Raw genomic sequence first — 72089 nt, 5'->3', positions numbered from 1 at the left:
GTTCTGGATTGTTTGGGATTATTGACAGGCTGCAATTTCTGATGAAATTATTTCTGTGTGCAGGTCCTCGAAAGGGAACTTTTATAGAATGTATAAGCTGATTTTGTATTTTAAAATATAACCAAAACTGTTAATGTCTTCTTCTTCTTCTTCTTCTTCTTCTTCTTCTTCTTCTTCTTCTTCTTCTTCTTCTTCTTCTCCTCCTCCTCCTCCTCCTCCTCCTTCTCCTTCTCCTCCTCCTCCTCCTCCTTCTCCTTCTTTAAACTGAATGGATGTTATCTATTTCAAGAAAGATGAATTCAACAGATATGGGAGCTAACATTAAATTCTTATTGCCCAGTGGTCTAACTACCAACAGCAACCTTGGCTGTTTATGCTGATGGCTAAAGTGTTTGGGTAGCATGTGGCAGAGATTTTATTTTATTTTTTTGCAAAAAGCAAAAGGGCACAAAGTGACCTCACTCACCCCAGACAAATTTCCCATAGGCAGTATGTGCATAGTATCCACATGCTACCAGAATTCTCCCCTCAGTCAAGGACAGTACACATGTACTAGTCAGTGCCCAACTATGAACAAAAGCATTTGGGGGAGAGGAAGCGGGTGACCTTTGCCCACCTATGTCCCACAAATCCCCACAGACTCAAAATGCATTTGCGAGTGTTGATGCCATAGGCTGAGAGAAGCTGCTGTCCAGGCTCCCCAAAACATGAACGAGGGCTTCTTGATCTCTGCGCATACTCCTCCTTGTTGAATGATAGCAAAGGAAACATCTGTAGCTGCTGCTGCTGCTGTCCAGAATGCCTTAGGTGAAATAGGATAATGGGCCCCAAGTCCTCTGAGACTTGCCAGAGGAATGTGAGGTGATGGAATGTTGCGAGGAGCAAAGATGGAGACAGTCAACTTGCCCCATACTTATTGACATCAGGCAGGCATTCTCACAGTCCTCTATTCAGCACCTGCTTAAAATATTTTTGCTTCGGCAAGCCTTTCCAGCCACACTGAAGTGGAGATTAAAACCTGTCTTTTCTGCTGATCTTTTGAATGTTTTTAAAAACCAGTTTTAACAGTCTTTTATTGATAATTTTCATGTTTTATTTTTATTGTTTGTAAGCCGCTTAGAGGTTTTACTACAATCAAGCGATATATTAATTTGGATAAATAAAGTACCCCTGTCCGAACAGTTCCACCTTGCTGAAGAAAAGCTGTATTTTAAAGTCCTTTGCCGAGGCATTTCCAGAAGCCTTCCTCAATGGTTTGGAAGAGCCTCAGACCCAGAACCTTCTAGAACAGGCGTGTTCAAAGTCCATTTTGGAGGCCTAATCTGGCCCGCCAGTCAGTTTAATCTGGCCCCTGTCAGTTTACTCAACAATTTCAATCCTAAAAAAGGTCAACTTTGGTTAGCCTTTTGGTCAGCCCCCATGGTCCTTCACTTTATCAAATCTGGCCCTCTTGGAAAAAATTTTGGACACCACTGTTCTAGGAGAACAAGAAGGCTTGTCCTTGTGGTCCACTCCAATGCTGGAGAGCACACAGAATTACAAACAAGGGTCCCAGTGGCTGCAACACCACAATGTTGCTTTGTGCTGAAGGTTGGGGCCAACAGGACGGGCAGCCTTCAATTTGTAGCAGCAAGTTTGGGAGAAGAGGGGTGACCTGGCGGGCTCCATGGCTCCATGTTCCTTGCCAAAGGTCAAACACTATGGCAGGTGTTGTTTAATAGGTCTGAACATCACATAAGGAGAGCTGGGTTGGCTCAGTGGGAAATGGCACAAAAATTGCTGCATCTGTGACCTTCTCGAGCACCCTGCAAGTGTCAGGAATCAGCTTTCAAATGGACTTTGTAGCACAGCTTCAGTTCTTCCCAGCACCAATACATGAGCAAGCACTTTATTTCCAAAGAGAGAAATATTATTAACTACAAAGGAAGGAAGCAAGAAGGCTGATGAGTTTGAAAAATTTAAACTAGAACATCAATGCTCTTGTAACATGCATAATGCTCGCTTTCTTTTCCTCTCACATAGGTAATTCTTCCAAAGACAGCAAAGCCCGACCACGCCATTCCTTCAGTGAGGCAGGCTCAAAACAAGATTTTCTTTGAACAACTTGGGAGCTTACATTAAATACATTGAATTAACTGTCGAAATAATCGCGCAGAACTTGAGGAGCCAAAAGATTAAATGCCACGTTATTTCTTTGCCTTTCATTTGTCTCAGCCAAAAGGGGATTTATTGCTGATTCTAAAATCCATATTTTAAATGAAACCCAAATAATCTTCTGTTGACTCTGTCCATATAAAAAAGGATTATTATACAACACAACCCCTCTGTCTGCAAATATGTAGGTTAAATAGAAATAGAAAAGTAAATGCATCTCTTGGTTTCTATATGGACTCCACAAGGCAAATGTTGATTTTGACCTTTTGTTTTTCTGCCTACAATTTTGCTGTTTACTAAAAAGCAATATTTATTGCCCCAGTCAATATTCGGGATCCAGTGGCTTTTTATATAGCAGACAGATGAAGAATCAGAAGTTCTTTATTTTATGAATCTTATTTTTCTATCTCTTTTAACCTGTTTTCTATTTATTTATTTATTTCTATTTCTTTCTCTACCCCCCTTTTGTGTTTTTATTGTATCTAGATAAAAGTTTTGTATTTTTCTCTATAAACCTTAATAAAAATTATTTTAAAATATATTTGGTATCTAATGGCTTTAAATACCCAGGTTTAAAATATTTGTAATTGCCTGATTGCTTCTTTAACATTATTATTTTAAAAACTTACATGCATGCAGGTTCATATATCTTTATGCACAGCTTGCTGTGTATTGTAATAATTTTAATTTGGTTTGACCAGTTTCGGTTGTTCTCAGAGAAAAATGTATGTATGTTGCGTAAGAAACAAGGAAATACCTCTTTTAGACTAATCTTTGGCCAGCCAAACTTTTGTAATGCACAGACCATTTCAACAATAATCCTTAATGAAAAAGCCCAGAGCCAGAAATCTTGTTGAAATTGATGGGACAACTTACAGAACATATGTAGGTCTCACTGATTCCAACTGGTCTAATCAGCTAACTTTCTCTAGGTCAAGGCCTAAGATAACAGAGCAGAGCAAGTTTCAGCATGCTTAATGGTACTATCTACATCCCATTAAAGCCAGTAGTAAATATCCCCATTGCACTTAATATCTGTAAATTTGTGAATCTGTAAATCACTTTAAGAACATAAAACATATTAACCGGTAAAGAATTATGGGCTGTGATAAATGTCTTGGTATGTGAAAATGCTTGCATTCCTGTAGACTAAAAACAGTGGTATCATAATGCTGCTAGACTGGAAAGTGAGGATATCCTAAATTCACTGCCAGCTTCAGTTTAGACTGCTGAATGCTTAGAGGAGCCTTTCCCAACCTTTGGTCCACAGATGTTGTTGAACTACAACTCCCATCATCCCTGACCACTGGTCCAGCTAGCCAGGAATGATGGGAACTGTAGACCAACAACACCTGAGGACCCAAGGTTGAGAAAGGCTAGTTTTGACTATTGAGACTGCCTAGGTGCACCACTGTAGTAGAGTAGCTCTTGCCTCAACAGATTAGTGTTCTCAATTGCACATCCCCCCGCCCTGTGCAGTATCACGGCACTGATAATCATACATCTGTTCTGAGCATGTTCAGAGCTGTTTCCTTGAGGGCCACACCTAAAGAGCCATGCCCCAGAAATGTGTTGGTCCCTGAACCAAAGTAAGACACTTTTCAGTTTAGTTAGGTGCTAAGTATTTGTACAATTGCAATGCTTACGTGTCCACAGTATCCAGAAGGAGGGTGGGAAGAATGCCAGAACAATTTGACCACATCTCCATGACCTCCTAGCAGCCCTGCCAGGTCCAGTAACCACCAACTGCCTCTTCTCCCAAGTCAATGGGTTTAGGATTGTAGCCCTTGTGAAATTATGCCTACTTCAACCTGAACTGGTATAAAAATTGATATGTGTACCATCTTGGTTGCATGGGTTTTTTATTTAGTAGCTTCTGTTTCCAAAAACAAACTGCTTAATTAATGTTTTGCAGTCTTTGTGCTTTCATTTCTTTCCTGGATAGTGTCTTTACCCGTTTCTCATATTCTAGTCACAAAGCCTACATGCCTTTGGCAGGCTGTTATGCACTGAACCCATCAGCGAATAAATAATCATAAACGGTTACAGAAATGTATTCAGGAAATGCTTTATTGGATCTAATTTATTCCACATTATTATTTATTATGCCAATAAATAAAACTCAAACAGCACAAGGGACCACAGTGGATTAGCTGATGCACTTAGTGCCCATTAGTTCTCATAAGCTGTTATTGAAAAGGCTAACATTGCTTTTGGAAGCATAAAATATAATTGCTCCTTTAAAGAAACTTTTAAAAAATAAAACTATTTTGCCTCCTCCATAGCTGACGTTCAATATGCTTCTGCTTTAAGCCCTTGACTTGGAGCTATATAATGCACCTCAACACAAACACACCCAGCATGTCCCAAATGAACATCTGAATTGGGAAGCATACTTTTTGTCTAAGCTGGGAAACTATCCTTAACAGCCTTGGAAGAAGCCAGGATTTTAAGCCATTGCTTGAAGTAGGTTCAGGATTCTGGCTTGTTGTGAAGTTTTCTGATTCAGGTGAAGTGGGAAACTATAGCTGATGGAAAACTTCCTGGCTTGTTCCCAGCTTGCAGGGAGGAGAAGAGAAAAGGGTTTCCATGTTTGGCCAAAAGACTCAGCTTATAAAAGCCAGAGGAATGGTGCCCAAGGATCAGCTGTTGGTCCATCTAGTCCAGACAACTCGGGGGTGAGAAAGGGAGACCCTCTGTGTGTGGTGGAAAAGTACACTTCCCAGCTGTGGTTCCTTCTTCACCCAAAGTGACACTGCTGAGAGCTTGATAAAATCCAGATCTACTTAACTATAAGTAAGCCATGAATAGGGATAGGGGAGGAAGTCGATCTGGTTTGCATTTACATAGAAATGTAGATATACTGGTGAAAATAGAATAGCAAAATACATTATGTTGGGGAAAATGTGAATACTAGGGGGAATGTGCTTTGTAAAAATGACTATATTAAGCAAAATTGCATTAAAAAGTTGTATATTAGGAGAAATCACACTTAAATGCTGACGAGGACATTTAATTTGTTTAAAAACCACAGACTGGTGTGGAAATGTAGATTGGAAAATGAGAAACCAAGAGGAACTGAAATTGACTGAGACACCCATCCCTATTCAATTAATAGGCAGAAGCTCCATTAACAATTCTTAAAATGCTTGTACAGCTCTAGTATGCTGTTCTCTGGGCAGTGGAGCAGACTCGGTACAGGGACTGGCAAAGCAGCTCTGCAGTTTGCAATGCACATGACAGGTTCACTGAGGCTGAGATTCTATGCACACTTACTGCAGAGTCAGGTCCATTGACCACAGTGGGACTTACATCTGAGTAAACATGTATAGGATTGTGCCTTGGTAAGCCCTTCCATCTGAAACTACTTTGGCAAAGAAACCGCCTCTTAATACAACTGCGTAGGAACGTAAGGAGAGTCCTGCTGGATCAGGCCAATGGCTCATCTACCCAGCATCCTGTTCTCACAGTGACCAACCAGATCCTGATGAGAAGCCCATAAACAGCACAGGACTGTCCTAAGCAGAGGCATGAGATCACCAGATCCAAATTCCCTAGTGAAGAATATGGGCTTGTTCAGATGCTTGTTCCTCTAAAATGTCTTCAGACAACGTACATTTTCCATGACGGTTCCCTTTACACCCTTATTCATGCAATTTCTCTTTTGAATGTGCTACAGTAACTTTCATAAAGGTCCTCCATTTTTAAATCTGGCCTTTTACATTTTCTTCTTACACCCATGTATTTTCAGTAATTATGGATCAACGTGTAAAAAGCTTCTATCTCACAAATGGTACATTTTTTCCCAGACCAACTCAGAAAAGTGAGGTGAAATGTATGCCTTGCTGCTCTGCAATTACATTTGGCTGAATAACCTGCCTGTCCTTATAAGAAATCAATAGCTTCATTGCAGACTGAGCTGTTTTAAGAGTAATTGGAAGTTTAATATTTGTATAAGTCTGTAAGTTTCTTCATTAAACCGATGCTTCGTTTATTCACTCTGGAAGTGCGGCAAGAAAATATAGCAAGATGACTGCTAAGCAAACACAAACGGATCATTATTAACAAAACTGTCAGCACACACGCTAGATCCAACACTTCTCATAGTACAGTGTCTGTTTTCTCTTTTACTATTGCCCTCTCCATTTGACCCTATATTTTTCAGGGTCCTCAGCTGTGTGTGCAATATTATGTGCATAAAAAGGTAAAGGAGAGTTAAGTCCATTTGCGAACAACTCTGGGTTTGCGGAGCTCATCTCACTTTACTGTCCGAAGAAGCCGACGTTTGTCTGCAGATAGTTTTTCTGGGTCATGTGGCCAGCATGACTAAGCCACTTCTGGCAAAACCAGAGCAGTGCACAGAAACGCCATTTACCTTCCCACTGGAGCGGTACCTATTTATCTACTTGCTCTCGGATGTGCTTTCGAACTGCTAGGTTGGCAGGAGCAGGGACCGAGCAACGGGAGCTCACCCCGTCGTGGGGATTTGAACAGCCAACCTTCCGATCGGCAAGCCCTAGGCTCAGTGGTTTAGACCACAGCACCACCCACGTCCCATTATGTGCATAGATTTGTCTAAACCTTCACATGAATGCACCATCCCATTCCCTCTCTTCATACGTTCATACCCACATATATGTAAAGTGACTTGCTCCAAGCCCTTGCCTTTCTACTATGTTTTTTTTTATAACCCCCCCCCACACTCTTTCAGCTGGATTTTTTCCTCTTCCGTCTTCTGACATTGCTTATTTTTGCTCACTCTTTCTTTTTTTGTCCTTTACTTTCTAGGCAGCAATATTGATTCCCCCCTCCATAATCCCTTTCCTGCCTTTGATACCATTCACACCCCTCTTCTCTTCTCATTTCTTTTTTAGCTGATATCAAGTTTGTGGTTTTGCTTTTAACTCCCATCTCAGCCTTGGTCTCTCTGCTCTGTCCTTTTAAGTTTCAGTTAGGGTTGCCACCTTTGGTCAGGCAAAATACAGGACAGGTCACAGGGGGGGGGGTTGGGGAGGGGGACAACTAAAAATTACTTTAACTGGTGCAGAAATGACTTCAAAACAATCCACTACAATGGCACGCATTAGAAATGAAACTATTATTACACCCTACCTAAATCTCATTTCCATGACTGTATCATGGATACAGTCAAAGAGCAAGAGTTTGAGCTGACTCACCACCACCATTGCAAGGAATGAGTTTTCGGGGCAAGCGCACTCACGTTTTAACTGCTCCCCTGTGCTCAGTGAATTCTTTTTCTTCTGATCTTGCTCTTTGGCTGCCCACCTTTCTTTGCTCCCTGTGCACTGCAAACTCTCTTGCTTTCCGAATCTGACCCACCCACTGCCTCTGCGAGCGCAGAAAGGAATCTCTCTCCACCAGCACCGTAGCAGGCCCGTGCTGCTGCAACCCTCCCCCCTCACTCTCTGTCCCCCATCTACCTCTGCCCACGCAAAAGCTCTCCCCTCCCGCAATTGGATGGAAAGCCTATCCTGCTTCCCAGCTGGATGATTCAGGAGGACCTGGCCATTTGGGCTTGTCTTCAGTGGTTCTAGATGGTGGCCAGCAGCAAAGCCCCAGGGCCTTTAATTCTCCAAACAGTGAAGCCTTGGATGAGGGGCTGTTTGGGGTGTCTTGGGATACACCAACTGGGAAACTGTGATTATACTGCCTAGAAGGGACATGTGTAGTTGTGGGTTTAGTCCCATACTTAATGCTGAGCCTCCATAGACCATGGGTAGCCTCACTTCACTTATCTTGTCCTCAAATGGAACTTGGTTTTGAAGTTATTCTCCCCACAGAGTGGATGGACCACAAAACATTTAACATGCCTTTTTCACAGGGCAGCCCCACAGTTATGATTCACTCCACAAGTGATAGCATTGGACCTCTTGATGAATTGCAATTGAGCAGTTTTACAGTACCTTCTTTCTTGGAAGCTGAAGAGTCCTGGGCGGCTGAAATGTATCTCCCTGCCAGCTGTTTTTTTTTAAAAAAATATTATTTAAAAGTACCATTTCTGGTATCAGATTTGTTTCTGTTTATTCTTTTGCATAGAGATGGTTTGTTTGGCATACACAGAAAGCAGAAGTGTTCTGCTGGCAGATGATGCCCTGTATCACACTGGAAGGTGAGCAGGCAATGTTGCCATCATCATAATCGTCATCATTTTATTTGTACGCCGCCTTTCCATAGTTAAAACTGTGTTCAAGGTGACTTCCAACATGGCAAGGTTTACACAATCGCAAACATAACAAAAGTAATAAACAATAAATAAAACACATCAAAAAGTACACAACCAAACTGAAACAATTTCCTCATGAATAATAAGATCTAAAAATAAAGATACAGAAATCAATATCATTAACTTACAAAAAACCAACCAACCAACCAACCAACCAACCAACCAACCATCTTAATACCAAAGCTTAGGAATGTGTTCAGCAGCTTTTGTAGCTGGAGTCAGTCAGGGCCCTTCCCTCCCAGGCCAGGAGGAAAAGGCCTATAAAGCAGGCAGCAGGTTTTCCAGGACTCCCAGCCAAGATGTTGTGGTTCTGAAGATTAAGCTATGTAACTGTGCTGCCAAGGTAGACATAGGGACAGGTTTTCCAAAACAAAGTCCAGCAGCCTATTGTTCCTTAACTCACAGGCAAACAATTTTGATCCATCTTCCCCTAGAAATTCTTATTTTACTTGTCCGGTTCCGGTCGCGGACAGAGAGGAAGCGCGGAGAGCCTCGCTCGGGCTTTCTGCACATTGTGGAGGCTTGGGGGAGACGCAAAGGCTCTGCGCACCCCAAAAACCCCAAGGGGGGAACGCTTGGGGGATAGGGCCCCAGCAGCGTTGGAGCGGCCGCGTCGTTTCCTCGGGTTACAAAGACGCGAGGACGACGGGGCTGGGAGCGCGAACGGGGAGACACCGACTCCACAGTGTGATGCCTCTAGCTTCAGCTGAGAAGTGCGACGGGCTTCCTTAAGGATAAGAAAGGACCCCCCAGCGTTTTTTTTTAGTGCTCTTCAAAGTGAGAATTTGGATTTAAAGCTGGAAGGATCCTGGATGTTTATGGATTTTGGTTTGGAATCCACCCGGTGGCGGAGTTAAAATGGCGCAGATATGAAGTCGTAGGAATGAGGAAGTTTCAGCAAGTCTGTCTGAGTGAGTACGAATTGAGAACTCACGGCAATATCGCCGAGGGAAATTTCACGGACTTATAAGACTTTATTAATAATAATAAGGATGCCAAATGAAAAGTCTTTAGATTTTTAATTACTCTATCTCACGCTGCTGAATACAGCTCTACCGAATACGTGTTGAACACTTGGTCTTTCGGTCTTTTCTTTACATCTGTGAGCGTGGGCAATAGGGGTTGAGGAACTGATTGAATATATAGAATATATTAGGAGAGAAGCTGTAAAAACTTAAGACTTACTTGCCGGACTTTCTAACAAAGAGGTCAATAAAGGTGCCTCCATTTTAGCATTTGTGTTTGGAGCCGGACCCTGGGGGGGACCCCCGGAGTTTATTAACCACTACCATCCGGCATAGACTGACAAGTTTACTCTTCCCTGCCTTTGATTTTGTCTGGTTGTACGGAGGACTCTGGCGTGGGACGAACTGGATTATACGTCGTTAAGACTCTGCAGCGGTTTAACAATCTCCATTACTTCTGCACACTAAGGACTGGCTTAGAAAAGAGAAGCAGTGAGCCTGAAGTGGGGGGGAACCTTTTGGTACTCCTCCGTGGGACTATTTTGGATTATTGCCCCCTGATATATTGAGAACGTGTTTGTGTTCTGCCGTGAAGGGACTGAGTTGGAAAATATTATATTTTATTTATAACTGGGGACCACAGGGGGAAAAGAGGAAGAAGATTGTGAGCCCGTTAAGGGAGAGATTTGATAATGTTGGGGAAGGAGAGGAGAAGAGGAGGTGGGACCCCAGGGGAGAGGAAGCAATCCCTCCAAGAGGAAATTAAAGATTTAGATAACCTATGGGCGAAAATAAAGGAGGAATTTAGGCAGAATGAATTATATATGGAGGGTAAATTGGGAGAAGTGCAGGAGATGATTGATAAAAAGATTGAGGGAGCAGTTGGAGAACTCTCCATCAAGATTCAGGACTTATCTGCCAAATCTAAAATAATTGAGGAATCCAACAAAAAACTGCAGAGAGAGATGAGAGAACAGAAAAAAGAGTCAGTAAAGATGAAAGAGGAATTAAGGGAGTTAAACAAATCACAAGATAAGATCTGGGATAATTTAGCCATGTCGGAAATGCGGCAAAAACAGCTACACCTGAAATTTAGAGGAGTAGGGGAAGAAAGGAATGAGGATATAAAAAGGAAAATGATCAAGGAACTCTCTAAGTGGTTGGGTTTAAAAGAAGAAGAAATGGCTCTGGCTATAGAAAATGTATTTAGAATGACGAGACCACAACATTTAAAAGCTAATAAATTTCTGGGGGACTGCTTAGTGATTTTTAATTCAATGGAAATGAAAAACCTAATCTTAAAAACGAGCTACCATAACAAATTAAGAATTGATGGTAGGCCTATTATTATATACAAAGAAATACCAGTAAGATTGTTACGCAAAAGAGAGGGATACAGACAAGTGGTAGCCGCTTTGAAGAGAAACGGGATACGATTTAGATGGGAGTTCCCGGAAGGGATCACCTTCTTCTATAAAGACAAAAAATTTAAATTGATGGACACACAGGAGGCAGAAAAGTTTATGAGAAGATACGAAAAAGAACTTGGAAAGGCTGAAAGTAGATTAAGAGTCAGAGAGGAAAGTGAGGTGGGGGAGAGAGGGAATGGGAAGGAGAGTGGGCAAGAGAAGGATGAAAGGGTGGAGGACATAGGAGACGAAGAAGATGAAGCCGTAGTGGGAGAAGAGGCGGCAGAGGAGGAGGAACTCCCAGGAAACAAGGGTTCCGGTTTATAGTCTGTGACTGCGGACAGAGAGACAGTAACGGTTAAAGTTAAATAATAACCTCCACATTAAAATTTTTGTCCTGGAATGTGAATGGGCTGAATGAAAAAGTTAAAAGGAATAAAATTGAGAAGGCCTTGAAAAGCAAGAGCTATGATGTGATTTGCTTTCAAGAAACCCATATAGTGAAGAAACATAAGCATATTTTAGTAAATAAAAAATTGGGGGTAGAATTTATTAATTCGGAGGTAAATAAGAAAAAAGGAGTAGTGGTTTATGTTAAGGATAAATGGGACCCTGTGTTAATTTGTAAGGATAAAGAAGGAAGAATATTGGGAATCCAATTAAATTATCGGGGGGAAAAAATCAATGTAGTGACGGTATATGCCCCGAATGCAAATAGAGCTGAATTCTTTGAAAAATTAGAACAAATCCTGCTAGAGTTGGAAGATCATAAACTAATTTTGCTTGGAGATATGAATGGGGTCCCAGTACCTGATTTGGATAGAAGTACAAAGAAGGGGAAATCTAACCAGGGGAAATTACCGAAATCATTTAATAACCTCGAGGAAAATCTAGATTTAATTGATATTTGGAGGCATAAAAACCCTCTTACAAAACAGTTTACTCATTTCTCGGAACCCCACCAGAGTTGGGGCAGAATTGATCAGATTTGGGTGTCAAGGAGACTAGTGCCTAGGGTAGCGAGATGTGAAATTCAACCCAGGACCCTTTCTGACCACTGTCCTATAATTTTGGAAATAAAAAATGAAGTAAAGGGACAATACAGGTGGAGGATGAATGAATATTTATTTGAATCCGAAGAGGTGACGGAAAAGGCTAGAAGTACCCTGAAAAATTACTTTGATTTAAACTTGAATAGGGACACCCCCATCGATATAGTATGGGACGCCGGTAAGGCAGTCCTTAGGGGTCTTTTGATACAACAAAATAGTTATAGAAGGAAATTAAGGGAACAAAAGAAAGAGGACATCCTCACCCAGTTAAAAGACTGTGAGAAGAAACTGACCATAAACCCGGGGGATGAAAGGACCAACCAAACTTCCAAAGTGTTACAGTCAGAATACTCAGCCATATTAAATCAAGAGGTAGAATGGAGGATTAAGTTTATGAAGCAAAAATATTTTGAGTCGGCTAACAAAACGGGGAAGCTACTTGCGTGGCAGTTAAGAAAAAGGAATAAACAAAAGGTAATTAACAAACTGATATTGGAGGATAAGATTATAGAAGAACCAGATGAAATAGAAAAAAGGTTTGTCCAATTTTTTGAGAAGCTGTATGAAAAAGGAGAGGAGGATAGTGTGGAAATAGGGAAGTACCTGGATCAATGTGGAAGGAAATATCTGACAGAAGAGGACAGTGCCCAATTAAATAAGAAGATTACAGTAGAGGAGATTAAGGAGGCTATTAAGAGAATGAAGCCCGGGAAAGCGCCCGGACCGGACGGTCTGCCCTCTAAATATTATAAAACATTAGGGGAATACTTAGCTCCGGTGCTTGCGGACGTTATAAACAATATCTTACAAGGAGGGAAGATCCCTGAATCGTGGAAAGAGGCATACATTACTTTAATACCAAAAACGGAAATTGAAAAAACAGATATAAGAAATTATAGACCAATCTCTTTGCTTAATTGCGATTATAAGATCTTTGCTGATATTCTGGCAAACAGACTTAAGAAGCATTTAAAGAAATATATCCATAAAGACCAAGCGGGATTCCTCCCTGGTAGGCAACAGAAAGATAACGTCCGGCACATTTTAAATGTCATCGAATATTTAGACATGAGGATAGACATCCCGGCGGCCCTGATTTTCATTGACGCCGAAAAAGCCTTCGACAATGTTTCGTGGGAATTTTTATTACAATGTATGAAAACGGCAGGAATAGAAGGCCCCTATATGGAAGGAATAAAGGCTATATACTCAGGGCAACGGGCCAGGTTGATTATTAATAGCAACCTCTCTAAATCCTTTATGATTATGAAAGGCACAAGACAGGGATGTCCTTTGTCACCTTTGTTATTTATCATGGTGTTGGAAGTAATCGCAAATAAAATCAGGGAAACATCTAAGGTAAAGGGGATAAGAATTGGAGAAAAAGAGTATAAATTAAAGGCTTATGCCGATGATCTGGTTTTATCTTTAGAAAATCCAGTGGATAGCACCAGCAGTGTAATAGCTCTTTTAGAGGAATTTGGGAATCTGTCCGGATTTAAATTAAATAGGAAAAAAACTAAAATTTTAATAAAAAATGTGGATGAACACGAGAAAACTCAGCTGGAGCAAAAAATAGGCATTAAGGTCGTGAATAAGGTAAAATACCTGGGAATTTGGATAACCCCGAAAAATATAAATTTAGTAGAAGATAATTACAATAAGGTGTGGCAAGAAATTAAGAAAGACCTGGAAACCTGGAATAGGTTGAAATTAACTTGGACAGGAAGGATGGCAGCGATAAAGATGTGTATCCTTCCGAGACTGTTATTCTTATTCCAGAATATTCCTGTAATTAAAGGTACCACTTGCTTTAAGAACTGGCAAAAAACCCTCGCTAATTTCATATGGCAAGGAAAAAGGGCTAGAGTCAAATTTAAACTCCTTACAGACTCAAGAGAGAGAGGGGGCTTTGCAGTCCCTAATATAAGGCTTTACTATGAGGCAGTGTGTCTGTGCTGGATAAAGGACTGGGCCACCCTAAAGAACACAGATTTATTAGACCTAGAGGGTTTTAACATCAGGTTTGGCTGGCACGCCTACATGTGGCAGGGGAAAGGTAAGGTCCACAGAGGTTTTTCTAATCATGTCATTAGAGGCTCACTACTTGAGGTGTGGAATAGGAATAAAAATTTGATTGAAACAGGCACTCCCTGGTGGCTCTCCCCGATTGATATTATTAAAATAAAAAAAGTAAATATGACAGGTGAAAGGTGGACGTATGAAGATCTCCTAGTCAAAACAGAAGAGGGATGGAAACTTAGGCCATATGATGAAATGAAGGAAAAGATTAAGGAATGGATACAACTCCACCAAATTAACGCCCTTTGGAGCGAACATAAAAAATCAGGGATGAGCGAAAAAAAGTCAAAATATCAGGTAGAAATACTAGAAAGTAATAATAAAATTCTTTCCAAAATGTACAAGCAATTACTGGATTGGGATACCAAAGATGTACAGGTGAAAGGAGTAATGGTTAAATGGGATAGAGATCTTGGTCACAGTGTGGAATATAATAAATGGCAGACACTTTGGAAGAGGGGTATGAAGTTCACGGCATGTGCTGCTCTCCGAGAAAATTTAGAAAAAATGATGTATCGTTGGTATCTAACCCCGGCAAAACTGGGGAAGATGTACAAAACTGGAGACATCGCATGCTGGAGGTGCAAAGCAAAGGTAGGGACTTTTTTTCATATTTGGTGGACCTGCGACGAGGTGAAAAAATTCTGGGGACAAATATATGAGGAATTGAAAAAAATATTGAAGTATAATTACCCTAAAACTCCTGAGGCGTTTCTCTTAGGTATGATTGGTGAGGAGATAAAGAATGTGGATCAAACCTTTATTCAGTATGCCACGGCGGCGGCTAGAATTTTAATAGCGCAAAATTGGAAATCCCCCAATATGCCTACGATCAGAGATTGGCAAGTGAGACTGCATCAGTATATAGAACTAGCGAGATTGACACAAAGAATCAGGCATCATAATAGTATAAAATTAAAAAATGATTGGAATAAATTTATAAGTTATATGGAGGTTAATTTTGGAATTAATAATTTAACAGCAGACGGTATTTAATACCTACCACGTTTTAGTATGATGGTATTAATAACTGCAGAAAGAGTACAAGATAAGGTAACCCAAAACCGAGATGGACGGAGGTTTATTGTTTGTAGGTCTGTAAGTGTGTAAGTTTTTTGTACTTTTCTTACTCTTTATTTTTTTCTTTTTTCTTTTTTTCCTTTTTCTTTCTTCTTTCCTTTTCATTGGGGTTTGTTTTCTTTTTATGTGCTTGTTATTAGTTCTGTTATATTATTGTATGCGGTTTTTAAAATCTGTTCAATAAAGATCTTTTCTATAAAAAAAAAAGAAATTCTTATTTTACTTAATGCTGTAACAAATATGCTCCTTATTAAAAAAATAGCTGGTGTTATTATTAGTTGATAATACCTCATTTGCTCAAGGTATTAACTGCAGACTAATTTTCAAAACCATTTGAGTAACAAATTACACGTCTCGCTTAAAAGTGCTTCTGTTCAAAGATATTTGAACATTGCCTACTAAGAGCTGAGTCCACACACCTCTTTAATATGCTACAAAGCTTATGTCCTGCTTGTTCATGTCTGGTTTTTGTGAAGGAATCTATAAAATGCTTTCTTCCAGTGGCTGATCATCCATGAGTAAGGAGTCCAGGGCTCTGTAGCTCCCTCAGGTTTGTTCTCTGAAGGTCAGGTTACCAAATCTGTGATTGTGGTAATAACATTCAAAGGTTCTGTTTCAATAATTGCAAGCAACACCCTCTATAGTGGATATGGAGTGTCCAAGAACCCGGTGATAAATTCCCAGAGCTTCTAAAGATAGATAGGTGTGGGACAGTTCACACACCTGAAACATAATTCATTGTAACCTGTAATTATTATTACTTCTGGGGCTTAAATACAAAGAGGTCCAAAGAAGGATTCCAAATCACCAACTAAACAAACATTGGAGGAAAATATTGCTAGCCTGGGCTGAAATTAAAATCTGTTGTAGTTAATTAATTGGAGCCAAAAATCAACAAGGGATTGATAATCATGTATTTATTTCAAGCCTGTTATTGATTTGAAATGGAAATAAACTTGCAGGCAACTAATGAAAAACTGACAGCATAAATCCTTCTTTTATTGTACATGTGTGTGAATGAGACAGTAGTGTGCCAATCTAACTTGAATGCATTTGGGATTGTTATTCTCAACTCCAGTGACCTTTTCCTTTTCTCTACTCTTCCTTTGCCTATTAAAATTATCTCTGTGATTTAAAACTGATATAACCAGATAGGAAAATATTTTAGTGTCTAGTTGCTAAGAATAAAATGTATGTGGCTGATATACTTAGAGGCCTTTTTGTCTCCTCTGTCAACTTCTGTAAATCAGCACTACTACAGACTAACACAACACACTGTCCTAATATTACTGAGGTAAGTCGGCATGCTGGCGACACTCTTTAACAAGTGTCAATTCATTATTTATTCCTCCTGCAGACACTGCAGCTGCATTTGGTGTGATAATTCCACAAGGAATTCCAGGGTCCATTATAATTTAGCATCTCCATTTGTGCATTCCTATTACAGGGTGTTAATGAAAAAATATCTACTGCTGGGCTCCTTGTCTGCAGTAACACATCCTCTCTCAAGCACTGTCTATAGTGCATTCCTGTCATTGGTAAACCCAAACTAAACAGTGAAAACCACGTTTTCCATATTAAACAGTAGGTCTTACTTACATGACTAAGCATGCATAAGCTTGTGCAGTTAGGCTCCTACACTAAGGGAGATGTGGAGTGATCAGTTTCCTTAAATGCACTTACTTCATGATCAACATCTTCACCAACACTGTGGAAATTTCTACCAAGCCTCCATAATCTTTATGCTTTTTGGTCTACCTGTTGTGATTATCCATTGCATAGTGAGGCACTGCCTTTTCCCCTACTTACGTTCTGCAGAAAATAAAATTTGTACCAGATGGGATTTGACTGCACACTATCCCATGTATGGGACATCAGCTGTACATTCCACACATGAAATCTGCATTGGATGGAATATGACTCCATCTCATTTGTGTAGTGTAATTACCCTTGTGGACTAGATCAGCTGTAGAAGCTCATAAAGATATTCCTCAAAAATGCCCAAATGAATACAGCAAGGTGCAGCTAGCAGAGATCTCCCACATGTTCTCCCTTCCTGAATGAATTCCAAGAGTGGGGACACAAGAACACAATGTTCACTCCTTCACTGACTTGTTTTGGGTTTTGCTCGGAATTTGTTTTCTCATTATGGTGATTTCCCACCCCACATTTATTCCCATTCCCATAATGAAATTATGTGATGTCGCTGCTAGTGTGCTTGCTCACTGGAGCTGTTTTTGCTTGCTTGGTCAGAACGAGGGTTCATATTGTGAGGATGGACTGCAATTCCTAGGTCTTGCTGTTTTAATTCCTCCCTCTCTAGTTCTAGTATTGATAACAAACTTGTTGCAATATGTGTATCTGTGATATGAGTAAGTAAGATATGAATCATCACACAGCAGGAGGAGTTAGAGTTCAGATTGCAATGTCTGATGATGCTTGTACACCACCCATCTGACTGAGTGGGCCCCTCACTCTGGGCGACTTCCAAAAGAATATTAAAAAACACAACCAATCACCTGACATTTAAAACTTCTCAATACAGGGATACCTTCAGAGGTCTACGGAAAGCCATATAATTGTTAATTTCTTTGACATCTGGTGATGGGAGATCGTTCCACAGGTGGGCGGGTGCCACTACCAGGAACCACTCTCTGCCTGCCTAGTTCCCTGTAACCTCACATCTCACAAGGAGGGAACTGACAAAAGGCCCTCAAAATTGGGCTGAACAGTGAGGGTAGAGATGCTCCTGTTATGTACTGAAGTTCTCACCCTGGGCCAGCAGGGGGATACTGTAGATAGTTATGCAAAGGAAGGATAGAAAGTGACGTTCAGTGATTAGATAGTTTTAGAAAGTTGCTACAGTTACGTTGTTCTGGAGCTCTATATAAGCAGGCTGACTGAGCTCTTCAGTCAGTTCTTTTCTGGCCTCTGAATAAACAAGAGCTGTTTGAAGAATCGCTGTGTCATCTGATATGTTCACCCACAACATAACAGCTCCTTCAGGTAAAATGTCTCTATTCCCACAGACTGAGATGAGGCTTAGAGAAAAACAGATTCCCAATAAAAGCTGAATTGAGCAGCTCTCACTTTCCTCTTTTCCTCCAGTGAGCCCTAAATGGAATGACTAAATAGGCAAATGCAAAATTAAAATTGTCTGCTTATAGGTCACCAGAAAATGCTCAAAGGTCATGACAGCAAGGGTACATTTAACACACCACATGTATTATTAAAGACCCTTTGAAAATGAGGAATGGAGATACCAGCATTGTGAATCAAGTTGGTGTTGCCTCCTCTTGTCGTTGGTATCTCAGCGCTGCTCATGGGCACTTTTTTAAATAAGAGCTCAAAGTGGGCTCAGTGCTTTTGTTTTCCTTACAATTAAATGCCATTTTAATCAGGGAAACAGTGGACTGAAATAGTTCCCATGCAAAACTGCTTCAACAGCATGGGATTGGGGAGGAAGAGGACAAAACTGCTGCCTTACAGGCTTGCAAAGCATTACATGAAGGTGAAGATGCATCTAACCTGCTGAAGTTAAACAAATTTGGATCTGTTTAGTTCCTGGATGGGAAGTAAAGGGGTCTGGAAACCAAGCCTTATGAGGAATGGTTGAGGGACCTGGGTATGTTTAGCATGGAAAAGAGGAGATGGAAAGGAGATTTGATAGCCATCTTCAAATATTTCAAGGGCTGTCACATGGAAGAGGGAATAAGCTTGCTTTCTCCTACTCTGGAGGGTAGGACTCTAACCAATGGCTTCAAGTTACAAAAAAAGAAGATTCCTACTAAACATCAGGAAGAACTTGCTGATGGCAAGAGCTATTTGGTAGTGGAACAGACTCCCACGAGAGGTGGCAGAATATCCTTCCTTGGAGGATTTCAAGCAGGGGTTGGATGGACATCTGTAATGGATGTTTTAGTGAAGATTCCTGCATTGCAGGGGGCTGGGCTAGATTACCCTCAAGGTCCCTTCCAACTCTACAGTTCTGTGATTCTATTTATTGGATGTTAATGTTTTATTTTTTAATGTATTTATGCATATGCTCTTCAATGTGAGCCACTTGGGGACCTGTTTGGTGGCAAGTGACTAATATGTGTAATAAATAAGTAAAAGAAGGTTTGGTGTAGAGTGGTTTTTTTGAACCTGGGTTTGTGGCTAAGCTCTCTCATAACTAACCACAGGCTTTAGCCAAGACACTTTCTCACAGTCCCAATCAGCCATAGTTTACAGTGCTTACAGTATCATGTGAAGCAGGTAACTGAGACTCAGTGATACTTGGTGCTATTTTTCTAGAAAAAGAGGTGCCGGAACTCGCCATGAACACCTCCCTGGTTCTCTTAGAATGGCAATGACACCCACCTGAGAGGTGCCAGAACTGAATTCCATTGAGTTCTGGCTGAAAAAAAAGCCATTGGATACATAATTTTGGATTGTGGCCTATGTTTTGGGGGAAATACATAGTTGCAACACTGACATCTTAGATTTTGAGCTATCTGTTTTCAGACTGAAATGGTTTCTAATAGTGCGTGTATTTTCTTACCCTTTAATGAGCAAAACAGTTCTGAGCTACGTAATACTCATTTCTTATATATTATTATCACCTTGCCTTTGAATGTGAACTCTTTTTTCTATTCTTTTTGGCTTTATCTATCATGTACTTTCACAGGGTAACGGGGAAAACAATGAACATCAAGTAGAGAGAGCAGGCGTTAAATAAATCAACCAACAGAGGGAGAGTCCATATGAATCGGCAGCTCCACAGCATGCTCCTGTCCCGAGGGGGTTCAGATCAGCAGGAGGCACAGCTGGAGCAGATGCTCATGGTTTGTTTAGTCAAATGTCATGAATTAAATGAAAATATGCAAAAAAAGAAAAAAGTAGGTTATATAGGTTTGAAAATAAAGCCTATTTTCCTTTTGGTGGAGAAAACTCATTTTGGATAAATCCTGATACCCCTATTTTTTATTTATTTCTTTTTAAAAAATTGCCGCCTCCCAAACCCAACAAGAACATGTTGCATTAGTCACATTGTAGGAGGGGCTTGTAAATATGTGCCAACAAGCCCGTCTCAAGTCCATCATTCTTCAAGTGTACACACACACACACACACACACACACACACACTACCCTGCTGATCAGAAAAACTGCTGATATTTTTTGTGTATACCACCATGATGTTTTTCTTATTTAGTTATTTGGTTATTAAAATTGCACCCCTCTCTTCCTCCCTAAGGAGCTCAGGGTGTTAAAACAGTACAATTTAAATTAAATAAAGACATATTTTAAATGTTTGAAAACAATTTAGAACATCAAAAACATCAAAAACATAAAATAATAGCAATCACATGCCCACACAGTTATGTCACAGTTGCCTTGGCCAGTATATATGAGCCATCAAATGCCTGGGTAAATGGAACTCTGTTTCTCTGAAAACTCACTGATGAGGAGACAGATGCATCTCAGCAGGGATTCAGCCATTCCACAAATGGGGAACCACCGAGAAGGCCTTGCCACAGGGGAATGCCAACTGGGCATCAACCAGAGGTGGCACTACCAGCAGAACCTCCCCTGCTGATCATAGTAATCATAAGCTGGCAGTTTAGAAATACCCTAATAAATAAGCAAAAAGGGCTGCTGTTTCCGGGGGGGGGGGGGTGTGTTTAGGTGGTTTGTTGCTGTTGATTTCTTGTATCTTCAGGGTCTAAATACAGACTTCATAGCTTCCATATCCAGCCTAATTTTTGCACTTTTGTGTTCCCCATCTCCCCAGTCTCTGTGGTGCCATATTCCACTGTTGAAGGCAGTATGTTTCTGGATACCGGCTACTGAAAGCGGTAAATGAGGAGAGGGCTCTGCTTCTCAGGCCCTGCTTGCTGGTTTCCTACAGGCAACTGGTTGGCCACTGTGAGAACAGGATGATGGACCATATGGAACACTTGCCTGACCAGGGCTATTCTGATGTTCTGATGAAGAGTTCTGAAGAACTGTAAAGCAAGTTCACTGTTTATTGATATTTTAGTTGCTGCTAGGTTTTTGCTTTTAGTTTAACAGAATTTGTATACCATGTAACTGCAAACAGAACATCTAAATGGTTTAGAGTTTTGATTTACAATAAAGGCATTGCCCAATTTTGGATTTTGGAAGGTTTTTTTAAAAAATACTTTATGAAATTTTATTTTTTTATACCTTCAATTAGCTTTGCACCCTAATTAGCAGCCCCGGAAGCTTTGTACCTTTAATTAGCTGTGTATTTCTATGCCAAAACCACTGTGTAATTCTGAATATATGAACTCCCGCCCTGAACTGAAGCCAAATATTGATCACTTGTTGTTTTGCTTATAAGGCAAGACTGAACGTGTTCCTTGGCTGCAAATCCAACTATGCAAATTTGAACATTGATTTAATCAAGACATAGCCACACAATTGTTTTCATTATTTCACAGGTTTTCAATTAGGTTGGGTTCGGGAGCTGGCTGTCCTCACAGCTTCTGAGTTTTACTAAAAGGTTAGACGATGAATATTTATTATTTGGGGGGGCCTTGTGGCTGCAATCAGGTTTAATAGCAAATATGGCTGTTTTTTTAAGTACATGCAAATGATTCTTAAATACTCCAATGTAGTGATTGATTCACCTTTATTTTATCTTGACTGCTTTATCTTTAATCCTAGTTATTACCTTGCCACTCCACTCCAAGATAAATGACTTGCCAAGAAATAAGTGACTGCTTGTTTTTTATTACAAAGGATTTCCTTCTTATTTTCTAGCAATTTCACAGTGAGAAATGAACTTTCTATGGTTTGACACCTCTTGCCCACAAAGCAAAAAACAAAACAAAACACCATAAATAATGAAACTGATCTATGCAGACAAAAAATTGCCCTTTGAACAAGACAGGCCAACTAATATATATGGCAGCTTGATCTATTTCTTAATTATTGGTACCAATACCAGAGCAGAGAACAACATATGCAATCTACAGCCTCTTATCCTAAGCATCCCAGTTTTCAATGAAAGACCTCATGATTGTGGAAGACACAAAGAAAATATGAACTTTCACCTTAGACACCAGAACATTCACAAATCCCCAAATCGTTTGCAAATGTTCTTGGTCCCCAGTTATGAAATGCTACTATTCTAAGTCTCACCACCAAGCAAAACCCAAAGCTCTGCACATACTGTACAGGGTTTCCTGTTCTTTTCTGTGAAGGAAAAGTAAATACGGTTAAGAACTTAATTCGTTCTGGAGGTCTGTTCTTAACCTGAAATTATTCTTAACCTGAGGTACCACTTTAGCTAATGGGTCCTCCCGCTGCCCCCGCACGATTTCTGTTTTCATCTTGAAGCAAAGTTCTTAACCCAAGGCACTATTTCTGGGTTAGCAGAGTCTGTAACCTGAAGCGTCTGTAACCTGAAGTGTCTGTAACTCAAGGTACCACTGTACAAGCAACCCCCCTTTGTGCAGGGGGTACGTACATATGTGAAACTGAGTATAATAAAAGCACCCATTGGAAAAGCCTGCAAATACTCTCTAAACATCTGGAAACCCTTGAAAACTCCCTTTAAAAACTAGCAGCGCATACCAGATGCCAGACTCCATCACTAGTGCTCCCTCCCAACCTCCTTTCTCAAACTCCAACTCTCCACAGGTTTAAATGGTTGGTACAAGGGCTCTTGGGATCGCAGTTACAAAGGGGTTGCTAGGCGCTGTTTTTGTGCTTTTCTGGGGCCATTTTAGCAATTTTAAAATTCTCTTCTGGGTTGGGTGTGATGTATATGTACATCAATGGGGTTGCCTGTATTCTTGATGGCTGCTCAGCATTTATGGAACTCCTTTCACTCAGTGGTTAGCCACCTGTAGTCTAAGCATATTTCAGGAATATAATAAGATATGGCTGGAGAAGGACCCTGGGGTGCTGCACTTAGGCAAACGTGCCTTATTTTAATTAGACGTATTTGTATTTTCTGTCGTCTGTAACATGTTATATTCTGAATTAGAATGTGGTCTCACATATTAGAACATGCTATAACATAAGTTAACTGACTGTGGACACAATTCATTAGCTAGGCACATTTAAATCCCATTCATTTCATTGCGAGAGTTTAAAGTGTATGTCTGTTTTTCAATGAAATAAATGGGGCTTAAGAGGATTTAACTTTGATTGGATCATGCTCAATGTTTGCTCAAAGCTTTCTTGGTTGAATTGTGTGTGGATAATGAAGAAAAGATGTCAACCATGGAAATCAATAAATTTAAGGATGAGTAACTTGGTGTTGTGACCAATGGAGAAAGAAGGCTAACATCCCATAAAAACTGGTGTGTGAATTCCCAGCATTTTTAGTAGAGCTGGATTGCATCCTGGCTTCTTCTTTTTTGTCCTGGTTCAAAGGAAGACTGCAGCAGTAACCAGAAGTCATCACTCTGCAGCTACCTACTATACCTCCAAGCAGAAATGCGTGTATATTGGGTGACATAGTGAGATGCTTCATACTTAACAGAAGAGCTTGTCAAATGCCTCATTGGGCTCCTAAAAAGCGCATTTTGCCTGAAGATGTTGGCAGTACGATTCTGATGAATGACCATGGGGCCCAGACAACAGGAGAAGAAAGCACAAAATCCAGTTGAAATTAATTTGCTGAAATAAGTGAATAAAGCATTCATCCATGAGGCTTAATCTGTTAAAGTCAGCTGCAGTGCTGCCTAACTCATGAAACATGCTCAAACGTATTTTTGCACTTGCATCTGAAAGGTCTTCCCTTTTCACAATTCATGGGCATTCCAGCTAACTGAAATGAAGAATCGCCTGCACCAGAGCTCAGGAAAAGGAGTTAAAATGCCGTCTCATTCAGCCATAGCCTAAGAGGCAGCATAGATCAACAGTTAACATGTGATCTAGGGTTTGGTAATAAAGTTACTCTCAAGGCCTCAGCTTTGGTGCCACAACCCTGCATCTGGATTATACTGACCCAAAAGGTGAAGGGTCCGAGACAGTTGTGGTCGATGCAATCTGACCTGATCTAGCAATGAATAAGAAAACCCTTGTTAGGGCACAGCTCAAATTAACAGGTACCAGCCGTTCTGAGCACCTCAACGGACAGCCCAAGTTCTTTGAGCCACCCCAAGGCAGTGCCAACATTCGCTTGAAATGCCAGCAGGCAGAACACCAAAGCACTGCCAAACTCCAGACATCAGCTCTTGAGGGAGAAACGCTTGAGGCAGCCTTCAGACCCATCACTAGGGCTGTATGAAATTTGTGGAGGGGAGTTGCAGCTTTCTCACTACTGTCTCTGGTTGAACAAACCAAGATGGAGGTGTGCCAGTGGGGACGTGGGAAAGAATGGCACAAATTTGTTCCAAGCTGACAGCCAATGTTCATTGTGTTTAACCTCCCAGTTGTGGGCTTCGCTTCAGGACTTTATTTAGGGAAGGTAGTGGGAGACGTTCTCTGCCCTGTTTCAAATGTTGATGATGATGATTCTTCTACGCCAAGTAACTATGTACGTCAGTGAAGGGGGAGGACAACTCCAACAAGCATCTCCTTTGGCGATTCCAGCTGCTATTAAGTCAATGATCTGAATAGCTGTGCAACAGGAGCAGACCTATTCTCTTGGGCTTGGGCAGTGTCACCTGCTCTATTCCCAGCTCTGATTGGGGGAAATGTTTTGTCTAGAAAAAGGATTGTTCTCCTAGATATTCAAAATCTGCATACAGAGATCTACAGAACTGTATTATAGAAACTCCGGGCTGGATTCGACTAAATAGTTGTGCCAGCAGGACCCAGCACATCAAGTCTCACTAACACAATGGGACTTTACCCCTCCTCTTCCTGCCCCACCCATCAGCTCAGGTGGGGTGGGGTGGGGTGGGGTGGGGTGGAGAGAACCCCCCACAACAGCATGGAGTTGGGAGGAGAGGGGAGAACATTCCACCAGGCAAAGAGAAATGTTTGCACTGATGGCATGATCTCCTTAACACAACTTTGAATTCCACCTCATAACTTTAAGAACTGGCATATGAGCTTGCTTTCCCCCTTCTCACTCATCCTCTCCTTTTCCTTGCATGCCATGAATTTATTTATTTTTTAGACTGTAAGCCTCAAGGCAGGGGCTGTCTTTGTAAGCTGCTTTGGGAACTTTTTGGGCTTTAAATAAATAAATAGTCTAATAATGAAACAGGTCTATTTTCAAAGTACACCTGCCAAAGCCTTAAGCCCCTTTTCTTCAAGAAAAGGGGGAGGTTTTTTTTTCCTCAAATGAAGGTTGCCTTGTGTTGAAAACCAGAAAATAGTCACTATGCTAGCTACTCTTAAAATACATTTTTGTTTCCATTTGAATTTATTTGAGAGCAAACCTACGGGTTGTTCTGTTTCTTGTCTCATCCCCACTGAAATCACTCCTCTCCCTCCCTCATTTGCTTCTGGAAAGGGAAGGATAGCAGACACTTTTCTTCATGTCTTTTCCCCCAGCATTTATTTGTTGTATCTACAGTTCATTCCAGTGACAAATTGTGTGTGTGCTTGTTCTTCCCCTGCACGTTCATACTGCTACCTAATAGGTACTGAGCTGTAAGATGAGTGCATTCATTGTCTCTTAATATTAGACCTGTCAGCCACACAGCAAAACAACCCTCAGGGAGAAATCAATAATTGTTACCCAATGCCCATTGATTTATACTATGTCTCCAATGAAAGTTCCACTATCCAATATATTGAATACTTTTTTTCTGTTTGAAGAGAGCTGTCTGTCTGAAAATATTGCACCGCTGGAAGCACAATGGCACCACAGGAAAAGAAAAGGGCATTCAGATTTCAGTTGCTAAACAAGCAGTAAAAGCAGATTGCTTGTTCATGGCTTTTGAGTGGATAACTATGAACTAAGATGTGAAGTGGTCTTCACTAGAAATGTGTAAATCATGTAAAGCTTGCCTCAGATTAAGTTAGAAATTATCCAAAATCTACTCACACACACACACACCACTACCACCACCACCACCAACAACAACAAAAAGACACCCAGGGGCTAGAAAAAAATTATTTGCCGCCTCCCATGTTCTCCAAGGCCATCCCCATTCCTTACCTTGAGGATGGGTGGTGTCAGCAGTTGTACAAAATGCAATCTACAATTGAAGATACCCTTGGGACACCTAAATTGCCCATAGTCCCCTCCAACTCCAAGACTTTTACTCAGTGTGATAAGCAAGAGAAAGTAGAAAACAAAGAGTAAGCCCTGCCTTTGCTTGTGCAAGTCCATTGGTGCAGTGATTGCCACTAAGCTTCAAGTTAAGGAAAGGGAAAGACAGTACAGCAGTGTGATTGGAACCGCAAACTGCAGGTGTTGGACGAATGGATGGAAGTCAGGATTTCTTCTGTGGCTCAGATTTTGATCCAAGTTAGAAATTTTTATTTTATTACTTATCCCCTCCCCACCCCCCCATTGATTATAGTGGGAAAGAAATGTGTAAATTTTTAATTTATTTATTGGGAGAAGTTAATAGAAATTGCAGGACTGCAATGCAAGGGTACACACGTGCCCTCACCCCCATCCATACTTTGGGTGTTGTATGTTCAGGAACCCCACACAAATGCCTGCAAACACCTACACAGTCCAGCCAATGTCCATCAAGCAGCATTCCAAGTAAAGGGGTGTTTTCAGCTCAAAGAATTGACAGAATCACAGAATTGTAGAATTGGAATGGACCAAGAGGGTCATCTTGTCCAACCCGCTGCAATGCAGAAATCTTAACTAAATCTATGACAGATGGCCATCCAACCTCCGCTTAAAAACCTCCAAGGAAGGAGAGTCCACAACCTCCCAAGGAAGTCCATTCCACTGCCGAAGAGCTCTTACCATCAGAAAGATCTTCCTGATGTTCAATTGGAATCTCCTTTCTTGTAACTTGAAGCTGTTGGCTTGGGTCCTATCATCTAGAGGCAGAGAGAATATGCTTGCTCCATGTGACAGCCCTTTATATATTTGAAGATGGCTATCATATCTCCTCTCAGTCTCCTCTTATCCAGGCTAAACATACCCAACTCTCTCAACTGTTCCTCATAAGGCTTAGTTTCCAGACTCTTGATCACATTGGTTGTCATTCCCTTCACATTTTCCAGCTTTTTCTCCATATCCAACTCTTTAAACAGCTTTCCTGTGACTTTGCTGTCAATCTTCTGGAACAAGAGGGAGACAGATTAAAACTGCAGAGTTTTGAAAAATTAAAAAATAGAGTGCGAGACTGGCTCCATTATTACCAAATAATGGAGGCATATAATTTGGACAAAAAACATGGCTTCCAGGTGGAAAAATCAAAATTGGAAACAGAATTGTTAGACCCCAAAGTTAAAAATTTGTCTAGAATGTATAACTTGCTGTTGAAATGGAACACTCAGGATGAAACGGTTAAATCTGCTATGATTAAATGGGCACAAGATGTTGGACATAATATTATGATGGCTGACTGGGAACAGTTATGGACCACAGGTATGAAGTTTACGGCATGTAATGCCTTAAGAGAGAATCTAATGAAAATGATCTACATCACACCAGTCAAGCTTGCAAAAATTTACCATTTGCCCGATAATAAATGTTGGAAATGTAATGAGATTGAAGGTACATTCTTTCACCTTTGGTGTACATGCCCAAGGATTAAGACATTCTGGGAGATGATTTATAATGAAATGAAAAAGGTATTTAAATATACCTTCCTGAAGAAACCAGAGGCCTTTCTCCTGGGCATGGTCAGCCAATGGGTGCCAAAGAAGGATAGAACTTTCTTTATGTATGCTACAACAGCAGCAAGAATACTTATAGCAAAGCATTGGAAGACACAAGATTTACACACCCGGGAAGAATGGCAGATGAAGTTGATGGACTACATGGAATTGGCGTAAATGACCGGCAGAATCCGAGACCAGGGAGAAGAGTCGGTGGAAGAAGATTGGAAAAAATTTAAAGACTATTTACAGAAATACTGTAAAATTAATGAATGTTAGAAAAATGTTGGAATGAAGTTATTCGGCTTTAGCAGAAATGTTATAAGGAATTAGGTACAGATAGATTGTTAATGTATTAAAGGGGGAAAAAGGGGAAAAGGTTAGAATATGTTAAGAATTGCAGGACAGAAAACAGAGGAAGATGGAAAGGATTTGCTGAAATAGTTAAATTGAAGTGGAATAGAAAAAGGGAGGTGTGAGGAAGTCGATGAAACAAGCGAATGAAAGATATGGAAATTACTGGATGTGTTTTTAATTGTTTTTGTTTTGTTTTGTTAATTCAATGTTTTATGTAGTGTTTTTGTTTTTGTATTGTATTGTATTGTATTGTTTAATTCTTTTTCTTTCTTTTTGTAATTTTTAAACAGTTAATAAATATTATTTTTTTTAAAAGACTTTGCTGTCAATCAAGCAGAAAATAAAAATTAGAAAATTCTCTAATTCTTTTTTTGAAGTATGATTTCTTAATACCTCTTATGTATTTGTGTATCAAATTGGGAGGATTTTTTTAAAAAAAACTAGCCACAACACCTTGACCTCCTAATCAGGACGAGCCTGCTTCTCAGCCCCTTTCAGACCCAAATTGCCTCAGATATGGAGGAGATTAAAGTATACCCGGAGTTTACAACACAAAGCAAACTTAGCAGCAAGGTGAAAAGCCCTCTTCAGAAAGGGCACAAAACTGAACTGGCCTTCAACCCCCAGGTAGTTTTCTATATAATTTGATCTCTAAATAATGATGTTCAGAGCAAAGCCTTTAATCTATTCATATAGAGATGAAATGTCACTCCGTTACCTTTGCCAACAAAGTGCCAACATTTCAGCTGTGAGGCTGTCAGTGAGGTGCTTTGTTCCTTAGTCAATGCTAAAATTTCCGAAGACAGAAATATCAGGAGAAAATATGCAGTTAAAAACACATACACAAAGGCCTCAGTGTAACTACTTTAGAGCAATTTCAGTTAAAATCAATGGGATTTATATTAGCATTTGGTTGGTTTCAATGGGTTTTATTGCATCCTTGAGCTGCATTAAAATCAAGGATGGTGTCAGTCAGTCATTTGCATCTTACAAGTGCCGCCAGATCAATCCTTCCTCCCTGATCAGTGCTGCAGAAGGTGGTTAGGATCAAGTGAAGCTACCACTGGCAGGTTTCCGCTGGAAGTAGCTAGCGTGAGGCCATGAAACAGGGCATTTTATGGGTGGAGTGGGGTGCAAGACAAATCTGGCCCCTGGACTGAAAAAGGTTTCTCACTCCTGTCCTAAAGCTTTCTTCCTTGCTCATTAGCAGTAGTTGAAATAATATAATAATAACAATAATTTATTATTTATACCCCACCCATCTGGCTGGGTTTCTCCAGCCACATTGGGCAGCTCCCAATTGAATATTAAAAACACAATACAACATTAAACATTGAAAACTTCACTAAACAGGGCTGCCTTCAGATGTCTTCTAAAAGTCAGATAGTTGTTTATTTCCTTGACATCTGATGGGAGGGCGTTCCACAGTGAGGGAACTGCCAGAGGGCCCTCAGAGCTGGATCTCAATGTCCATACCAATAAATCAGTCCCAATCAAAAGTGCTCATCATCACTGAACATAGTAATACAGATAGCTTAAAATATTTTCATTCCCAGTATGCAATTATACATTCTATGGTGGTTTCTGTTTCAAGAAGTTGACTTTTAAAATGCAAAGCTCTATAGCTCTTGTGTTTGCTTTTTCTTGTTTCCATTTAAATCTGCTGAGCAGGAAACTCAAAGTTCTGCAAACCTGAACCTCAAACCTGCATAATTTTTGATATGTGACTCTCATCTACACCCTAAGATGAAAGAATCTGCCTTTTAAATTTGATCTGCTGTCCAAGTGCTCAATTTGAACAGGCACGTTTTGTGTCCTGAATACGCTGGGCGTACTATTTTAAAGTCAGAATTATCCATTCCATCCCTCCTCTCTTTGGCAATGCTTCACAAATGTCTACTTTTTCCAAGGTCCCATCACAATTTATGTGATGCAGCTGCCTCTTTCTTCCAGGTTTGACACAAGATGTTCCTGGGCTTGTGTCTTGAAGTTTGGCTTCCTGCCCAAAATGAAGGCATCTGAAACTGTAACACTTAAAATAGAACTCTTGCGAGTGCATCAATCCATACCAATTATATTTATAAGCCGGAACTGCTCTGGGCACGTACTGGGACATGAGGCAAGCACGTATAAAGTAGAGTGAAATGCCAGGAAAGCTTTGTGTTAATGAATAGCTTGTTTGACTAAGATTTTCTTCCTCCCCCTCTTCCCCCAACCTACTGAATGAAATATTATAGAGAATATGTTTATAAAGTCTTCATGCAAGACAGAAACTAGTCATCATTCCAGAGGAGTGATGAGGAAGAAATCTGATTCAGTTCACATTTAAAGGTGAACCTATATAACTTGCACTTTCTCAAACCACTTTCTTAAACAATATATGAATCTAAGCACATCCATACTTTGACATTTGCCCTTCTCTGATTTTGCAGTGTAGTTTTCCAGTCAAGTAATGTGTACAAAAAATGGATATAAAATGCATTGGTGAAAACAGCATGCAAACCTGCATTATATGAGGGAAAACTGCTTTGCTAAATGTGTGTAATAGAGAAAAATGTGTATATTAGGAGGCATTTGAACTAAAATGCCGATATTTTTTGTAAAAAAGCAAACAAACCATATACTGATGCAGAAACATGGAGAACTGAACATTCAAATGTGGAGAAATGAGAAACTAGGTGAAGCTGAAATTAACAGCTTCACCCATCACTACTCAGGAGATATTTTTTTTCTATGCCCATGCACTGAGAAAACTATTTGTTCTTTTCCTTTGCTTCAACGGACATACCCCAAATGGTGCCACCTTCTTTTTAAATGTTTCTGTTACTTCACTTAGATTCACCAGTGATCTATTATCAGTTATCTGATATTGCCTTGTAACTAGTGGCCATTTGGATCCAGAGATCTTTGAGGAGAACAGCTGACAGGATTACAGCATTCCCAAACCTGCCCCATTCCTCAAAATCCCATTCCATCCCCACATTGGCCATGCAATGGCAGTCAGTGTCATTATTATTTAAAAGACAAATATATTTTGGACTGAAGAAGTAAATACCTTATCACTGAAACACTTCCTTTTGTGTGTGATCTGAGGTCTGTATAGGTACCAAAATATGTTACACCAGCCTTTCGGACAAACATTAAAATACAATAAGAAACAAATGGACATAGGTACCATAGAGGTTTCCCTTATAAATGAAAGATTCTTCCATTATCAAAGCTTTTAGCTATTTTGGCTACTTTGTGAAAAAGCTATACCAAGACCAGGTTCCTGGGCTTCAAGCTTCTGAAGAGAGTATAAATGAAAGAAGGACATGTGGATGATAGAGAAACTGGAGCACTTGGCTTCAGAGATGGGTCTCTGAAAGTCTCCAGTACTAACAGAGAGGTAAGGAATCAGTAATTTAATTGTAGGCCTTTTGCCGACACCACTCTTAGGAAGTGGCTTCCTAGCAAGTCAGGCCATCAGTCTGTCTGGCTGAGTTTCATGTATAGACAGCGACAGTCAGATGGTCTCTAGGGTTTCAGATAGAGGCTTTCCCCCGGTCCTACCTAGAGATGCCAGGGATTGAGTGACACTGGCAGTACATCCTGATATGGCAGTAGCAGTATCTCCAGGGTCACTGAGGGAGTGTCTGTGCTTGGGGATGGTGTGTTTTCCCCCTTTTCCTCCCAGGCTGAGCATATGAAGGATATGGTAGCTGTGCCTCTCCTCCAACCATCTTAAATTAGTGTACTAAAATGCTTTGAAAAAGATATCCACATGTGTAATGTTGAATTATGTACTTCTTCACAACATATACAGAGATATACAGCTTTTCTGCCAAGGCATTTTGTGGCAGTTTGCGATTTTAACTACAGAAACAAATATAAATAAATAAAATGGAAAAGATAAATCAGTTCTCTCAGGATTCTCTCAGGCCATTGGTAGTCTCTCTGGGAGCTGATGGTAAGAGCTCCCTAGCCTAGCTTTGTAGCAACGAAACAATTGCAGTATTGGTGGTGATGATGACATATCACACCTGTATTTTTGTACATTCAAGCTCTAAATTATTTAGCAGACTCTTGCCACTCTGTCAATGAGGTTTTTACAAGCACACACATCAATGAGTCTGCAGGGTGTTGATCAGGGTTTTAGTATGCTGTGAGTGGCAGCCATCCTTTGCCAAAGCAACAGCTTTTACATTGTGTTTTACTGTATCGTTAAATGTACGCCAGAATTTTTCATTCACAAAATTGGATCTGACCTCTTAGAGTCACCCATGTTTTAGACAGTGTATGCTCCAAAGCTCTCACTTGCTGGATCATAACCTTGTCGCAGTGAGTGGGCTTGCACATTCCTATGACCCTTGTGAGCGAAGCAGTTGGGAGTCTCTTACTCCCAGCAGGGTCACCCAAGGCAGTAAAAGGTAAAGGTAAAGGTACCCCTGCCCGTACGGGCCAGTCTTGACAGACTCTGGGGTTGTGCGCCCATCTCACTTAAGAGGCCAGGGGCCAGCACTGTCCGGAGACACTTCCGGGTCACGTGGCCAGCGTGACATCGCTGCTCTGGCCAGAGCCAGAGCCAGAGCCAGAGCCGCACACGGAAACGCCGTTTACCTTCCCGCTGGTAAGCGGTCCCTATTTATCTACTTGCACCCGGAGGTGCTTTCGAACTGCTAGGTTGGCAGGCGCTGGGACCGAGCAGCGGGAGCGCACCCCGCCGCAGGGATTTGAACCGCCGACCTTTCGATCGGCAAGCCCTAGGCGCTGAGGCTTTAACCCACAGCGCCACCTGCGTCCCACCCAAGGCAGTATCTTTCCACAAAGACTGACATTGATGCCGAAATCCAGCATTGCCTGAGCTCTGCAAGTGCAGCTTTCTCCCGATTGAAGTACAGTGTTTGAGGACCAGGATATTCACAGGGAAACCAGGATGCTTGTTTACACACCTATTGTATTACCAACCTTACTGTATGATTGTGAAACATAGACCATTCATAAACGCCATCTTCAACTCCTCAAAAGATTCCATCAATGGTGTCTCCGAAAAATTTTACATATCACTTGGGAAGACAAGTGAACTAATGTCAGTGTACTGGAAGAAGCAAAGATCACCAGTGTCAAAGCAATGATTCTTCAACATCAACTTTGTTGGACTGGTCATGTTGTGCGGATTCCTGATTATCGTCTTCCAAAGCAACTACTCTATTCTGAACTTAAAATTTGAAAGCGTTATACTGGTGATCAACAAAAGATGTTTAAAGACTCTCTCAAGGCAAATCTTAAAAAATGTAGTATAGACACTGACAACTGGGAAACACTGGCCTGTGAGCACTCCAGCTGGAGAACAGCCTTTACCAAAGGTGTCATAGGCTTTGAAGATGCTCGAACTCCAGATGAAAGGGAGAAATGTGCTAAGAGGAAGGCAGGTTTGGCAAACCCTCACCATGATCAACTCCTGCCCAGAAACCTATGTCTCCACTGTGGAAGGAAGTGTGGATCCAGAATTGTCACTTATGGACTTACTTTTAAAACTGTGTTTATGGAGGGCAATCTTTCATGGCTATGAGTGATCGCCAAAGAAGAAGCAGCTCCAAAGCTAAGGATCTAGGAACACTGAAAAAACAATTTGCTTCAGTTTCAAAGGAATGGTGTGCAAGTTCTATGATGTATAATGGTACTTCATGGAACACACATCACTTTGAAAGAAGGTTATTAGAGAATGTCAAATCATTTGCCCATGTATGTGCACAGGAAATAGTAGATCTAGCTGAAAGGCATGGAGATCTGTGTTGACTATGGCAATGCATCCCTAGTTATTATAATTATTGTATAATTATAACATTATTGTATAATCTTAGAATGTTTTATAATATTAAAAGAGGTGTGGCTGTGACTATCATGAAGGGATGTTGCACTTCTGAATTTGCCACTACACTACTGGTTCTGTTGCTACCAAGTATTCTCTGGCCCAGCGGCATGAGATTAAACATTGAGAAGTCATAGAGTCTTTCTAGGGACTCATGATGTGAGCTACTTTGTCCACCATACCAAATGAAGGCCTTTAGGCTAGATAGGAAAAATTCTGCCCCATCTATTGTTATCATTCCTCTCCTGTAATATCTTCTGAAGGGCATGATTTCCATTTAGACGACATGTAGAACCAGGTCAAACATGAGAGAATCAGTTTTGTACCTAACTGGCTAATCTGACAGCTCATATAGCTCAATTCCTGTGAAATATCCAGCTAGACAATTTAGTCTTTGAGACCAATGTGTTAGAAAACACATAAGCTGAGAGAGGCAGAGAGGTTTGCTCAAATGTGGAATTACCACCACCTCCATGTTCTTGACAGAAGCAGATTAATTTAATGAGGAGAACATTAATATTTGACTGTGAATCTGGGAATTATTACTAATTGCTTGAGCAATTTCTTGCTAATGATGCTGTAATGATTTTGCCTGTTACAAGCTGTAATGCTGTCATGACTGAATTACTCAGATACAAGTCCATGGGGAGAAGTTGATAGGGTAAATGGTGATTGAAAGTTCCACATTTAAGCAATTAGCCTCCATACTTTCAAAATAAAATGTGCAGTTTGTATATCTAATGCTCACTGCACTTCTTAAAAGCCCTCTTGCCTACCTATGACTAATTCTTTTCAAAGAAGTGAATTTTTAGGAACGGAAATGTTTACGTATTTAAGATTTATATATATACTACCTTTCAGTAAAGCTTCCATAGTGGCTTACTAAAACAATATATGGATACAAATATAGCTATATAATGCCACAGTGAAGATAATGCCAAAAATTGCATGTTAAATCAAGAGGATAATTCAGTCTTTATGAACTAGGCTTTACTGATTTGCAGGAAATTGATCTTTCCTTCTAATTTCATGCAAAACTGCCAGGTACTGGCTGTTCTTTCAAAGGAGCCAGGAGTGAATGTGGGGAGAGTGGGGTCAAAATCAAAGTCCAAGGAAGCAGTTAGGAATTAGGAAGTTGTGGATGGTGTGGGAAGGACGAACTAGAAGTGGTGAGTTACTCATGCTAAAGGTCTAGCCTTGAGGCCTGAGCTTTATAGGGCTGGTGCACTGAGATTGGCCCTTGGGATCAGCTGGCTGGTATTTAGGCTAATCCTGCAACCTAGACAGCAGGATCTACCAGGCTTGCAGCTGGAATGAAACCAGTGGCACAAGAGGTTAGAATAGTGGTGCAATTGCCTTTTAGACCCTAGATATGATGCTGGTGGGCTTTGACAGAGTGGGGGCTTTAAATGGCTCTGTGATTACAGTTGTCATAGAATCATAGAACTGTAGCCCAGCCCCCTTGCAGTGCAGTAATCTTTTGCCCAATTTGGGGCTTGAACCCACAATTAAGAGCCTCATGCTCTACCAACTGAGCTATTCCAGAGCACACAGTTAGCATTGTGAAGCACACAATTAGCATTCTCCTTTATTTCCCCATCACTATCCCATGTTTCTCAACTGCTTCTAAATCTGAAGGAACACTATTTTCTCCTGTGTTACAGAGGCCCAACTGGCTTCAACCAGAAGTGCCAGTTCTATGCTGTGGAATGTTTTCCAGCAATGATTCGGCAAGCATCCTCACTTTTGACTTTCAGCCGTCTCTTGAAGACTTTTTTCTGCCAATGGGCCGAAGCAGTTATTTAAAATTGTTCTTGAGAGCTTTTCTTACTGTCAAGTTGTATATAGATTGTGTTAATTAAACAAATGCATCAATTAAATAGCTGCAGCTTGAAATAAATACAACCATGTGTAACGAAGGCGACGTGAAATGGGAGCAGGCTGCCTGTTAGCAGGTATGAGCAGAAACCACTTCAAAACCTATTTTGGCATTAAGTGGTAACTAACTAAATTATAAAATTATTCTCTCTCAAAATAAACAAAATAAACAATAAGTGGTTTGTTTTATTTGAGGTGCAAATTTAAGGTTCTTTTAAAAATATTTGTCTTAGCAGGAATTTGGACACTATTTCTGAAGCAAATTAATGTCCAATAAGATTCAGAAAGGGCTTAGATTTTTAATAAGAACTGAGCATCCAGAAGCTCCTGTGTTGTGATCAAGCTCCTCAAATATAAGGGTGGTTTGCTTTTCTTATTAACTTTGACGTACCTGTCAAAGTACATTTTCTGCTGGTTTGAGTTCCATTGGTGTTTATAAAAAAGCTCATCCATTGTTAACAGAATTGTATGCACAAGTAAGACAGTAAATGAACTGACAGAACAGTCAAGAGCTGTTACGCTAGTATCAGATCTAACTGCTCTCGATATTCCCAAAGTTATATATTAGTTCTCCATTCAAAGCTGAGATGGATGTCCCTTGTGAAGCCAAGCTAACCTCAGTAACACAAGCTTTAAGAATGTTTAGTTTTGACATTAAATGCCTGACATCATTGGGCCCTTTGTGATACTTTGCAGTGACACCATTTTATATCATGATGCTTTGGGAGATAGCAAACTGGTCTGTAACTGGGATATATCTAGAACCAAGCTCCAAAGGGAAGTAAACCCAGATAGGCTAAGATATCCAAAGTACTACACTTATTATCACATTAGAGTGAAAATCAGAGCAGGACAGGTCACAGTCACGGTGCCAGATTCAATTAACCCACCATGCTAGCAGAACCCATCACAAGGGCTCCTGCTAGCACAGCAGGATTTTCCCTTCTCTCCTCCCAGCGTGTATCTCCATGACTCCCACAAATCATCTCTGGAAGGTTGGGAGAACTCCCAGAACAGCACATGAGAGGAGGAGGAGAGAGACTCTTCCTATCAAACAAGCAGAAACCTGGAAGCTTCTACTGGCCAAGTTGGCCAAGAAGATGACAACCCTCCCCTACTGCTTGTCCCTATAATCTGATATTCGTAACTGAAGGTGAAAGCTATCAAGGTGAATAGAAAGCAAGAGCTCAAATGGGCCCAGAAGCTTCCCTTTCATGCAGTGCCTCCTCCACAACCAAACAGCTGGACCACTATTATCCCAGCCCCACTAGCCCCAGTATATATTGGCTATTAGGAGGAATTATACATGAAAATAAATTTAGATTATGGAAATTTAGGAATGGAAGAATTAAATCATAAAAAGGTATGATAAAGTGGATGGGAAGAAAAAGAGGAGATAATAAGGTCATGCACAGAAAAGTCCAGATTCAAGAGGGTTGCTGAGTTTAATGAAATCATGTGCACCAGTGTAGGTATGTATCTCTATCTGAACAACTGAAAAGAGGTTGGATGTCCATAGCTCTCTGTTTTCTGTCCTTTGTATTATTTTGTCTACAAGCAAAGCAATAATATATTTTAGTTGAAAATTTCTTAGCTACTTCCCTCTCCCAAACTTATAGCACTGACCATACCTCACGACAAAACATATAATCAATGCTTGCTCATGTAGGAGGATGCGATATTGGAAACCAAGGTGAGTTTCTAGTTGGAATTCATTGCCTGAGAATGCAGGGTGGCTTTGGCAAACCCTTTCTAAAGATTGTGCCATGCATTTATTTTCTCATTAGCATCTATTTTCCATTGTATGTTTTCAACAAAGGTAACCTTGGAGGGGTGAGTGCATTTCTTCCTGTCAGGAAGAGCCTGTGATGCTCTTTCAAAGGTGCATGCATGATTGAGCAGCAATATATTACAAGGGCCATAGCAGCGACAGAACTAATTCTCTGTAGGTCATAGGAAGAGGAGGAGGGAAGAAAATCTATTCTGTGGGTTTTTGCTCACTGCATTTATGCGATCATGTGCAGCGTGACAAGTTTTCTTCCAACCCAAACCAATTGTTTATCAACCTTCAATGAGCCTTCTGCAAAAAATGCAGATACAAACATGTTCATGTTAATTTGTTTGGATAAACAAATTTTAATTATATTAGAGGCATTGAAGAGCAGCCTGAAGACTACTTCTTTGTATGCAGTTTCCATTGCAGCCTCTCGCCCTCCCTGAAAAACTGTGCTTGAAAGTTAGAGGACTGTCCACAGTGAAATCCAATGAGGTACATCCTGAAAGGGAAATTGGTCACTCCCAATCTTTTTTTCCCCCTCAACTTCCCTAAGTATAGAATACTGGTACATTTTGTTTCTGCACAGGGTTCCTTGGATCCCAACTGCTGTTATCTTGACAGTGTCATTAAAATGAGTAAGTCAGTATTCACAGTTTAAGCAAACAAAACAGCATGGCCCGCTGAAATGTATCATGAATTCATTATGATTAATTATATCTCACTTGCATGCAGATGCAATGTAGGACTTCTTCACATCTTACATTTTTGGAGAAGAGACCTAAGATGTTTCTGCATTTATAGCATGTATGGAGCAAATGTGTGCGTGCACACACATACCTATATCAGGGGTGTCATGTTCTGTTTCATTGCTGGAGGCAAAATGGGAATGGGCCATTTCCAACCACACCCGCAACTGCTGCGTCTCATTCTTGTGTGGCATTGACTGTGAAGCACCAACAGTGGCCTTGGTTGCTGGTGAGATCTCATGATATATCACTGAAATCTCATGAGATTTTGTGTGCTGCCTAAGGTCTTATGAGATCTTGGCGAGATCTTGCTGAAAACCGGTGCCGCTGGTGGCGGGTGTTAAGTATAATTGTTTAATTGACACTAGAATGGAAAATGCCTGTGTGTATTGCTGAAAAGTTTTAACCTTGAAGATTCCATTAAAGTATACTAAGTGGAATCTGCGCTCCTTGATAATTAACTATTGTTGTTTTCTGCTAACTAACACATGAGTGTTTAACCTTAGATCAGATGAAAAAGGTATTGAGTTGCAAATCTTCATTTGGAAGGGGAGTTGCCTTTGAGTATTTGTTCTCAGGCTCTGTGAGAATAAGATACCTCTCCAGGAGCTGCATAGCCTAAGGGATTGGAATGCAGGCTAACTGAGCCTGTGTGAGAGAGAACTATGTTTGTCAGCTCTGATTATAAGTTTGTTTCATTTCTAAGAAGATGAACCTACGCTGGACTTGCACATGATATTGTATGGAATTATTTGGTTGTATCTTTGATATTTTTGTACTGTTTTGAATAAATTTCTGCAAGTAAAATGTTTGAATGATATCTAACTGGTCCAGACAATGCTTCATTCCAAAAGGAGTTTTTATGCAACCAGTCACTTCAGGCTGCACAATATTAATATTAATATCTGCAGATATTAGAAGTGGCAGAAGTGAGGTGAGCGCTGCTTCTTGGGCTTCTACCGCTTGGGGCAGGTAACTCACCTTGCTTCATCAGTGGGCCAGGCCTGATATCATCAATGGAGCAGAAACATGTGTACAAACATGTATCATCCAGCTGCGTTCAACATTCAGTTGTTGTTATTGGCTGTACTGTATACATTCAGTGGGAAACCTGCTATTATCTGTACATAATGGCTTTAGGTTTCATACTGCTATTTATGTAGTGAAAACAATGTCAGCACATGTAATTTTAACAGATGACCTCTTGCTTTCAAGCCCAGCCATTTATTTATTTATTTACATTTGTACAACACCCGTCATCTGTAGATCTCAGGCAGTTCACAGCATAAAAATACAAGATAAAAACACAAAATACATAATAAAAACAAGAACAAACCAAACCAATAATCCCCACCCCTTTCCACAAGCACATTTAAAATAATATAGGATGGGTTTCTACTATAGCTCTGCTGCCGGTTCCCTGACTCACTGAAATTGGAACTTACATTGTTTGCACTTCCTCCCTCCCTTGAAACAATAAATGAAGCAAAACTCAAAATGACACTTCTCTGAATTTTGTGATATAGTTCCCCAACCAAGTAATGTGGGTTTTTATGAGATATGCACAAACTGATTCGCAAACGTGGCAAACTGAACCAGAAGACTAGAGGGGGGAGAGAATGAGAAACTGAGAAGAAACAAAATTGGCAGATCCACTGATCCCTAAGCCTGAAACCCCTAAAAAAAGAGAGCAAAGTTTGTCTTGTAAATGTTTGCAACATCCCCTAAGCATGGTGATTTATAGTGAAAGCACATTTGATCTTTATATGTAAGGAGCAGCTATAGATTTGTACTAGACCCTGGCTGCAATCCAGCACAGTTAGACACACTTATGTGCTTGAAATAAGTGGGCTTAAGTGTGTCTGTGTTGGACAGGAGCCACAATGTATTCTACCAAAGGTCTGGTAACTTCAGATGTTATTCTTGCCTATTATCTTTACTTGCAAGAGTGATGCACTCTTGCCAGCAGTGTAATGTGAGAGGCAGGCACTGATGAATAATGTCATGGCAACATCTGTGGTCACTGAAACTCAGAACTGCGCCTTTCTGATGGATCCCCCCCGACTCAGATATTGTACTGAAGAATGAAAATGCTAAACTTAAAGAGGATTCCCGGAAGCATCTGACTGTCTGCTGTTAAGAGTCAGAAGGATGGGCTTTTGAGCCTATCTAGCAAAGCTTTGTCTTTATGCTTCTATAAAGAGAGAGAGAAGAGGAGAGCCAACTACTGCAGCAGTACCACAAATTTAAAAAGGATATGTAAGAGGGCAAATGGACACATGCTTTGTAGTGTTTATCTCCAGGCAAAAGGATATTGTGTAACAAATGATGTCAAAGAATTCTGCCTGAGACCCTGGAGAATTGCTACCAACCAGAGGATACAGTGCTAGGTTAGATAGCCATAAACTACAGCTGCAGTACACCAACTGACTTCTGTTCCAAAATCGGCAAAGGTGCTTCAAAATTTGATTAGAATTGTAGAGTTGGAAGGGATCCCAAGGGCCATCTAGTTCACCCCCCTGCAATGCAGGAATCTGGCCCACAGCCATCCCTGGGTGGGCTCAAACCACCAACCTTCTGGTTAGCAGCCAAACACACTTACCCATTGCACCTTCAAAAAATGCTAACACAGAACAAAAACAATACAATACAACCGCAGTACCTAAGCTAGCAAGCCAGCGACAAAACCTGAAATAGATGAGAAGATAACCCAAAATTCCATGGAGAAATCGAGCTCTTAGTTGAGGCCATCAGGTACAAACGTTTTCAGGGAATAAATCTAAACATCTCACTTCTTGACTGTCTTCCCAGTTGTGTTCCAATTGCAGTGACTTAAGAGTCCGGACCTTTCTCACTATGTCCTAAATCCACAATGTGCTTAACCACTGAGGCTGTCAATCTTCTGCTCTTAAAGCAGTTTTTATGCTTGCAGATTCTTATTCTGACCTTTCTCATAGTCACCCAGGAGCAGCTTGCCCAGGGGGCGGAGCTGCACCAGTAGCTTCCTGGTAGCAGAACCACTACCAATTACCAGGAGGGGTGAGGTAGCACAGACACACCAATCTGGCACTCCCACTGCTATATCTGCAAAGCGCCACATTGCCACGTTCTCAACCTTTCCTCCTCTCAGCAATACAGGGCAGTCCACGCCCATAGTTATCACAATAAATGAGATTGCAGGGACATTGTACAGCACAGATTACACCCTTTAGTTTTCAGCTGAAAAACTGCTTCAAGACATATTTCCGTCTGTCTGCAGTATCTACACATTCCTTTAATTTTACTCAGTTAATAAATCCACTGCAATGGTTTCAGGGAAAATCAGCACACAATACTGATCTACATGGAAAAATGATCTGAGTTGGTATAAGGTGAAATATGTTCTAAGCTTCCTCTTTTTAAATAAACCCATATCTGGTACTGAACTGTTACACAGTAGTTTAAAGAAATATTTCAAATAAGAGGCACACTTAAACATAAAAAGGAGCTCTTCCTTATGCCTACGAACTCCTGATAGCAATGCCAATGTTTCAATACCTGCTAGATATGCCTATTATATCCATCCAATGTGAGTGAAACCACTGTCCTAATTTCACTTTTCTTTTCTTTTTAACTTTTCCATCTTTTGGCTTTACCCATGGCTTGCTTCAGACTTCTTTGGGGTATCCCCTGTTTTGTAGTTGTCTCATCAACTGCTTGAAAAAACCAAACACATTTTCTACTCAGCTTTATTTTTTGAGAATATGACCTCATTCGCAAACAATGCTAAACCAGTTTGCTTAAACCAGTGGTGAGGAACCTGGTGCCCTCCAGATGCTGTTGGAATACAACTTTCATCAATCCTAGCCAGGATGGCCAGTGATCAGGGATGCTAGAGTTGTAGTCCAGCAACTCTGGAGGGCCACAGGTATCCCACCATTTAACAAATTTAACAAATCACAAGCTGACCTCAACTAATCACAATAGACAATAAAACTCTGGCTTGTTTTTCCAAAGTTTGGGTTTTCCCTTAACTGCTCTTGCCTTATGCCTTTGCAACTATGTGGGCATCTTGGGTGCAGCGGCCAAATCATGGTTAAGAAACAATATTGGTTTGCACATAACACCAAGCCATAGTTAAAACAAACCAAGGTTCATAAGCCAACAGCAAACCATGGCTTCAGATCATGGTTTGTTAGCAGAAAACAAACCATAGTCAAGTCACTAGACAGTGATCATACATAATGCTAAGTCACATAAGGATTGGAATTATTTGCCAACCTGGCCACTGGTATAAAGAAAATGTGTAGCGACTCCCCAATATGGATATATGCTGCAAAACAAAAAGAGGCTTCCCCACTCTTCATATATCAGTGTATGCACTTTTCATTTGTTTATGAATAATATATAAAACATGAAGCAGTCCATAGACAGCATCCCACAGATCATAACATTGTGCTTTCAAGGAAGTAAATTTGTATTGGAGCAGCCTCAGTTTGGGTGCTGTTTTCTCAGATAATTGCAGAATGAATATACTTCAATACAGTTAGTTCATTTTTATTATTAATGCTTGGTGCCATTTCTACAATTTACATGCATCTTTAATCCCCTCCAAGCACCTTTTGCTTAGTTAAAAGGAAATGAATCACTCTGTGTTTGCCTGGTCAGGTTCCCAATGTAATTAAATAACCTCATTCAAAAATCCCTGCCTGAGTTATGCAAGCTTTCAGATTCTGACATGTATTTTATACATCCCTTGGAAACAGCCTACATTTTATTCATTTCTAACCTCAACTTGATTTAGTAACATAGTTTAATAGGCATTTCATTTTGAGGGGAGGGAAATACTGCAGCAATGTAAACTAACTTTCTCTCCCAGAGCCTTTGATTCAGCTAAAAGATCATGCTGCGTATGACAAAGGGCCTATCACAATAGATTGGCTGGGAAGTTATTCTTGAAGAGCACGTTGACTTTGTCAGGGTTTTATATGAGCTCTCTAGTACAGCATCACCTCCAGCACTAGCAACCTCATTTCCATTCATTATGCCCACCACAACAGGCAGCAATACTACTTAGAAATTGGGGTTAATGGACCTCCAGGAATTTGATGAGATTTATGGTTCTGCTCAATAACCTTTAAAGAGTGTATGGATCCGAATGTGGTGCATGTCACAAGGCCAAACATTCATTTGAAAACGTATCAGTGTGTGGGACTAAGCAATTAGAAATCCCAGTGGCTTAGCCCAGACATCCTTATGCACAGTAACAAAATGCAGCATATATGCTATTCCACATAAGAAGCTGCCAAGCACTGTCAGCTTTGCAGAAGAAGGGATGAGAGAGTACATCAAATCAGTTCGTCTCCAAAGTGTGATTGGTACTTCCCGTGCACATCAGCTGCAGGAGGAACATTGGAAGCTGCCTCAAATCAGGTCAGATTATTTGTTCATCTAGCCCAGTACTGTCGGCTCTGACTGGAGGAGTGCCACAGACAGGTTGAATGCAGAGGAATGGTGGAAGGAACCAAGGGATCCCTCAAGGAATGAAGGCTCAGAGCCTTGGGATTGGTGGTCAGAGGAAGAAGAGGGAGAAGACTGGGAGGAGGCTTCAGAAGCTAAAGAGGGAACAGGGTTTAGTGAGCGAGGGGAGTCTGTGGCAGACGGAAGTCCAGAATCAGAGGCAGAAGCCAAATTGGGAGAGAGGAGGGCCCAAGAGGCAGAGATGAGTCCGGTTGGTGAAGAAGCATGAGAGTCTCCCCTCACGCTGCGACAAGCTCTCCCCGCATCCCCGCTTTCCCAGAACGAGGAGAAGCTCAAAGAGCACGGATGAAAAGTTAGCTTCCTGAGGTGGAAATGTTGAGAACTGAATAACTGGAAAAATGAGAAACTGAGAGGAACCAAAAGTGACAGATTCACTTATCCCTGACTCAGGCTAATTGTTCAAAACACTTCATACATACTCCTCAGTAATCCTTACAACAGCTTTCTAAATTAGATCAATGTTATAATCCACACCTTAGAGATTGCCACGAAGGGGGGGGGCAGGGAAGTTGAGGCTGAAAGATAATGGCTACCTAGTACTAAGAAGCCATACTGGAATTTGGAACTTCCTCCTTCACAGTGTTAGTACACAGCCCCACCTCACTAGTCCCAGAGTTGGTTGGGGGGGGAGATTTCCCACCCCCAGTACCGAATTACCCCCTCCTAATCTATAAATCCAGTTAAGGCAGAAATGTGACTACACACTTTGGAGGATGTGGGAAACGTATGCTTCATAAAGGTAAAGGTAAAGGTAAAGGTACCCCTGCCCGTACGGGCCAGTCTTGACAGACTCTGGGGTTGTGCGCCCATCTCACTTAAGAGGCCAGGGGCCAGCGCTGTCCGGAGACACTTCCGGGTCACGTGGCCAGCGTGACATCGCTGCTCTGGCGAGCCAGAGCCGCACACGGAAACGCCGTTTACCTTCCCGCTGGTAAGCGGTCCCTATTTATCTACTTGCACCCGGAGGTGCTTTCGAACTGCTAGGTTGGCAGGCGCTGGGACCGAGCAGCGGGAGCGCACCCCGCCACAGGGATTCGAACCGCCGACCTTTCGATCGGCAAGCCCTAGGCGCTGAGGCTTTAACCCACAGCGCCACCTGCTTCATATCCTGCCATAAAACATAAGAGGAAAAAGCTGAGCTTGACAGCCTTTCTTCATGATAAAAGATGGGGAAGCAACATTTCCCAGCTTATTTATGGTTTGAGTATATTGACTGTAATAGAATCAGGATACGAATCTTAAGGCTGTGAACTATCCATGTCTCTCTCTCTCTCTCTCTCTCTCTCTCTCTCTCTCTCTCTGTGTGTGTGTGTGTGTGTGTGTGTGCTCCTGCTCACCTGCTGGGAATGGGGAAGATTGTGTCTCTAAATGTCACATTTGAAGTGCACCTTTGGTTGGACAGCTTCTCGCTTTACACTCCCTTGGCTTCCGCAGCCTTTGAAATTCAGAGCCTCTCTCACCTTGAGACTGAGCCTCAGAGTGTTCTTTCAACTATTCATTCCTCCCCCCCCCCCGCCCCCTGCTGCTTTAAATATCAGCTCCTTGCCCCTTGGCAGGTTTTTTCTTTTCCCCCTTGGCAGAAGAGTGTGTCTTTCCAACAGATAACTTGTACCTGATAAAGGCTACAATCAATCAGAAATGGGGTGCTGCTGCTGAGCTAAATTGACATTTTGCCTAATTCTTGATTACCATTATTAAGTGCTTGCTATAAATGAGGCAACTCCCCATTTATGTGGGAGTTACATTCTGAGGCACCACACATTTAAGCATGTTTGAAAGACCCTCGAAAAAACCTGCAAACACCCTGTTCCACTCCCGCCCTGTCCCACCTCTTTTTGTGATGTTTTTGTGAAATTTTTGTGCACCAGCTTCTCCTGGGTCTTTACTCCAGCTGCTGCTCTCCAGATATCCAGGGCAGGGGTAGGGAATGTGGTGGTAAAATAGAATCAGTCAACATGTCAACATGTGGGTTCATACACAGAGGCCCAGGAAAAACAGCACAGTGCTTCAAAATATCTGGGACATATCCAACTCCCACCAGCCCCAGCTAGCATGGCCAGACATCAGGAACGATGGGAGCTATAGTCCAAAAACATCTGGAGGGCCTCAGGTTCCCCACTCCTCCTCTCTAGAAGACTGAAAGATGGGTGCCACTACATTGCTGCCTTCATAGGTTGTGTTAGCTGTGCTTGTATGCAAACACACAAAACTGGCCCCCAGATTTCATTTCAACCAGAGTTTATAAATTCAGGTTGAAGGGATGGTGTGTGTTGTGTGTTTGCTCTGACTGGGGGAATAATGTGTAAAGGATTAAGAATTACTTGGTTACAGCTTTAGTTGCCAAGTTAGGCCAAATCCAATAGCCTGATTAATGCTCGCTTCTTCAGAGCCTGTTGTGGTTGGAAAGGCTCAGACAAAACATAAAAATCTATTAATTATTGTAGGTATTGTATTCATGTAAGATCTTTCTAAGTCTTTTATTACCATTGTAGGCATTCCTGTAAGATCCCCCTGTGCCTGCAAATCATTTGCTTGTTTTTATATATTATGTTTTCTGTCATTTTACTGTTTCATAGCCAGTGTGTGTGTAAAATTTAACGTGAAACCACAGCTGTTGATTTTCTTCTCCTATCTTTAGATGTATGGTTTCATTTTCCACAGTGTGCCACCTTCTGTTAGGTACATCCATGTGTGTTTGCTTGCTCTGTTGTTACCATACATATCAAAAGGAAAGCATTATACATAGAAAATTTGGAGCATGATTTGGCAAATTTCCATAGCATGTGTCAAGGGCTGCGTGCACATCATAAGCACCCTTCCTCTTTGTTCAAACAGGAACTGTGTGCAATTACATGCACGATAGGCAAGAATTTTCCCTGAAGTGGGTTATTAAAGCAAACACTGGCTTATTGCAGACCTGCCTTTACTCTGAATGCACTACTGTAGAGAAGGAGCCCTTTGCTAATCTGAACTTCATCCAGCAAAGCAAAATGTGATTTTGCATAGAATTCTATATGCAAATAGAACTTTTTATATCTCTTCCTCCATCCTCAGGGGTTCCAACAGGATTTTCTGGGTCCAGTATATGTCCAATATATGTTGACTGGACCCTCTGACCCACACACAAAAGAGACCATAGATGTGCATACAATTTGCGTATGTCATGCGTCATATGCAAATTTGTCTCTTTTGTAGGTGGACTGGAGGGCCCCCCAAATAAATCAGTGGCCACACATGTAATAAAATGTCTGACAAACAGAATGTGAATGGGTGAAGGTTTTCAAATGATTGCATTTCCATACTAACCTGTTGACACAATTCAAAGTGTTGGTGCTGACCTTTAAAGCCCTAAACGGCCTCGGTCCAGTATACCTGAAGGAGCGTCTCCACCCCCATCGTTCTACCCGGACACTGAGGTCCAGCACCAAGGGCCTTCTGGCGGTTCCCTCACTGCGAGAAGCCAAGTTACAGGGAACCAGGCAGAGGGCCTTTTCGGTAGTGGCGCCCTCCTTGTGGAATGCCCTCCCACCAGATGTCAAAGAGAACAACAACTACCAGACTTTTAGAAGACATCTGAAGGCAGCCCTGTTCAGGGATGCTTTTAATGTTTGATGTATCATAGTATTTTAATATTCTTTTGGAAGCCGCCCAGAGTGGCTGGGGAGGCCCAGCCAGATGGGCGGGGTATAAATAATAAATTATTATTATTATTATTATTATTATTATTGAATTTCTGCCTGCCGCACAGCTGGTAAAGACACAAAAGCCGTGCTTTTCCAAAACCAAAGCCTAGGCTACCATCCTGTGCCCTAGCAGTAAGCCCCATTAACATTTCTGAGAAAACATACATGCCTAAGCCACTTTGCAAACTTTTCACATTTCGCATTTGCCAGTTTGGAGGGAGATTCTTTAGCACCACCAAGCACATGATGTGTAATACAGTGGTACCTCGGGTTAAGCACTTAATTCGTTCTGGAGGTCCGCTCTTAACTTGAAACCGTTCTTAACCTGAAGCACCACTTAGCTAATGGGGTCTCCTGCTGCCGCCGCGCCGCTGGAGCACAATTTCTGTTCTCAGCCTGAAGCAAAGTTCTTAACCTGAAGCACTATTTCTGGGTTAGCGGAGTCTGTAACCTGAAGCGTATGTAACCTGAGGTACCACTGTAGAAGGGTAAACTATGGAGATTCCAAGGGCAACTATAAAATAAGACAGAAGCAAGAAAGGGACACTAACAGGGAGGGGGGGGGAACCAGCCCTTTAAGACTCCACGGATTCTTAGCACCTGTTTAAGAGGCATAACAGTTTCCCCACATCCAGATCAATCTGACAACTAGAGAAAAGAGGTCTATGCCATTCAATTTTCATCTGTCTTTACCCGATGCAGGGATTCCCTGGGCAGGATTTGACTAATTAGTTCCATCAGTTGAAAAATCTGTGCATGGACTTCTGCTTTTGCAAAGGAGCTTTCCCCTGTCCTCTCCCCAATATGCCCCCTGAAATTGGTCAGGCTGAAATGGGTCAGGAGAACCTCTGGAGTCAATGTGCAGGAGGGAGGAGAGGAGGGGTCGTGTTGTCTAGCAAGTCAAGAAGACAAAACAATAACCTCAGCACAAAGCTGAATCCCTTCCCATGGCTTTCCCCCTCTTCTATAAGCATTCTCCTCCTTCTTTTAACCCAGGGGTCAGCAACCTTTTTCAGCTGTGGGCTGGTCCACCGTCCCTCAGACCTTGTGGGGGGCTGGACTATATTTTGGAAAAAAAAATATGAACGAATTCCTATGCCCCACAAATAACCCAGAGATGCATTTTAAATGAAATCACACATTCTACTCATGTAAAAACACCAGGCAGGCCCCACAAATAACCGAGAGATGCATCTTAAATAAAAGGATACATTCTACTCATGTAAAAACACGCTGATTCCCGGACCGTCCGTGGGCTGGATTAAGAAGGCGATTGGGCTGCATCTGGGCCATGGGCCTTAGGTTGCCTGTTTTAACCCATCAGTTAAGCTGGCTACCACCATTTCCCTACTGCTATCATCTGTGACAAAGAACTGGACATTTACAACAAGAGTGGCTAACTTGTGGCCCTCTCTATGTTGTTGGACTCCATCTTGCAGTGGCTGCAAACCAGCATAGTCAGAGGTGATTCAACACATCTGATTTACAATAAAAACGGCAAGTTGTTGTCAGTCCCTTTTCTACAGCTCTGCTCTCTCCTTCCTCTTCCTGTTCCTGACATGTGTGCCACTCTCTTTCTGGAAGAGGCAAGGCTTTTTAAAAGGTGTTTGATATCAGCTAGGTGAAACTTTAAAAATAATTATGCATTATGAAACTAAGCCCAAACCCTCAGGGTTCTTACTAGCGAAAACATCATTATGCAGGGAGGAGGGGCAGAGCTGTCAGCTGCAAAAGCACCCTGTGCTGAGAGTCTGTATTATCATTATTTCATTAATGTGTAATAGTCGTTATGGTTGATTGCTTTCATTCATGTTGTGTAGTGTTTTCTTCTTTCTATTTTATTGACATTTCACAACCCTTATGAGAATCAATTGGAAAAAAGGAGGAGGAAAGCATTGGGAAAGTTAGGCTCAACAAGAAATATGTTTCAAAGGCGGAACTGAAACAAGTCTAGTCTTTCATTTACCTTAAAGCCAACATAACAAAAAGATGGAAAAGCCAAAGCAGGCATGTACAGGAGATGTGGCTTTGCAGTAGGAACACTTGCCAAACTTGATAGACTGGAAACTTGAGACAAGAACATCTCACCTGAAACCAAGATAAAATGGTTTAGGTCACATGCGATTTCAGTTATCCTTGATGAAGGTGGAACTTGAGTTTTATCAGCAGCAACTAAAGGGAGTACCATATTTTTTGCTCTATAAGACTCACTTTTTCCCTCCTAAAAAGTAAGGGGAAATGTGTGTGCGTCTTATGGAGCAAATGCAGCCTGAGCAGCTATCCCAGAAGCCAGAACAGCAAGAGGGATCGCTGCTTTCACTGCGCAGCAATCCCTCTTGCTGTTCTGGCTTCTGAGATTCAGAATATTTTTTTCTTGTTTTCCTCCTCCAAAAACTAGGTGCGTCTTATGGTCTGGTGCGTCTTATAGAGCGAAAAATACGGTAATTTGAGCTTGTGAACACAATTTCCCTCAATATACACAATTTTACAAGCAACTTCCCCTATATAGTGTATTTTTGCAGGCTATTTTCATGAAGATATGCATTTTCTGCACTCTTTCATCCAATATATATGCATTTCTATATACATTGCTTGGCTAGAGAACTGCATTGCAAAATTCAGAACAGTGTGAATTTTGAAGGATAATGTCCAACTTTTTCTTTTTCCTCCCCTCCATGTTTTGGAGAACAAATAAAAGTGGTGTGTTTTTATATGTAGGTGCAAAAGCTGACTCCTGTTTCTACATAGAATAAAATCCCTGCACCAAATGAAAGGAATGGTGAAATTGGCATTCATAGTAAGATGTAACCAATCCACTTTAAATTATTTAATTGCAATGCTTCTGCAGCCAGACAGGTATGGAGGGTTGCAACACAGGCACTTGGCTGTGTCATTTGCCAAAACCTTCTCTCTCCAGAGGAATTGGGGTTGAAACACCTATATTTCCCAGGCCTTAGGCAGTTGTGCATTACATTTTTCTTTTATTATTCTATTTCCTCTTCCCCTTTTCTTCTCTGCCCTGCTATTTTGTCCCTCTCAGTTTCTCTTCTCGCCTTTCTCCATCAGTCTTTTTTGAATTACAACCAGCCTCTCACTTATATTCTCTCACCCTTCTCACATTCCCCTTTCCACATTTCTCATTCCAAGGCTTTTCAGAATGGGTGGAACATTGACAAAGCCTTTCTCATTCCAAGATTCTGGAGAGATACTCCCAATGCAGAGTAGACAAGGGGTGGCCAACATGGTGAGCTTCATAGGTTGCTGAACTCCATCCATCAGTACTATCAGTCCCAGTCAGCCTGGCCAATGGGCATGGATAGCCAAAGTTGGAGAACCATATTGGCAACCTCTACAGCTGAGCACTCACTGGGCAGGTGCTTTGGCTGCTTGATAGGTTCATATATGTTTATCTTCTCCCATTTTGACCTCCAATAATGCTTCTGACAAAGTTTGCAAGATCTAAGCAATATTTATTTCTAAAAAAGTTTCAGGAGAGGGAGGAACCCAAAGACGTTGTTGTTCTAGTTGCATTAATTTCTACAAGCCAGAAATGTGGTGAGTGGACAGAGGCATTGATCCGTAGTCATCATCATCTCCACCATCCAGAAAGAGTAATGATTATTGGGTGTTTCTGATTATTAACCAATGGTGCAAATATATATGGAGAAATGCTGTATCTGGTTATTAAGCAGCTTATGGAGTGCATTGTTCTGTGGGAAAAAGGAAGAGAAGAGTGTCAGGGAAAGTGGTAAGGAGGAAGAAAATGTGAGCAACTCATATGTATTTCTTTATTTGGAATCAGTGGCAGATGATGCCCATTGGGATTGGTGGCATGGGAGGCAGGGAGGCCAACAGCAGATGGAGCCAGAGCAAATGACAGCTGCAACCACAGCCAATGAGAGGCCCCCGCCTACTGAGCTCCACAGGGGCAACACTGAGATGAAGGAGGAAGCTCTCAAGGAGTTCCACTACTTGAGTGGTGGTCAGTAAGAAGGTGGGCATGTGAAAACTCCCTAGAGGCAGACTAAGGCTGGTGGGACCAAATGTGGGAAACTGCTAGCATGGCAGTTGAAAAAGAGACAGAAACTAAACACAGTTACAAATTTAGAGATTGAAGGAAGAAACATTCAGAACCCTGTGGACATTAGAAAGTGTTTCCAGAGATACTTCAAAAAATTATATACTCAAGGGCCGCATGATGAGGACGAGATAAAACAATTTTTGAAAAAGAATGGATTACCAAAATTGTCACAAGAAAATAGAGTAATCTTGAACTCTAAAATAACACGACAAGAGATTGAACAAGCTATTCAGAATATGCAATTGGGCAAATCTCCAGGGCCAGATGGACTAACCTCCAAGTATTATAAGACATTGAAAGATTATTTGATACAACCAATGCTGGAGGTTAGCAACGAAATTTTGGAGGGGAAAAAGGCGCCGGAATCGTGGAAAGAAGCTTTTATCACATTGATACCAAAATCGGAAACTGAAAAGACTCAACTTAAGAACTACCGCCCCATCTCCCTCCTAAACGTGGATTACAAAATATTTGCAGACATATTAGCAAGTAGATTTAAAAAAGTATTGAATCAGGTAATTCACAAAGACCAGGCAGGCTTTCTCCCAGGAAGACATTTGTTTGCTAACACAAGGAACATAATTGACATTTTGGAACTTTTGCAAACAAATATCAACACAAAAGCAGTTTTAATTTTTATAGATGCGGAGAAAGCCTTTGATAATATTTCTTGGAAATTTATGAAGGGAAATTTGGAAGGGATGGGGGTGGGACGGAGTTTTGGGAACAGGATTGACGCAATTTATTCAGAACAAAAGGCTAAACTGATAGTCAACAATGTGATTACTGAAGAGTTCAAAATTGAAAAAGGAACACGACAAGGCTGCCCGATTTCCCCACTGTTATTTATCTCTGTTCTGGAGGTGCTCTTGAACATGATCAGAGGGGACCGGCTGGTGGAAGGTATTCAGGTCGGAGCGAAACAATATAAACTTAAAGCATTTGCAGATGATCTAGTTTTGACCCTTCAGGAGCCAGAATCTAGCACGAAAAAAGTATTACAATTAATTCAAGAGTTTGGTCGGGTAGCGGGATTTAAGTTAAATAAGCAGAAAACTAAGGTATTGGGGAAAAACTTGACAGTTACAGAGTCAGAACGGTTTCAGAAAGAGACAGAGTTGAACGTGGTCAAAAAAGTAAAATACCTAGGGATAAATATAACAGCAAAAAATCTGAGTCTATTCAAAGATAATTATGAGAAATGCTGGGCAGAAATTAAGAGAGACTTAGAAAGTTGGACAAGATTGAAACTTTCCTTGTTAGGCCGAATTGCTGCTGTAAAGATGAATGTATTGCCGAAAATGCTTATTTTATTTCAAACATTACAGATTGTGGACAAAACAGAGTGTTTCCGGAAGTGGCAGAGAGATATTTCTAAATTTGTCTGGCAGGGCAAAAAGCCCAGAATTAAGTTTAAGATATTAACTGATGCGAAAGAAAGAGGGGGCTTCGCCCTGCCAGACTTAAGGCTGTACTATGAATCAGCAGCTTTTTGCTGGTTGAAAGATTGGCTGCTTCTCGAAGACACTGATGTACTAGATTTGGAAGGTTTTGACAATGCGTTTGGTTGGCATGCATATTTATGGTATGACAAGGTTAAGATCAATAAAAATTTCAAGAACCATATTGTCAGAAAAGCAGTGTTTAATGTCTGGACAAAATACAAAGACTTATTGGAAAACAAAACTCCAAGGTGGCTTTCACCATTGGAAGCTAAGGCCCAGAAAAGACTCAATATGGAGGCCAAATGGCCGAAGTATTGGGAAATATTAGAAAAAGATGGAGATAATTGGAAATTGCAGAGTCAGGAGAAAATGAAAGACAAAGTGCGAGATTGGTTACATTATGCTCAGATTAAAGAAGTTTTTAAACTTGATAAAAAGTTAGGATTCCAGGTGGAAAAATCGAAGTTAGAAACGGAACTGTTAGAGCCTAAGACTAAGGTACTCTCAAGAATGTATAACTTGCTGTTAAAATGGAACACACAAGATGAAATGGTTAAATTGGCTATGATAAAGTGGGCACAGGACATTGGGTATAATATTATGTTTGAGGACTGGGAAAAGTTATGGACCATTGGGCTGAATTTCACTGCATGTAATGCTTTGAAAGAAAATGTAATGAAAATGATATATAGATGGTACATGACCCCAGTCAAACTTGCAAAAATATACCACTTGTCTGATAATAAGTGTTGGAAATGCAGGGAAAGTGAAGGAACGTTCTTTCACCTCTGGTGGACTTGCCCAGGGTTAAGGCCTTCTGGGAAATGATATACAATGAGCTGAAAAAGGTATTTAAGTATACCTTCCCTAAGAAACCAGAGGCCTTCCTTTTGGGCATTGTTGACCAGAGGGTGCTAAGGAATGACCGAACATTTTTTATGTATGCAACAACAGCAGCAAGGATACTCGTTGCTAAGCATTGGAAAACCCAAGATCTACCCACACTGGAAGAATGGCAGATGCAACTGATAGACTATATGGAACTGGCTGAGATGACTGGCAGAATTCGAGACCTGGGAGAGGAGACGGTGGAAGAAGATTGGAAGAAATTTAAGGACTATTTGCAAAAATATTGTAAACTGTATGAATGTTAAGGAGGATGCTTGATCACAAACAACTTGGCACCATTGAATTAGATAAACTGAACTATGAAGATAAGCTAAATTTAGGAAAAGATCAACTTTTAGATAATGATTAGGCTAAACTAAAAAGTTTTAAAAAGTCAAATGAATATATCTAAAATTCAAGATGTAACATTGGAAAATTAGATAAGGTGGGGACAAGGTGATAAATTGCTGAATTAATTTTTATATTTTGGAACGTAGGAGAGGGAGATGTGAGGAAGTCCAAAAAGGATAAGAAAATATGTTATGAAATGTGATATTTTTTGTATGTTTTGTTTATTATGTTATAATTAAAAAAAAACTATTAATAAATATTATATATATATATATATATATAAAAGGCTGGTGGGACCGTGTCCTATTTGCCTCAATGGGTCAGCCACTGTGAGGAACATGTATATCTCACCATTCTAGTTCAAAACTGAGCCACTCAACACAGTTAATGAATGCAGAAATTTTGGGGGTGGGAAACAGAGCATATAAAAATTTATGCCAATGAAAGAAGAGCAGATAAAATAAACAATACAGAGGTGTAAAAACCAAAGAGCTGAAGCAGCCAAGTATACTGACAGCAGCAAGAAAAGGTTTTGATATGTGGCCAGGAAGGACGAGTCCTCACTAAGGTCTTTGGGGGAATATGAACCTTCAAATACGATAGCCACCTAGGCCAGCATTCCATGTGTAACTTTTGGCTGGGTCTTTTCCCAGTCTCCAGCCAAGTGGAAGCTGCCTCCTTGCAGATGGGACTGAAGCTACTTTAATTCTAATTAACTGGAATCTGAGCCCCATAAGGCAGCCAAAGGCAGAGTTGATAGTCCCCAACCAGGCCATTATCTAGAGCTGGGGAATAGTTAAAAAGGTAAAGGTAAAGGACCCCTGGACAGTTAAATCCAGTCAAAGGTGACTGTGGGGTTGGGGTGCTCATCTTGCTTCAGGCCGAGAGAGCCGGCATTTGTCCACAGACAGCTTTCCGGGTCATGTGGCCAGCATTACTAAATAATAATAATATTAATCATAATTTAATGACCATGTCATTACAGAGGAGGCAGGTTTAGTCGTTGTCTGAGGACTATCCCTGCCTCCGGGTCTGGCCCTGACCGGATGAATACTAGAATCAGCAAGGGATACCCACATGACCTGAAAGTGTTGCTGTGCAATGCCAGGTCAATGATTCATAAGACCACTGCCATCCATGACTTGATCATGGATGGAGGACTTGACCTGGCATGTGTAACAGAGACTTGGTTGGATGAAGCAGATGGGCCTGTCCTTGCCACTGCTTGTCCACCAGGTTTCTCTTACGCACAGCAACCCAGGTCATGTGGGCGGGGAGGGGGGGTTGCAGTGATTTTTAGGAAGTCATTAGTTTGCACCAGGCGTCCTATTGGGAAGACCCAGTTTTCTGAGTGCATGTTCTGGAAGTTGGGCAATAGGGGCAGTACAGGATTCCTTTTGGTGTACCGACCTCCCCGCTGCACCAAGGATTCCCTGCCCGAGCTGCTTCAGGTCATGGCGGATGTTCTCCTGGAGACACCTAGCTTGATCGTTCTAGGGGATTTTAACATCCATGCCGACACGACCTTACAAGGGGCCGCTCGGGACTTCGTGGAAAGCATGGCCTCCATGGGACTGTCCCTGAATAAGTCTGGCCCAACCCATAGCCACGGACATGCCTTGGACCTGGTGTTTACCTCTACGGATGTTGGTGATCTGACACTAAGTAAAAGTGAAACGAAAGAAGTGCCATGGTCAGACCACTTCCTGGTGCAACTGGACTTCTCTGCGACCCATCCCCTCTGCAGAGAGGTGGGACCGATTCGGATGGTCCGCCCCCGCCACTTAATGGATCCAAATGGTTTCCAGAGAGTGGTAGGGGATGCTTTATCCCATGTTGATGGCCTTTCAGCCGATTCCCTGGTGGCCCGCTGGAATGTGGAGTTAACCAGGGCTATTGACTGTTTGGCTCCGAAGCGCCCTCTCAGATTGCATGGAGCCCGGAGAGCCCCGTGGTTTTCCACGGATCTGAGGGCAATGAAACAATCGTTGAGACGGCTAGAGCGCCGGTGGCGGATAACCCATTCTGAATCTGACCGGACACAGGTTAGAGCTCAACGTCGAGCCTACCAAGTGGCGATAGCGACGGCGAAGAAGACTTTCTTCACCGCCTCTATTGCATCTGCAGAAAATAGCAGCAGGAGACTCTTTCAGGTGGTTCACAATTTAGCGGAATTACCTGTAACATCGGGGCCCAGTACGGGCCACATGTTCTCCTGCAATGATTTTGCAAATTTTTTTGCAGATAAAATCGCTCAGATGCGGGAAGAAGTAGACTCCACCGTGGGAGCAGGGCCGGGGCAGGAGAGTGCTAGAGTCCTGTCTGGTCAAGTTGTGTGGGATCAATTCCAATCTGTTACCTCCGAGGATGTGGACAGGCTGCTTGGACGAGTGAAGCCAACCACCTGTCTCCTGCATCCTTGCCCATCCTGGCTTATAAAAGCTAGCCGGGAAGGACTGGGCGATGGGCTTCGTGGGGTGGTGAATGCTTCCCTCCGTGAGGGAGCCTTCCCAGACCCGCTGAAAGAGGCGGTTATTAAACCGCTTCTTAAAAAACCATCTCTAGATGCGGCCACAATGGCCAATTATCGCCCAGTCTCAAACCTTCCATTCTTGGGCAAGGTGATTGAGCGAGTGGTTGCTGAACAACTCCAGGCACGCCTGGAAGAAGCGGACCATTTGGATCCCTTCCAGTCGGGATTCAGGCCTCATCATGGGACTGAAACTGCCTTGGTCGCACTGGTTGATGATCTCCGGCGGGCTAGGGACAAAGGTGAGAGCTGTTTCCTAGTTCTGCTGGATCTCTCAGCGGCGTTTGATACCATCGACCATGACATCCTTCTGGACCGTCTTGAGGGGCTGGGAGCTGGGGGCACTGTCATACAGTGGTTCCGCTCCTTCCTCCTGGGCCGTGTTCAGAAAGTGGTGGTGGGGGATGAGTGTTCAGACCCCTGGGCTCTCACTTGTGGGGTGCCTCAGGGTTCTGTCCTCTCCCCCATGCTTTTCAACATCTACATGCAACCGCTGGGAGGGATCATCAGGAGGTTTGGGCTGGGTGTTCATCAGTATGCAGATGATACCCAGCTCTACCTCTCTTTTAAATCAGAACCAGTGAAGGCGGTAAAGGTCCTGTGTGAGTCTCTGGAAGCGGTTGGAGGATGGATGGCGGCTAACAGATTGAGGTTGAATCCTGACAAGACAGAAGTACTGTTTTTGGGGGACAGGAGGCGGGCAGGTGTGGAGGATTCCCTGGTCCTGAATGGGGTAACTGTGCCCCTGAAGGACCAGGTGCGCAGCCTGGGAGTCATTTTGGACTCACAGCTGTCCATGGAGGCACAGGTCAAATCTGTATCCAGGGCAGCTGTTTACCAGCTCCATCTGGTACGTAGGCTGAGACCCTATCTGCCTGCAGACTGTCTCGCCAGAGTGGTACATGCTCTGGTTATCTCCCGCTTGGACTACTGCAATGCGCTCTACGTGGGGCTACCTTTGAAGGTGACCCGGAAACTTCAACTAATCCAGAATGCGGCAGCTAGACTGGTGACTGGGAGCGGCCGCCGAGACCATATAACACCGGTCTTGAAAGACCTACATTGGCTCCCAGTACGTTTCCGAGCGCAATTCAAAGTGTTGGTGCTGATCTTTAAAGCCCTAAATGGCCTCGGTCCAGTATATCTGAAGGAGCGTCTCCTCCCCCATCGGTCTGCCCGGACACTGAGGTCCAGCTCCGAGGGCCTTCTGGCGGTTCCCTCACTGCGAGAGGCCAAGTTGCAGGGAACCAGGCAGGGGGCCTTCTCGGTGGTGGTGCCCGCCCTGTGGAATGCCCTCCCATCGGATGTCAAGGCGATGGACAACTACCTGACATTCAGAAAACATCTGAAGGCAGCCCTGTTCAGGGAGGTTTTTAATATGTGACATTTTAGTGTATTTTTCATCTCTGTTGGAAGCCGCCCAGAGAGGCTGGGGAAACCCAGCCAGATGGGTGGGGTACAAATAATAAATTATTATTATTATTATTATTATTATTATTATTATTATTAATAATACCCCGCTCATCTGGCTGGGTTTGCCCAGCCACTCTGGGCAGCTTCCAACAGAATATTAAAATACAATAGTCTATTAAACATTAAAAGCTTCCCTAAACAGGGCTACCTTCAGCTTTTGGTGCAACGGAACACAATGATGAAGGCAGAGCGCATGGAAATGCCATTCACCTTCCCACCGCAGCGGTACCTATTTATCTAATTAAACTGGCGTGCTTTCGAAATGCTAGATTGGCAGGAGCTTGGACAGAACAACAGGAGCTCAGCCCGTTGCAGGTATTCCAACTGTCAGCATTCTGATTGGCAAGCCCAAGAGGCTCAGCGGTTTAGACCACAGCGCCACCCGCGTCCCTCAGCTGGTCTCTAGCCAGACCCTGCCCAGGAGCCAGAATTGCTGGAGTCCCACCACACACACTACCCCAGCTGAGGGATGTAGAACAAACTCCTTCCTATCCATTCCCACAGCTAGGTCCAAATTGTTTGCTGCCCTTAGCAAATCAACCCCCCACTCAATTCCTGATAGCTTCAGGTGCTTTAATTATGATTAAGCATGGAAATCAGACCTCAGTTAATTTCAGTGATTTAACTACAGTGGTACCTTGGTTGTCGAACGTAATCTGTTCCAGAAGACTATTCGACTTCTGAAACTTTCGACAACTACGGCGTAATGGGCAGTCGGCAAATTCAATTGAGACAATTGAGAAATGAGCTTCAGTAGCCGTTCGACTTCCGAGGTGCATTCAAATCGGAAGCATTTATTTCCAGGTTTCTGGCGAAAACCAAAATGTTCAACTTCTGAAGCATTCATCAAACGAGGTACCACTGTACTCAAACTGTAGTGGTGATCCAGATTTGTGAATCTCTCTGAGACTAAATATAGCTCCTCAGATTCTGTTTCACACAGAGACATTCATACACAGCTACAATAAAAAAATATTGAGATCAGGTTGCCTTACCAACATGCTCAAAGTATTTGATGTGTGCCTCAGGAAAGTCTTGCTCCAAAACTAATTTCTTGAATTTTTCTTTGATGTCATCTCCCACTTCCGATCCCCTAGCTTTAAACACAAGCAAAGGTTGAGTAAATTGTTGTTCTCAGAAAGGCTGAAATATCTGTTTTATGTCTATAGAGCACCAAAAGTCTCTTACTCTTGCCATCTTCTCTGGATTGTCCATTGGACAGGAACAGAACCCCCGTGAAACCAGAAAAGAGGATCTAAGCAGGCCTGGCCAGACTTGGCCCTCTACATGTTTTGGGGCTACAATTCCCATCATCCATGACCACTGGTCCTGCGAGCTAGGGATGATGGGAGTTGTAGTCCCAAAACATCTGGAGGGCCATGTTTGGCCATGTCTGATCCAAAGGAACTGAAAGCCTACACAGGTGCTGACTGTCCCTATGTGCTAGTGGGAGCCTTTATGGTAGCTGCTCTTTCTGCTGGATCATTGTTAATAATGCAGCCCCCTGTTTCCTTTTATTTTGGGGACACCTTTTATCTTCATGTGAAGTGCTAAAGTGGCCATTCTTTAGGGTTCAACCCCCTTTTCCAAAAAAGATATTCCTTCACCCCGGGAAGGGCTGATTATTCCATTAGCCACTTTTTATTCTAGAAGATTATTGTAGTCAAGATTTTAAATAGGTTTTCCTCCTTCTTTTTAACTCTGTACAGTATAGGTGACTGTTGACAGAAAAAAAAAAAAAACAAAAAAAAGGGGGGGGAGAGAAATTAGCCAGATAAGCACTGGCTCTGCCTCCTTCCTTTGAACTTTTCCTGCTCTGGCTGGTCCACAGAAAAACTTGAAACTCAGAACTTGAAACTGAGCTTGCTTCTTTCCTCTCCTCCCAACCCATTCTCCTTTTGTGACTTTTAGGGCGTGTGTGTGTCTGTGTGTGTGTGTGTGTGTGTGTGTGAGAGAGAGAGAGAGAGAGAGAGAGAGAGAGAGAGAGAGAGAGAGATTTGTAACTTCTTTGTGGCTGAAGAATGAGTTGAAAAACAGCAACACTAACTAACTAACTAGCACCCTTTTTTGCTGAACCACAGATATACCACATGGTGGAGTGAGGGTTATTGGTTTGTTTGTTTTATGTTGTGAACTGCTCTGAGATCTATGGGTGAAGAGCTGTATTAAATAAATAAAAATAAAATCCATTGCCATAACACATACCAGTCAGATATATAGCTTCATGTTCTAATTTCTTCTTGTGCATAATGACATACTTTTCATAATCAGTATCCATGATATGGGCAATACCATCTATACAGGAAACAACACAAGATATCAACTGAAGGAAGCGGGTTCCTCATTTCTTGGATGTTAGTGGGGGGGGGGCAGCCACTCTTAGTCACCTTAATTATTCATTCTTTCTCCCACCCCCTCATTAATATGTCTTCAGAATTTTAAGGGAGGTGAATCTCCATGACTTAATAAGTGTCCAGCCCAGGTCCACTGCCACAGATTGCCCTACCTAAAGCAGGCAGTGGGAACCACCATTCCTTCATCCCCACACATTTCATCTTGCTCCCTGTCTTACTTTCCCCCTCTTTTAGCCATGGTGTTAGGCATGGCAGACTCCTCCAACTCTTGAGCCAGAGAAAAGGGCGTTCTTCTTAAAAGGAAGGTGTTTGTGTGGCCAAGGCTGCAAGTACTATGCTGAAAATCTAAAGTTAAATGTAAATGTTGACTAGTTACATAGGAAATGTATGATTATGTGGACACTCTCTCAACCCCTTCCCCAGAAGGCCTTGCTTTGAGGAAGGACACCCCCTCCCTCTTTCTCAATACAGTCATACCTCTAGTTGCGTTCGCTTCATGTTGCGTTTGCTTCATGTTGCAGATGCATTCTGCATGCTTCACACATGCACAGAATGGCCGTGTGCACTCCATGCTTGCACAGAAGAAGCGCTCTAGTTGTGGACTTTTCGGGGTGCAAACGGCACCCCAGAACATATTTCATCCAAACTAGAGTTACCACTGTATGTGGCAGGGAGGAGGGCGGACCTTAGACCCTGTTTGGAGAGTAGCAGAGCAAGCAGGTTGCAGAGAGGCTCCAGACAGTGAGAACTCACCACCCCTTCTGCTCCTCCTTAACTTTGTTGAGAGCCGCCCACAGTGGCTGGGGTAACTCGGTCAGATGGATGGGATATAAGTAACAAAATTGTTGTTGTTGTTTGCCTGGCTCTGTTAAACTAGAACTTTTCCTGCGGGCCTTGGAGAACCTCACTAGAAAAGCAAAAACTAGCTGTTTTGATCCATTTCAAAAATAATAAAACCCTCTAGGTGAGCATTACATTTATTCCAGCCAATCCTAGTGTCAGGAAAGACTGGCCAACTTTTAAGTTCTCCAGCACTCTTCATCGAGCACAATATTACCAAAATAATGATAAATTTCCCCACCCACCCAAAAAACCAATCAGGCTGGGATGATATGTATGAGGGCAGCTTAAAGGATCTCTTGCAAGATAAAGATTGCAGGGTGACAGAGTCTCTTCCCAGTACTATGAACATCAGTTGTCTGGCTGCCAGGGATTCTGCGATAAAGAAGCAAAGACTGCTCCCCAGGTCTGAGAACATAGATCCCAGCTGTAACCCAGAACTCCCTTGTGCAGCCTTGAGTGAAACACTCAAGGTCCTCCTGGTTAAGCAGAGGGGAGATCAAAAGAGAAAGCAGGAGTCTTCCATTTTGAAAAGCCCAAGATTAATTTTGGATGGCAACAAGGCAAATCATATCCTCCTAAGTTGGGAAGTGGAGGCGTTGGTTTAACCATCTGCCATGAACCATAACTCAGGGGGTAAATCACTTCCTTTGCATGTGGAATGTCCCTGGTTCAATTCCTGATGTTGTGCAACTTAAAAGGATCCTGTCACTGGGATGGAAAGAGACTTCTGACACGGGGATGGAAAGAGCCACCATCAGCCTGAGTGGGTCAAACTCAGGCAAACGGACAAATAGTTTTTGGCAGTTTCCTGTTACAGCGGTACCTCAGGTTACAGACGCTTCAGGTTACAGACTCCACTAACCCAGAAATAGTACATCGGGTCAAGAACTTTGCTTCAGGATGAGAACAGAAATCATGTGGCAGCGGTGCGGCGGGAGCAGGAGACCTCATTAGCTAAGGTGGTACCTCAGGTTAAGAACAGTTTCAGGTTAAGTACAGACCTCCTGAACGAATTAAGTTCTTAACCCGAGGTACCACTGTACTGTGATGTCTCTTTTACCAACCTTCATATACTGCTCTTTTGCTCTCAGATCACAAAACGCAGATGGAAATTTAAAAATATTTATATGTTTTGTTTGAACTGAGGGAAAATCAGCTTGCAAAAGAAGGGTTTGCATGAGGTAAAGATGGGCAAAGGACTTCCACATAACCAGACTGTTACATACCTTTAACTCCTCATTTGCCCTTCCTATCTTTTTGTTATTTAGACTGATAGTCTTATGCTGCATCCTCTTTACAACCTCCTCCTCCTCCTCTCACTTCTCTCTTGAATCTCAAGATGAGAGGTCAGCTTGGAATGATCTTCCGAAAGAACTATGGAGCAAGCATAGCTGCCTTTGTTTTCTCTAGCCTACTTAGGTTTAGTGAGACCCAGTACTTTCTTTCAGAAAAAAAGTTTAGGGGTCCTCTCATATTCCTACTCGTATTGAAATACTGCCCCCTCAATGAGGCCAAACTTAGATTGACAAAATGTTTAAGGGTATGTGTACCCCTGTGTCCCCCCAGAAAAAAGCACTGGCTAGACCTAGTAACCTTTTTCTAGGCAAGTTATGTATTTCCTAAAATAAACAACCTTATTGGTGGGTGAGTGATTGCATTGCTCTCCCCCTCATAACTCGATTTTGCACTCAGAAGGAAGAATATAAAAAGAACAGATGTTTGAACATTTGCCCAAATCACAGCATCTGGATCTTCCGATCACAAAACATACTTTGTCATCAGGTAATAGGGTGGCTCATGGCACTCATACTTACCAGGAAATTCGAATACACCAGGTTTGTCAGTGTGCTTTAACACAAGAGCTGATTGTTTGCAGACACCATCCCTGGAAAAGAGAGCTAAATGAAAGCACTTCAAAACCATATACCCAGCCTGCTTCCTGCCTTGCCTCCTCTACTTGTATTTTTTAGGGTGTCAGAGCCACTGATGGAAGAATACAGTACCAGTAAGATGCCTTAGAGTTTACCAGAGGGAAGGATAGCCGGAGTGTCAAGTGGAATAGCACCCTGTTGCGGTCAATGCCTTCAAAATGAACAGGCCTTTTTGGAGGCCTCTACATTATCAAATGGTTTCCACAGGATTACTCAATGTTTCCATTGGCATTCCAGCTATGTTTTATTTATATCACTATGCCCAACCTAAGTGGCTCGTTATGATATATTAAGATAAAATAAGACCAAAGAAAGAGAGAGAGAGAGAGAGAGAGAGAGAGAGAGAGAGAGAGAATAGGGGATGGGAAACATTTCTACACTGACTGGCAGTGCCAGAAACTTTATGCCCTTTCCAAAGCATCTCAAAACGATTTCAGGGGACATCAGGGCTGTGGCTCAGTGGCAGAGCACCTGCTTTGCATGCACAAGGACCCCGGTTCAATCCTCAGCCTATGCATGAGGAGGAGGAGAGGTATCAGTTGTAAGGTACTAACGACATATAATTAGCGATGAGTTTCATATCTCCATCCGAAACCTCCACCGTGTGGTCCATTGGTGATATTTTCTGATCATGCTCATTCAACTCAGGCAACTTGGAAGCTATCCCGATGGAGTGCCAATTCCCGACAACCTAAAACAGAAGAATTTTGATTGACATTTTAGGGGGCAGCGAAAGGTGATAGGTTTAAATATATAAAATAGCAACGTCCAGTCGGTGGACTGCGAAAGTAATGTTGGTTATAGCGCTGCGTTCAATTTTTAGTGTTGCACTTTCTGTTGTGCATTTTTTGTCATTCCCCCCCCCCCAAATAAAATGCTCAACAACTCTGGCCAACCCCCCCCCAAAAAAAACCCCTACACACTCCTCCTCCTTCCAATGACAATGCATAGATTAGTGCCAGTTATTTTATCCTGGGAGTACATTGCAGTCTCTGGGGAGTTGGACGTGCCTGATATAAAGCAACCCACCTCATCTCTGTAATTTTCCTACCAGAGCTAGAAGCACAAATCAAAATCAGGCAGCCATTAATCTGCTGATAGCCACGTTTGTGGGCCTGGGCGAGAGGAGAAGGGGGACCCAAAAGCTGTTATTCTAAAGCAGCAATGCTGCAGCAAGCAAAGGCTCCAGCAGCTCAGTCAGCTGCTTGTGGCTGGAAAGCCAGACAGGAAGTATGTGACTGTTGCCATGGAAACAAAGGGGCAGTCCATTCTGTACTGAGCACCGGATGTTAGCTCAGTGTGTGTGTTATATGACCTGTACAGGATGTACATGGGTGGAGTTTGGAGTTTCTCTCTGTTTGTTGAAGAGAGCGGACATCTTTTACTGTATGACTGCTAAAGACAGGAATAAAAGCATGTAAGATACATTTCTGTCTGAGTCTGATTCCCCTCCCTGGGGATATGCAGGGAGAAGGGAGGAGGAGAAGCAGTTGGTGTGTTTTTCTCACAGCCTGAGGAAAATCGCCGGAATGGACCTCGAGTGTTTTTCCTGCCGGGAGTCGCCGGAGGGAGGTCGAAAGAATTCAGCCGGTGCCTGGAGAGATAGGCACATACCTCTGACCGGCACTGAATTCCAACAGTGGTAGCAGACCAGGATGGTTTCTACGATCCATGGAAGTCTGCAGAAATTGGAGCAGAGCTGCTATTTTCATCCCTCTCCATGGAAGCCTGAGATGGAGGCTGATTCTCTGCAGCTAGAAGCTGACCAGAAGAAGCTGAAAGCCAAGCTACGGAGCCCAGGTATGAGATTTTCGGGCTTAAAAGTGTGAATGCAGATTGATTCATTCTCTGCTTCATGGGAGCAACGTTTGGGAAAAACAGCTCCGAGAGAGAAGAGTCTGCATTCCAAACATTCCTGTGGTTTTTCCTGTCCAAGGAAAGGAATGTGGTTGCTTAGCAACGCAGGCCAGTTTCGAGATAAGGGCTGGAAGTCAGGCTGTGCCCAGAGAGGCACAAACAGCTCGTGTTTTGACTAGGCCCTTACAAAGGAACTGTTGAAAGGGGACTTTCCACGCGGCCAGTGTTAGAGCTGCCAGGTGCACAGAGTGTAAACAAGCCAGCTATTGGATTTTAGAGGCTTGTGTTTGAGAGTCAATGCAAGGACTCAAAATGGATGCCAAGAAAGGGGGGGGGCTGCCTTCTCCACCCCTCTTGACCAGTGACAATTATGCATCTTGGTCTATTAAGATGAAGGCCTTGCTGCAGAATCAGAGACTGTTTGGGGTGATTGAGAACCCCATCCCTGCAGCACCAACGCGTGCTTGGGAGTCACAGGATGTGAAGGCCAGAACGGCTATAATTCTGTGCGTGTCAGACTCTCAGCTTATTCATATACAAGATTTACAGCACGCGAAAGATGTTTGGGACACGCTGAGAAGGACACATCAGAGAGATGCAGGTTCTTCAGCGTTGCTGTATTTTGAAAAGCTGACTAACCTGAGGCTTGCGCCTGATGGAGATGTTCAAGCGCACCTGACGGAAATGAAATTTCTGCGTCAGCAGATGGTGGAACGCAATTTCCGTCTGGATGAGGAAGTGTTTTGCTTCATGGTGATAAACAGCCTGAATCGGACTTACAAAACGGTTGCCAGTCAGCTGGGGTCTCTCCCAGCAGCTGATCTAACGTCGGACAGGGTCTTTGCCGTGGTTCTTTGTGAACATGACAGACTTGCTGCACTGGAGGTCAAGGACAGGGGGAGACAAGAACGGAGTTCTGACACCCCCACTGCTGATGCTACTGGAGAAAATGCTGTAGCTTTGAACGTTGTCCAATGTTTCAATTGTGGGCAGACTGGGCATCTTCAGCGGTACTGCAAGAAGCCACGTCAGAACAAAGGAGCCAAGGGAAGCTCCACGAAGTCTGAGGCGTCAGGCAGAAGTCATGCCAAGTCACAGGCGAAGCCTGCAAAGGCTTTGATGTCCCTAAAAGCCACACCACAAGTGGGGAATTCCTTCGTTTTAGACACGGGAGCGACGGTTCACATGACCCATCGCAGGGATTTGTTTTCGTCGTTTGAGAAGCAAAGCTTCGTTGTACAACAAGCCAACGGTCGAGAGCTGGAAGCCACCGGAATTGGGACTGTGTATCTTAAAAGTCAGAACTTGACTATAAACAATGTTTATTTGGTTCCAGAGTTGAAGTACAATCTGCTCAGCGTTTCGCAGATTGCCAAGAAGGGACTAAAACTGTCCTATGATGATCAACACTGCGAGATCTACAAAGATGGAGAGTTGTATCTTTCTGCCGAAGAGAAAGATGGACTGTATTTGTTGACTTTTGATCAAAGTGATTACATGGAATGTAATTCTTGTGATTCTAACATGATTTCTTTTGCAGGTGTAGCCAAGAAGAACACCAAGCAGGTCACCTCGAGGGTCGACAAGGCATTTCAGCGGGTGTATGCTGATGTGATTGGTCCTTTAGCACCATCTAGAGGCAATGCAAAGTATTACCTAATATGTGTTGATTCTTTTACAGGTTTTGTCTGGATTAATCTTTTGGAGAGACCGAAAGAAGCCTTAGAAAGGTTTAAAGAGTTTTGTGACAAGGTTAAAAATATGCATGATGCTGACATAGATTGTCTTTGCACAGATGAGAAGCCAATTTTTCTCTTACAGGATTTCCAGAGGTTCCTGAAGAAGAAAGGGATAAGACACAAAATTGCAGCTTCCGAAGAAGCTTGGAAGAGATGTGTCTGTGTTAGGGTGAACAAAGAATTGCAAAAGGGAATGGAAGCGCAATTGCTTAGTTCACATCTGCCACATGAGTACTGGGCTGAGTCGCTAATGTCATATACTTATACGTGGTTGAGAAAGTTTTCAAAAGAGTTGGGAAGTTCTCCTTTTGAGAAACTGTTCCACAGAAAACCTTCTGTTGCCCATTTCAAGGTTTTTGGGTCTCATGTGAGGACAGAAGCTCCGGGTGGAGTAAAGAATGCCAGAGGCATTTTTGTGGGTTATGAAAAGGGTCTCTACAGAGTAATTTTGTCTGAATCTGGTAAGGTGATTCTCACAAAATTTCTAGAGAGTGCTCCTGAACAGGAGAGAGTGATTGTTCACACATTTCCCACAGGTGATGATGATGATTCTGATGATGATGATGATGAGTTTGATCTTATTGAGTTCAGTAGTACTGATGATGACAGCGATAGCTCAGACAGCTCAGTTGTCACAGTCATTGAGAGGAAATCTCACGTAATGACTAGACCCTCAGAAGAGGAGGATGAACCACTGATTAAGCTTAGTACTGGTTCTTCAGAGAGTTCAGAGGCTGAACCAGAAAGCAAGGGAGAGCAGCACCTCTTACGTAGGTCTGAGAGAGCAACGAAGGGTGTACCACCCAAGAGGTATTCAAAAGAGTTTGCCAACCAAGCTATTGCATGTGTTGCTGTTGTAAACGACCAAGGTCAAATTGAAGCTGTGTCTGAGTCAGAGACAAAGGCACAACAGAGAGTTGCTAACCAAGGTAATGCAGAAGCACTCATTCCTTGGAAGTCACACAACCAGAGAGGTACATTGGTAAAACCAATGGCGGGTAGTTCCAAGGATGGAACTGAAACAACAGGGGAGTGTTATAAGTATAACAACTGTTTGTTTTCTTCTCTGGATGACGCTTTGCTCGCAGCACGCATTGATACTTTAGGGGGAGTATGTTATTCTAAAGCAGCAATGCTGCAGCAAGCAAAGGCTCCAGCAGCTCAGTCAGCTGCTTGTGGCTGGAAAGCCAGACAGGAAGTATGTGACTGTTGCCATGGAAACAAAGGGGCAGTCCATTCTGTACTGAGCACCAGATGTTAGCTCAGTGTGTGTGTTATATGACCTGTACAGGATGTACATGGGTGGAGTTTGGAGTTTCTCTCTGTTTGTTGAAGAGAGCGGACATCTTTTACTGTATGACTGCTAAAGACAGGAATAAAAGCATGTAAGATACATTTCTGTCTGAGTCTGATTCCCCTCCCTGGGGATATGCAGGGAGAAGGGAGGAGGAGAAGCAGTTGGTGTGTTTTTCTCACAGCCTGAGGAAAATCGCCGGAATGGACCTCGAGTGTTTTTCCTGCCGGGAGTCGCCGGAGGGAGGTCGAAAGAATTCAGCCGGTGCCTGGAGAGATAGGCACATACCTCTGACCGGCACTGAATTCCAACAGCAACAGGGCCTTTACTGTGAGCATTCAAGATCAACAACCCTAATCTGCCGTTTGCCATCTTATTGGATTTACTCTAGCTCATTGATTTTAGAATATTTTTATTCCCTGCCTGATATTATATTAATGTTTTATATTCTTGTTGTTGGCTGCTCTGAGCCCAGTCCTTGGACAGAGTGGGCAGGGTATAAATATTATTATTATTATTATTATTATTATTATTATTATTATTATTCACTCAAGAGCAAAGCTGCTCAGGTGTCCTATCCAGAGTCCTAAGAGAAGCAAGGTCAGAGGGGAGAGGGGAAACATCACTCATTTCCACAGGTTGCAAGTCCCATCTGTAAACGTCTTACCTTTTGGGGGTCAAAGTCTGGGTACACAGGGATGTCAGCACTGACAGGAAATATGCAGGCAGGGGTCAGTCCAAACACCAGCAGCAGCACAGCAATCATCCTGGAGCTGGTTCACTCCTGCTCTTACCGTGAACACCGTGTGCAGGGGGAGAGAATGATGGTCCAGGGTTTCAGCAGCCCAGTTTAAATATCTGCCTTCCAAATGCCTTCAAAGTACATCCCACTCACCAATTTATGCAAAAGGGAAGAACAGAGTGGGAGCAACAGGGTTATTTTTGAAGGGAATTAGTTTGATTTGTGGTGTGGAACAAGGTGGAGTCTCCTTTGTGCTTCAGAAGAAGGGAAGAAACATGCTTGTTCTCTTGGGTTGTTGAGGGGGATGTTCTTGAGGGGGTGTTCAAGGCTGGCACATTCCCTTCCTGGGCAAGTACAGAGGTCACAGGTGCTCCATGGCATCTCCTCCCGCCCCACCCCATCTCCACAAGCTGGCCCAGCCCTTAATGACTTGTGGTCTTTTCAGCAAAAGGAGTGGAAGACCTATCACAGAATGAAATACTTAAGCTTCTCCAGGATATTAGATCACTGGACCACACATCCCAGGGGCTGGTGGTGGGAACTGCCACCTCAAGGACCTGATCAGGCCCACCAAACTTACCCTGGTGGCAGCACTGCCACAGGTAGGGGAATGTGCAGAAGACCAGCAGGTGTGGAACAATTATCCTAATCATGGGTTGAAACTAGTACACCCAGCCCAGTGCCAAAATGGAAATATAGATCATCCCTTGCCACCCACCCTGCTCCCAAAATAGATCTGATGAGCGATGGGGAGATGGTCATCTAGTATTGTGGGAGAAATCCAAACTTGGGTGAGGGGAGGAAAGCAATGCCTCAGAGATCATGTTATCTTTGCACCCACCCGGGAATGGAATGTGCCAGCCTTCAAAAACATCCCCCTCAACATCCCAAGAGAACAAGCATGTTTGTTCCCATCTTCTGAAGCACAAAGGAGTCTCCACAGGCTTCAATCAAATGGCAAATGGCCACATGGGCAAGACGTATCTCCAGCCACATCTTTGTACGTGAGAGGTAGGAAGGGAGGAAATCAAAAGTAGTGATGTTATTCCTCTATAGGCTGCCATTGAAGGTCACTCCTCTTAGTTGCTGCAATGTACCTTGTTCCACCCACCCCACAAATAAACCAATTCACTTTTTAAAAAATAGGCCTGTTAAGTAGCATCTGTGTGGAGACAGCATTGATATAGTTGGCATAACAGAAATCTGGTGGAATACAGAGAATCTGTGTGACACAGATTCAGTTAGGTAGCCGTGTTGGTCTGATGCAGTAGAAATAGATAGATAGATAGATAGATAGATAGATAGATAGATAGATGATAGATATAGTCCAGGAGCACCTTAGAGACCAACTAAATTTGTTCTTGGTATGAGCTTCTGTGTGCATGCATGCTTCTTCAGATACTCTGAAACAGAAGTCACCAGACCTTTATATATAGTGAGAGGGTGGGGAAGGGTATTACTCAGAAGGGTTGTGGGAATGGGTGAAAGGGAAGAATCCAAAATAGAAGGCATTGTAGCAATGGATGAGTTCAACTACCCTCACTATTTTCTTTCATGATAGTTTTGCAAACAAGTAATGGTGGCGGGGGTAGGGGCTTTACACTTCACAAACATTGTCCAGCCCAAAATGAAGCACATTGATATTTCATTATTTATAATATTTATAAGTTGCCCCATAACAGGATGTTTTCCAGGCAGCTTTCCAACCACAGAATAAAGCAAATTAAAATTCATTGATGGCAAAATAAAAGTATATAATACAGCCTAAAACTCATGCAATGATTTTGCAAAGTTTTTTTGCAGATAAAGTCGCTCAGATTCGGAAAGAGGTAGACTCCACCGTGGGAGCAGGGCCGGGGCGGGAGAGTGCTAGAGTTCTGTCTAGTCAAGTTGAGTGGGATCAATTCCAATCTGTTACCTCCGAGGATGTGGACAGGCTGCTTGGACGAGTGAAACCAACCACCTGTCTCCTGGATCCTTGCCCATCCTGGCTTATAAAAGCTAGCCGGGAATGACTGGGCGATGGGCTTTGTGGGGTGGTGAATGCTTCCCTCCATGAGGGAGCCTTCCCAGACCCGCTGAAAGAGGTGGTTATTAAACCGCTTCTTAAAAAACCATCTTTAGATGCGGCCACAATGGCCAATTATCGCCCAGTCTCAAATCTTCCATTCTTGGGCAAGGTGATTGAGCGAGTGGTTGCTGAACAACACCAGGCACGCCTGGAAGAAGCAGACCATTTGGGTCCCTTCCAGTCAGGATTCAGGCCTCATCATGGGACTGAAACTGCCTTGGTCGCACTGGTTCATGATCTCCAGCGGGCTAGGGACAAAGGTGAGAGCTGTTTCCTAGTTCTGCTGGATCTCTCAGCCGCGTTTGATACCATCGACCATAGCATCCTTCTGGACCGTCTTCAGGGGCTGGGAGCTAGGGGCACGGTTATACAGTGGTTCCGCTCCTTCCTCCTGGGCCGTATTCAGAAAGTGGTGGGGGGGATGAGTGTTCAGACCCCTGGGCTCTCACTTGTGGGGTGCCTCAGGGTTCTGTCCTCTCCCCCATGCTTTTTAACATCTATATGCAGCCGCTGGGAGAGATCATCAGGGGGTTTGGCCTGGGTGTCCATCAGTATGCGGATGATACCCAGCTCTACCTCTCTTGTAAATCAGAACCAGTGAAGGTGGTGAAGGTCCTGTGTGAGTGTCTGGAGGCTGTTGGAGGATGGATGGCGGCTAACAGATTGAGGTTGAATCCTGACAAGACAGAAGTGCTGTTTTGGGGGGACAGGAGGTGGGCAGGTGTGGAGGATTCCCTGGTCCTGAATGGGGTAACTGTGCCCCTGAAGGACCAGGTGCGCAGCCTGGGAGTCATTTTGGACTCACAGCTGTCCATGGAGGCACAGGTCAAATCTGTGTCCAGGGCAGCTGTTTACCAGCTCCATCTGGTATGCAGGCTGAGACCCTATCTGCCTGTGGACTGCCTCGCAAGAGTGGTACATGCTCTGGTTATCTCCCGCTTGCACTCTACATGGGGCTACCTTTGAAGGTGACCCGGAAAC

The 72089-nt window shown here is 42.5% G+C and overlaps 1 protein-coding gene across 2 annotated transcripts; it reads right to left on the bottom strand.

Moving 5' to 3' along the window:
* Positions 1-51006: 51006 nt before the first annotated feature.
* On the bottom strand, positions 51007-69140 carry LOC307211200 (epididymal secretory protein 4-like). 2 transcript variants are annotated; one of them, XM_079967643.1, is made up of 6 exons: positions 68963-69139; positions 63960-64096; positions 63289-63359; positions 60483-60572; positions 59273-59374; positions 51007-51219 (listed from the first exon to the last, which is right to left on the bottom strand). In XM_079967643.1, exons 1-6 carry the CDS (start codon positions 69059-69061, stop codon positions 51203-51205), a joined length of 516 nt encoding a protein of 171 aa, XP_079823769.1. In that variant the 5' UTR covers positions 69062-69139; the 3' UTR covers positions 51007-51202. The 2 variants fall into 2 exon arrangements, with proteins under 2 accessions (XP_079823769.1, XP_079823770.1); XM_079967644.1 differs by lacking the exon at positions 60483-60572 and having other exon boundaries at positions 68963-69140.
* Between the last annotated feature and the right edge of the window lie 2949 nt (positions 69141-72089).

This window comes from Podarcis cretensis (assembly GCF_951804945.1).
Source record: "Podarcis cretensis genome assembly, chromosome: 2".
Taxonomy (NCBI): Eukaryota; Metazoa; Chordata; class Lepidosauria; order Squamata; family Lacertidae; genus Podarcis; species Podarcis cretensis.
This window is presented reverse-complemented; position numbering and strand designations above follow the sequence as displayed.

Excerpts from the sequence above, each read along its gene's own strand:
- LOC307211200 (XM_079967643.1), bottom strand. The coding sequence starts at position 69,061 with ATGATTGCTGTGCTGCTGCTGGTGTTTGGACTGACCCCTGCCTGCATA. Across the intron at positions 60,573-63,288 it reads TGGTGTATTCGAATTTCCTG|ATGGTATTGCCCATATCATG; the intron begins GTAAGTATGAGT and ends TTTCCTGTATAG. Across the intron at positions 59,375-60,482 it reads TGAAGCTATATATCTGACTG|CTAGGGGATCGGAAGTGGGA; the intron begins GTATGTGTTATG and ends TTGTGTTTAAAG.